The 60,948-nt window shown below is 38.9% G+C and overlaps 1 protein-coding gene across 1 annotated transcript; it reads right to left on the reverse strand.

Annotated features, from left to right (window-relative positions):
• Positions 1–45,264: 45,264 nt before the first annotated feature.
• On the reverse strand, positions 45,265–60,350 carry LOC131802786 (seminal vesicle secretory protein 2-like). The gene is made up of 2 exons (XM_059123400.1): positions 60,287–60,350; positions 45,265–46,043 (listed from the first exon to the last, which is right to left on the reverse strand). Exons 1-2 carry the CDS (start codon positions 60,348–60,350, stop codon positions 45,265–45,267), a joined length of 843 nt encoding a protein of 280 aa, XP_058979383.1.
• Between the last annotated feature and the right edge of the window lie 598 nt (positions 60,351–60,948).

A 60,948-nucleotide genomic window follows, 5' to 3' on the forward strand; every position in this document is an offset into this window, starting at 1 on the left:
TTTTTTTTTTTTTTTTTTTTTTTGAATGACTTGTGGAGCCAAAATCCTGGACTTTTAATGAATGTATCCAGAAGGATACTCTTGGACTTTTAAAAAATATTTTCAGAAGGACATCCAAAGAATATAATCTGAGTAACATCCGAAGCCATATTCGTGGATTTTTCAACAATTTCTTAAGAAGGACATCTAGAGCCATAATCGTGAATTTTTCAATAATATTTTCGGAAGGATATCATGGGACATTATCATGGATTTTTAAGACTATTTTCTGAAGAACCTAACGAGTAACAATCATTAATTTTTAAAGAATATTTTCTGAAGAATACCGAAGCTATATTCGTGGATTTTGGAAGTCTATTTTCTGAAGAGCATACAGAGCCACAATCGTGGTTTTTTTAATGATGTCTTTAGTAATAAAACTGGCCAATATCCTGGAATGTTTAAACAATCTTTTCAGAGCCATAATCGTGAATTTTTATTTAATATTTCCGGAAGGATATCACGAGACATTATTGTGGATTTTTAAGACTGTATCCAGAAGGACACCCAGAGTAATAATCGGTGCTATTTTCTGAAACACGTCCACAGCCATAATTAGGGATTTAAAGAATATTTTCGGAAGGATATAACGAAACAAAATGGTGATTTTTAAAGAATATTTTCTGATTTTTAAGGACATCCGGTGTCGTAATCATTGTCGATTTTTATTGAGAATTTTCTGAAGGACTTTCAGAGGCATAATCACGAATATATTCTGAAAGGCCGCTAGAGCCATGGGCATGGATTTTTAACACATTTTCTGAATGCAATTGTGGATTTTTAGAGAATATTTTCTGAGGGATATCCAGAGCCATAATCGTGGATTTTTAATGAGAATTTTTTTAAGAACATGTGAAGCCATAATCGTGGATTTTGAAAGAGTATGTTCTGAAGGCCTTCCAGAGCCATAATCGTGGATTTTTAAAGAATATCTTCTGATGGCCATCAAGAGCCCTAATCAGGAATCTTTAAACAATTTTTTCAGAAGGACATCTACGGCCATAATTGTGAGTTTTTTAATAATATTTTCGGAATGATATCACGATATCGTGGATTTTTAAATGCTATTTTTTGAGCATCCATAGCCATAATTGTGTATTTTTAAAGATGTCGGCGTTTTGAAGGCTTACAGCGCAAAGTAACCAAAAAGTTTCCTCCCCTTCAATGCCTTTTTGGAATTTTCGATTTAGGATTCCTTGGAATTCGATGATTTTAGGTATAAAGTGTCTTCGGCAATATTGCAGATAAAAATACAAGTTTTATTTTGGTCAAGAATTTTAACCCTCAAACGAGTAAACAAAATATGGCTAAAACCCCCTCTAAAAAGGATCCTAGCAAGCCAAAATATTTTTCAAAATTAGTTGTGATCAAATTCTACATCCAGAAGACATCAAAAGTCTAAAATTTACCTAAACGCCAGGAATTCATATATATTTAAAACCCAAGGCCTTTATGTTATTTTCCTAGATATAATTTTCCTGAATTTTTTGCAAAAAACATTTTATTAAGAGACCGAACTGATGTAGAATTGAAGAACTATCTCCCACACTATCAAAGTGAAAGCAAAAAATATCGCCTATTGATCACGCAACAATGTATTTAAATCGGGTCACCATGAGACAATCAAAAATCTTCCAACAAATATCATTTCCAAACAATCATCAACACTCGTCGTAATCGTCATCAATGCCATCACACCACATATACAAACAATCACCACCGCCACCACCATCCTTTCCATACCCATACCTGGTACTATACGACCAGGTATCACCATCATTTTTAATAATCTATTTTAAATGAAAATTTATGTCCGTTGAAAGTTCAGGCCGATTTAATTTTTATTCGTTTCGCTTCGTTCCTTTTGCTTCGTTCAGCAAATGTTCTGACGATGCGTTTTCTTTTCGCAGGGCCTTCCTAAGCAGCAGCAGCAGCCAATGATGAGCTGGGCATTTCTTCGTCCTCTCGTTGAAGTCAGCATTTCTTCTTTTCGTGGCCAAAAAAAAAAATCTTTTGGTCTGTTTGTTATGCAGATTAAATGCAACCGATCTTGATAATGACATTAAAAGATGCAAACGTCTTACAATTTTAAACGGACTGTCTGTTTAACTAAGCCAGCAACAACAATAACAACAGCAAAGATGTGTCCAACTGAATGAGGGGAAGCCGAACAAACAGACGCGTTGCCAAGCTGTGAAAAGCAAAGTCTTAAATAAAAGTCAAGCCATAACGTCAGTCAGTCGGTGGTTAAGTTAGCAACCGAACTAACGAAAGCATCAGCCAGCAGTCATGTCAGAGCGTGTTGTTGGCAAACATCAGACCAACTCCCCTTTTTGCATGTGGAAAACAGTGGTTTGGGGAAGTATATCTGTCCTTAAACGGTATTTAGAAACCAATGTCAAAGATCCTTTTCAAGGATCAACAAACGTGGATTTTTAATTCTTATATATATACAGTTCTTAAAAATATATTTTAAGGACCAAGAGAAGTGGATTTTTAGAAAATATTTATTAAGGACCAAGAGACGTGGATTTAAAACAAAATATTTTTAAGGACCAAGAGTCGTGGATTTTTAAAAAATTTTTGAAAAACAAACGTTTAAGGACCAATAGACGTGGATTTTAAAAAATATTTTTTTAAGAACCAAGAGACGTGAATTTAAAAAATAATTTTTTAAGGACCAAGAGACGTGAATTTAAAATATAATTTTTTAAGGACCAAGAGACGTGGTTTTTAAAAAATAATTTTTTAAGGACCAAGAGACGTGAATTTAAAAAACAAACGTTTAAGTACCAATACACGTGGATTTTAAAAAATAATTTTTTCAAGGATCGCTGATTTTTTAAAGAATATTTTTTTCAATGATCGCTGGTTTTTTAAAGAATATTTTTTAAAAGGATCGCTGTTTTTGTTAAGAATATTTTTTCAAGGATCGCTGATTTTTAAAAAAAAATATTTTTTTCAAGCATAGCTGATTTTTTACAGAATATTTTTTCAAGGATCGCTGATTTTTTAAATAATATTTTTTCAAGGATCGCTGATTTCTAAAGAATATTTTTTCAAGGATCGCTGTTTTTTAAAGAATATTTTTTCAAGGATCGCTGATTTTTTAAAGAATATTTTTTCAAGGATCGCTGATTTTTTAAAGAATTTTTTTTTAAGTATCGCTGATTTTTTAAACAATATTTTTTCAAGGAACACTGATTTTTTAAAAAAATATTTTTTCAAGGATCGCTGATTTTTTAAATAATATTTGTTCAAGGTTCACTGATTTTTATACCCTACAACACTATGTGTTGGGGGGTATTATAAGTTTGATTGGGCCAAAAATTATGTAACACCACGAAATATTGGTTTCCCATATAGGAAAGTATATATGGATCATCCTAGCTCGCCGAGCTGAGTCGATCTAGCTATGTATGTCCGTCCGTCCGTCTGTCCGTCTGTCCGTCTGTCCGTCTGTCCGTCTGTCCATGTTAATTTGTAATCACTCTACAGGTCGCAATTATGGCCCGATCTTCACGAAATTTGGAATGGAGGTCGGGGTTGGGCCAGAATAGAACCCTATTTCTTTTTGAGATGATCGCCAAATGTTTAGGGGTTGAAATGGACCAAATACTGAAAAAATGTCGGATTTTGCAGTAGATATACAGGTCGCAATTATAGACCAATCGACGCGGAATTTCGCATGTAGCTAGAGTTTAGGGCGGGGAAGAAGCCTTCCAATTTGGGTGGTCATCGGATAATATTTAGCGGGTAAAATAGACCATATATTTTGTGTTGAAAAAATTCAAAATTTTTCATTAAACCGCGAATATTTTAAATCCCAGCGAAATCCCAAAGCCATGACAAGGTTACTTCTGACCTTTACATTGATGTTAACATCCAACAAATCGGATATATAGCAAAATATGTGCGATATATATGTCTATCAAAGCAGATATGCTTGGAAAATCTCTCATATGTCGAGAACGGCTGAACTGATTTCGACAGTTCTCATTAATTCAGAATGGCCTCTTGGCTGGAAAGAAAAAACGTCTAAAAAAATCGCATAAAAATATCTCTCTAAAGATGAAAATATTGATTTTCTAAAATTTTCTCATATTTTTTCAATTTTGTCATATTTTTGGCATATTTTCATTTTGAATTAAACATTTGGTAAACTAAGTAGTTAAGACATCAGAATATCATATACAGATCGCATTTATGGCCCGATCCTTACGAAATTTTGCATGGGGATAAGATGAGGGTCAGAATAGAAGCCTACTCTTTTTGGAGATGATCGCCATATATACGAAAATGTCGATTCCAGTGACTTTTTGGAGAATTCACAAATACAGGAAAGACGCACTTCTAACTATTTCGTTAACGCTGATTTCGTTGAAGAATATAGTCAAATGTCTGTATCTCATATAGATGCGTTTCAGTCAAAAACCAATAATAAATGTTAATCTTTTGCCACTTCTAGGAGATTATAGGTCTTTGAGAAATATTGGTTCCAGATCTAGGAAGACCATTTAAGTGCAACATTAGTTGCTATTATTCGAAAATTAGAGAACGAAACCTGATGGTTTTCTTTTATAATTTGTCACAATATCTTGTGGAATTCTTTCGAGTATCTCGCCTATATAAACTGTATCGTTTATTATAGTGTTGTAGGGTATTCAACGGTCGGCCCCGCTCGACTGTAGCCTTTGCTTACTTGTTTAAAGAATATTTTTGCAAGGACCAAGTAAAGTGGATTTTTTAAAGAATTTTTTTTTTCAAGGATTGCTGATTTTTTGTAGGAAATTTTTTCAAGGACGAAACGTGGATTTTTTTAGAGAATATTTTTTCAAGGATCAACTAAACCTGAATTTTTAAAGAATATTTTTTCAAGCATCAGCAAAGTGTGGATTTTTTAAAGAATATTTTTAAAAAACAACAGGACGTTAATTTTTTAATGAATATTTTTTCAAGGACCAACTAAACGTTGGTTTTCAAAAGTGTAAGTTTTCAAGTACCAAAAGACGTGGATTCTTTAAAGAATATTTTTTCAAGGATTTTTTCTTTCAAGGACCAACTAAACGTGAGTTTTCTAAAGAGTATGTTTTCAAGTACCAAAAGCCGTGAATTTTTAAAGGATATGTTTCCAGGACCAAAAGACGTGGATTTTTAAAAAAAAATTTCAAAGGCCAAGAGAATTGGATTTTCTTAAAAATAAATTTGAAGGACCAAGAGACGTGGATTTTTTTAAAAATACATTTCAAGGACCAAGAGACGTGGTTTTTTTTTTAAATACATTTCAAGGACCAAGAGACGTGGATTTTTTTTAAATAAATTTCAAGGACCAAGAGACGTGGATTTTTTTAAAAATAAATTTCAAAGACCAAGAGACGTGGATTTAAAAAAATCAAAAACCAAGAGACGTGGATATTTTTACAAATAAATTTCAAAGACTAAGAGACGTGGATTAAAAAAAAATAAATTTCAAGGACCAAGAGACGTGGATTTAAAAAAAATAAATTTCAAAGACTAAGAGACGTGGATTAAAAAAAAATCTTTCAAAGAACAAGAGACGTGGATTTTTTTTAAATAAATTTCAAAGACCAAGAGACGTTGATTTTTTAAAAAATATTTTTTCCAGAACCAATAGACGTGGATTTTTTAAAAATAAATTTCAATCAAAAACCAAGAGACGTGGATTTAAAAAAAATAAATTTCAAGGACCAAGAGACGTGGATTTAAAAAAAATCAAAAACCAGTAGACGTGGATTTAAAAAAAATAAATTTCAAGGACCAAGAGATGTGGATTTAAAAAAAATCAAAAACCAATAGACGTGGATTTAAAAAAAATAAATTTCAAGGACCAAGAGACGTGGATTTAAAAAAAAATCTTTCAAAGAACAAGAGACGTGGATTTAAAAAAAATCTTTAAAAAAAACAAGAGACGTGGATTTTTGAAACAAAAATTTCAAAGACCAAGAGACGTGGATTTTTAAAAAAAAATGTTTGAAAGACCAAGAGACGTGGATATTTTAAAAAAAAAAATGTTTGAAAAACCAAGAGACGTGGATATTTTTAAAAATAAATTTCAAAGACCAAGAGACGTGGATATTTTTAAAAATAAATTTCAAAGACCAAGAGACGTGGATATTTTTAAAAATAAATTTCAAAGACCAAGAGACGTGGATTTTTTAAAAAAATTAAAGGATCAAGAGACATGGATTTAAAAAAAAAATTGAAAGACCAAGAGACGTGGATTTTTTAAAAAAATTAAAGGATCAAGAGACATGGATTTTAAAAAAAAAATTGAAAGACCAAGAGACGTGGATTTTTTAAAAAAATTAAAGGACCAAGAGACATAGATTTTTAAAAAAATTAAAGGACCAAGAGACATAGATTTAAAAAAAAAATAAAGGACCAAGAGACATAGATTTTTAAAAAAATTTTTTTGAAAGACCAAGAGACGTGTATTTTTTTTAAAAAATTAAAGGACTAAGAGACATGGATTAAAAAAAAAATTGAAAGACCAAGAGACATGGATTTTTTTTTAACAATATTTTTTTCAAGAGCAGACGAGGATTTTTTAAAGAATATTCATTCAAGGAACAACTAAATGTGGATTTTTAAAGAATACTTTTTCAAGGATCAAATGGAGCGGATTTGAAAAATATATATTTTTTCAAGGACCGAATGGAGCGATCTTTTCAAGGATTTCGTGGTTCTCCTAAAGGACGAATCGAGCAATTTTTTTTTTAAATTTTTAAATACATACGGGAAGAGTCGTGGATTTTTAAAGTATTCTTAAGGACGAAACATGAATCTATTCAAATAATTTTTTGAAAGACGAATCTTTTAAAAGAATTTTTTGAAGAAAGAAACGTGGATCTTTTAAAAGAATTTTTAAAGGACGAAATATGGATTTTTTAAAAGAATTTTTTGAAGAATGAAACGTGGATCTTTCAAAAGAATTTTTTGAAGAATGAAACGTGGATCTTTCAAAAGAATTTTTTGAAGAATGAAACGCAGATCTTATAAATGCATGTTTAAGGACGAAACGTGGATCTTTTAAAAGTACTTTTTAAAGACGAAATCTGGATCTTTTAAAAGTACTTTTTAAGGACGAAATGTGGATCTTTTGGATGTATTTTTTAATGACGAAAGTAAGTTTTAAGGATAAATCGTGGATCCTTTAAAGGATGAATCGTGGATACTTTTTAAGTTAATGATATTTTTTAAGGTCAAGATATGGATATTTTCAAGGTATTTTTGAAGGACGAAACAAAACGTGAATCTTTTTTAATATAATTCCTTGAAGGACGAACCAAGGATCAATAAAGCAAAAAAATTAATTGAAATTTCGGGATATTTTTTTAAGTTCCAAGAGATTATAATTAGAGGTATTTTTTAAGGAATTGTTTCAAGGACCAACCGAGTAAAACCTTTAATTTTTAAAGTTTGACGAATATTTTTGATGATCCGAAAATTGTACTTTTGGGATAATAATTCCTAGGTCCCAATTACATTTCCTCTCTCTTACACCACTGTCCAAGGGCTTTTAGCAGCCACCAAATCCCTGCCAACAGTATTCGCTGAATGTGCAGAAGCCTCATTTCACATCACATCAATTTAAGCCATACTAGAGGCCAGTTAGAGATTTGGCTTTTCACTGACATTCAAACATACGGGCGGACGGACAGACAGACAGCCAGACAAAGCAACAATCCGAGAGACGGACAGACAGAAGTACGCGAATTGCAGTCACTTTGGAATGATGCTCCCTTTGAAGCATCACACGAAGTACCAATGCCATGAACGTTTGCATTTGAAATGGCTGGCCAGTGGACCAGCAGCGGTGGATCCCTGATGCCTGGCTGCCTGGGCTGCTGCTGCTGCGCTCATTTCATGGAGTGTTGTTAACTTGACAGCTTAAAGTTCAACCTCTTTTACATGGCATAGTTTAACATCAAAGTGAAAAAGCAACAACAACAATCAAAGAAAAATCTCCAAAATAAAAAAAACGAAGAAGATGAGGACGAGGACTACGAACAGGAATTCACTTCATTTTTTTGAATAGAGGTGTGTATTCTTAAGAGGCATAAGTATCAACTCTTTATTTCACAAAATGTTGTTGCCGATTGTTGCCAATTCCGGCATCTTGCCATGCCATCATCCATGGTTGCGGGATGGTCATAAGATTCGGAATAGTCGTCGTTTTTTTGGAGAAGCTTTAATTGCATTACCACTTCTTGTTGTTGTTGCTGCCGCCGTTGTTATAAACACGCGCACACATACATGCACACCGCCAAAATTTATGAAATTGAAACGCCGCCTTTTCCGTTGAAAAAAAAAACAGCCAACAGAACAACTCATTGGAAGGGACAATTGAAGGAGGAGTATATCCCATTCCCAAAGTCTGTTATCATTACCATGACTTTGAAATCTTAAACTTGTTCTTAATTAGGTGAAAAACGGATTAAGACAAAGAGACCCTGAGAATCGGCACAGTCCAGCCGCAGTCCGGTGGAGGGCAGTGCAGAGCAGTGCAGTGGAAAGCCAAAGTGTTGCAACGCCAACTACACATAATCAGATCAGAACAAGCCGGACATTTGCCGAAACGTTGTGGCCACATTTTGTAGCGACTTTGTCCGACTCAGCCAAATGTGTTATTCATTTGTCAAATCATTTGCTTTAATATATTGCAATGGGCTGCAGATGACATCTGAGGGGAATTTCGGAACAAGTTTGGTTTTGAGAAGATGCACTTTTACAAATGAGGTATTTTTATACCCTCCACCATGGTGTGGAGGGTATATTAAGTTTTTCATTTTGTTTGTAGTACCCCGAAACATACATTTTAGACCCCACAAAGTATATATATTCTGGATCAGCATAAACTTCTATGTCGATTCTATGGAGATGTCCGTCCGTCTGTCCATCTATCCGTCTATGGAAATTACTCTAACTTCCGAACAAAATGAAATAGGTTGATAAAATTTTACCTAAATGTATATTATGTCTGCAGGACTTTTGGTATTTAAAATGAGCCTTGTAGTTCCACGTTTTGGTATAGTCCCCATATAACGGTACCTCCCGATATTCGGTATTTTAATGATTTACGCGACATTATTCATTATTCAAGTGTAGTATTTGAAGTTCATAATAGATATTAATGCCTATGACTGAAATTTGTCTGTGTGTATGTCCACGTCTTCGTATAGCCCCCATATAACGGTACCTCCCGATATTCGGTATTTTAATGACTTTTAATGACATCATTTTCCGGAATTATTTCCAATTTCGTATTTGAAGTTCATAATGGATACTACAGCCTATGACAGAAAATTGTCTGTGCAGGTCCACGCCTTCCTATAGCCACCCTTGTAACGGTACCTCCCGATATTTGGTATTTTCATGATTTTGGCGACATTAACTGGCGGCCGAAATTAACTGATTTTTTACTTATTTAAACTGGCTCTCTCATTAAGATGAGTTGTCGGTTATTCATTTACACAGGGGCTTCGGCTCGTTGTTCCGCAGGAGTTTCTGCTCGCAGGAGCTTGATGGGCCTCGGCTCTCTGTTCCGTATCATAGTCATACATTGGTAGTGAAGTTGAGGTAGTTATAAACCATAGCACTAGCTAGAATAGTAATATACCCATTGAAGACCAGCAAGAAAGTGATCTGCTCCATAGAGGACCAGAAGGTGACCAGTAGAAGATCTTCTCAATAGAAGTCCAGAAGGTGGTCTTTTCCATAGAAGATCAGAAGGTGGTCTTCTTCATAGAAAACCAGAAGGTGGTCTTCTCCATAGAAGACCCGAAAGATGGTCTTCTCCATAAAAGACCCGGAAGGTGGTCTTCTCCATAAAAGACCCGGAAGGTGGTCTTCTCCATAAACGACCCGGAAGGTGGTCTTCTCCATAGAAGACCAGAAGTTGATTTCCTTCATAGAAGACCCGGAAGGTGGTCTTCTCCATAGAATACCAGAAGGTGGTCTTCTCCATAGAATACCAGAAGGTGATCTGCTCCATAGAAGACCCGGAAGGTGGTCTTCCCCATAGAAGGCCAGAAGGTGGTCTTCTCCATAGAAGGCCAGAAGGTGGTCTGCGATGAGAAGACCAGAAGACCACTAAGGATAGAAGACCTTGAAAAAGGTCTCCAGAAAGCCTTTCATAGAATTCCATGGAAGATCTTCAGAGGGTTTCCTTTATATTGAAGACCTTTAGAAGGTCTTCTTTGAATAAAACACCTCAAGGGAGTATTTGATGGGTGAAATACCTCTAAAAGGTATAATATGGATGGAATGCCCTCGGAAGGTGTTTTGCGGATACAAAATATTCCAGTTTTGTTTTTTTTGGTATGATTAAACGATTTCTAGGGGACCTTTGTGCATAAAAAACGTTCTGAAAGTCTAGAATGGAGAGAAAGACTCCAGATGTCTTTTATGGACAGAGTACCTGCAGAAGAGTGTCCTAAGGACATATTACTTTAAAAAGGTTTTATACGAATGGAACTTATCTAGAAGGTCTTCTATGGTACTCCAAAAGGTATTTTGTGAAAATAAGGATCTCCACAATGGATTCTACATGGATCTTCTACAAATAGTAGATGGCCTAAACATAGACGACCTGAAGAGGGCGCTTCAGCTAGTTGTTCCCCAGGAGTTTCGGCTCACGGTTTAGCAGGAGTCTCGGCTCACCGCAGGAGCTTGAGGGGTAGTGGAGTTGAGGTAGTTATAAACCATAGCACTAGCTAGAATAGTTACATACCCACAGTGAGCTGCCAAACACGAACGAGTTCCGCTCCATCTGCAAAGACCTGGAAATCGGTTGTCGAACCTACCCTCAAAGAGCCGCCGAACCCAGATAAATTTCAATCCATCTACGAAGACCTGGGTGGCTGCTCCCTAGTATTGGCTGCTAAGTGAATTGCTAACGTTTACACGGCTCATCAACCGAATGAAGTTCCCGATTAACTTTAAATCGACATCATCCCGAATGCCGACGTGACCGAGCCCAATCATCGTGATTCCTGAATATATTGAGCACGTTGACCACCGGCGAACACATGTTCAAATCGTCAACCTTCTCGAACGCCAGCATCAACCGAAAACAAACATCTTCATTCCTGATACAGGGTTGCCCATATTCGACGGACCTTTGGGCCCATTCCAATCAACAAGGCTTGTCCGCAGGCAACATTCTTTGCGTCAATTGAATTTTGTACGGGAACAAATGCAAATCAATGCGAATAATCCGTTGTAAAGTGGACCGAGCCATGCCCAACTGCTGAGAACGGCGTTTTTGGGATGTTCTTGGGGACCTCTCAACAATGGCTCGTACGGCAGCGATATTCTCGGCCGATCGCCTTGGTCGACTGTTATATGGCCTCTTCGGATTAGAAAGAGCCTTACCAGTCGAAAATGTTTCGTGTAAACGCTTAATGGTGTTCTTAGAAGGCGCACTTCTCACATTTAATGTTTTAAAAGCACGTTTAGTTTTCACAATTGACTTCTTCTGTTCAATGTAAATTTCAGCTATTTCAGAGCGCTCGCGTGGCGTGTATTGGTTCATGGTAAAAATCTGCTTGGACTGACGCTTCAAACGCGGTATGCCATTAAGCGATGTGACATCTCTGTCAAAAGTTATGGCGTTGCCAGATGGGTCCGTCGAATATGGACAACCCTGTAAATGTAAAAGTGTCAACCACCGACGACCACCACGAGCACCCGATCACCTCCGAATCGCCGGCTACTCACACTTCACATCGACGAGCCGAGTACCATTGTGAACGACCGGGATGATAGTTCCCAATTGTCCCCGAGTCGTGGTAAACGTGGAATTCCCTGATCATCAATTAAACAACAATTCCCGAACACCTCGGAAGTCCATTCGCCATCCTATATTCAATATTCATCTTATCATATTTCAACACGAGTAGATTGTAATTTAGTTTTAAAAAATTCAATAAAACACCCGATTTTTAACCCCAGAAAAGAGAGACAATTACTCTTCTTATTTCATAAGGTATAATGGGTCCTTATGGAGGCCCCGAGTACAGCTTAGCTTATCTCGGCCGACGAGAAAATCACGTTACGCTCCTTTTGGTACCTCCCACACAACGGGTCAACATTTTTAATAACCAGGAAGCTTACAAAGATAATACATCCCAATATTTTCACTGACACAAGAACGGGTGTGCAGATGGAATTTATCCTGCTGGTACCTCCTCTACAAAGGAGTAAAAATTTTGAAAAACAAACAACAGTGGGTTGTCTTGACGCACATCATCTCCACCCTAACAGTTGCATAGGAAAACTATGGGGTAACTGGCTATAATCATTGCTTTTCACGGCCCCAAGCTTATTCTTGATATAGGTAATATCCTTCCAATAACGAAATTCGGATTCTTATCAATGATTTTTATTTTTAGATATCTGATCTTGTATAGGTCTCCCTAACACTAAAGACCTTCGAAACGTATTTCACACCTGGAAATTTTTAAAACTCAAAATTCCCAAACTTGAGTTTTCATCTTCCACTGAGGTCTCACCTTAGTTCTCCGTACTCTCTTCTATGTAAGTGCACAGCAGACTATATTCCCAGATCTTACCTCTGCCTCCGTCGATGCAACCGATTCTCATCATTGACGCATTGATTCCAAAGCCATTTTATTACCAATTGCCGCCAATGTCGCCATGTGTTGTCGCTGTTATTGGTAACATTGAGGTATTGCAGTTTTGAATTCTTCACGTAATTTCAGGCAATTTCAATTACATTCTCCGCTATTTTTCTGCTCTTTCACAAAGTGCGGGTATGTGAGTACGAGTGTGTGTGTTAACTCAGAACAAATGTCACCATGTTCTGGCCATCGACTCTCCACCCTTTTGAATAGAATAGCTGCCGATGATAGTCGTACTTGTCGCTTAAATTTTTCACAACTAGTTGTAGTTGTTGTCGTTTTTGCTTCCATTTGCCGGCGGTATCATCATCAGTTGTGTAGCCATTTGCTGGTAGACTTCAATTCCGTAACGCAGCAAGTCAATCGCAAATGTAACGTCACGTTCGTGTGTTGCTTTGTTGGTCTGCACCGTTGTAAGTTCTTTGTTGTTGTTTCTGCTGTCGTAGAGAAGAAAATCTGTGGAAAAAAATGTTGCTAGTTGTTGTTGTAGCGTTTTTTCGTCTTCTTCTGCGGTGCTTGCCTTCTTCATTGTTAAAGAGTTTTGTGTCTCACAATTGTCGCGACATTTTTCTTAGTAAAACTCACGATCAATTGGCGACACGCTTCTTCTTCTTCTTCTTGTTTTTTTTTTCTGTAGCTGCTGCTGCTGTGGCAGCTATTTATTTCAAGTTCCTTTGCTATTCGGCATTTACAGTCGCAATTGCTTAGCCGAAATCAAATGCTTAGCACATTTTTATTGTGTCTGTGGAATGTAGGAGGTTGGTAAGGGTGGGGAAAGATAATTTTTTTTTACTGAAGAAAGAGATCCTAAAAGAAGGGGGGTAAATGGGTAGTTGGAGAGATCACAAAGACCTCCAAAAGACCAGGTATGGGTATCTAAGGACAGATTCTCCATAGAAAACTAGAAGGCGGTCTTCTCCATAGACGACCAGAATACCAGAAGGTGGTCTCCTCATAGAAGACCAAAAGAGGTCTTCACATGGGAGACCAAAAGGTGATCTTCTCAATAGAAGACCAGAAGGTGGTCTTCTCTATAGAAGACCAGAAAGAAAGGTTTCTTCTCCATAGAAGACCAGAAAGAAGGTGGTCTTCTCAATGGAAGACCAAAAAGAAGGTGGTTTTTTCCAAAGAAGACCATACAGAAGGTTGTCTTCTCCATAGAAGACCAGAAGGTGATCTTCTCCATAGAAGACTAGCAGGTGATGTTCTCCATAGAAGACCAGAAGGTGGTCTTCCACCATAGAAGACCAGAAGGTGGTCTTCCACCGTAGAAGACCAGAAGGTGGTCTTCCACCATAGAAGACCAGATGGTGGTCTTCCACCATAGAAGACCAGAAGGTGGTCTTTCTCCATAGAAGAGCAAAAGGTGGTCTTTCTCCATAGAAGAGCAAAAGGTGGTCTTCCTCCATAGAAGACCAGAAGGTGGTTTTCCACCATAGAAGACGAGAAGGTGGTCTTCCACCATAGAAGACCAGCAGGTGGTCTTCCACCATAGAAGACCAGCAGGTGGTCTTCCACCATAGAAGACCAGCAGGTGGTCTTCCACCATAGAAGACCAACAGGTGGTCTTCCACCATAGAAGACCAGCAGGTGGTGTTCTCCATAGAAGACCAGCAGGTGGTGTTCTCCATAGAAGACCAGCAGGTGGTGTTCTCCATAGAAGACCAGCAGGTGGTGTTCTCCATAGAAGACCCGGAAGGTGGTCTTCCACCATAGAAGACCAGCAGATGGTCTTCCACCAGCAGGTGGTCTTCCACCATAGAAGACCAGAAGGTGGTCTTCTCCATAGAAGACCAGCAGGTGGTCTTCTCCATAGAAGACCAGCAGGTGGTCTTCTCCATAGAAGACCAGCAGGTGGTCTTCTCCATAGAAGACCAGCAGGTGGTCTTCTCCATAGAAGACCAGCAGGTGGTCTTCTCCATAGAAGACCAGCAGGTGGTCTTCTCCATAGAAGACCAGCAGGTGGTCTTCTCCATAGAAGACCAGCAGGTGGTCTTCTCCATAGAAGACCAGCAGGTGGTCTTCTCCATAGAAGACCAGCAGGTGGTCTTCTCCATAGAAGACCAGCAGGTGGTCTTCTCCATAGAAGACCAGCAGGTGGTCTTCTCCATAGAAAACCAGCAGGTGGTCTTCTCCATAGAAGACCAGCAGGTGGTCTTCTCCATAGAAGACCAGCAGGTGGTCTTCTCCATAGAAGACCAGCAGGTGGTCTTCTCCATAGAAGACCAGCAGGTGGTCTTCTCCATAGAAGACCAGCAGGTGGTCTTCTCCATAGAAGACCAGCAGGTGGTCTTCTCTATAGAAGACCAGAAGGTACCCTTCCCTATAGAATACCAGAAGGTGGCCTTCTCTATAGAAGACCAGAAGGTGGCCTTCTCTATAGAAGACCTGAAAGAAAGTTTTCTTCTTCATAGAGAACCAGAAGTTGGTCTTCTCTATAGAAGACTAGAAAGAAGGTTTTCTTCTCCAAAGGGTGTTTTTCCATAGAAAACCAGAGAGAAGGTGGTCTTCTCCATTGAAGACCAGAAAGAAGGTGGTGTAATCCATTGAAGACCAGAAAGAAGGTGATCTTCTTCATAGAGAACCCGAAGGTGGTCCTCTCCATTGAGGACTTCTCCACAGAAGACTAAGGTGTGGTCTTCTCCATAGAAGACCAGCAGGTGGCCTTCTCCATAGAAGACCAGCAGGTGGCCTTCTCCATAGAGGAACAGCAGGTGGCCTTCTGTATGCCTTGTAAAAGATCTGTAGAAGGTCTTCAATGGATGGAAGATCTTCAGAAGCTTTCCTTTAGATAGAGGACCTTCAGGTTGTCTTCTATGGATAAAACACCTCAAGGAAGATTTTTATGGATGAAATACATCTAAAAGGTATTCTAGGTAGAAGGTAGAAGACATCCGAAAGGTGTTTTGTAAATAGAAAATACTCAAAAGTTTTTTTATGAATGGACGACCCCAAGACGGACCTCTATGAATTAAAAAAAACGTCCAGAAAATCTACTATGGGTAGAAGGCACCAGCATAGCATATTTCCAGAAAGGTTTCTTAAGAATAGGCAACGAATAGAACTTCCCTAAAAGGTCTTCTATAGTACTCTTTGGAATGAATACCTCCAAAAGGTATTTTGTTAAAATACGACCCACAACGCTGTCCTAAGGATAGGCGACCTGAATAGGTTCTTATACGAATAAAACTTATATAGAAGATCTTCTGTGGAATAAATACCTCCAGAAGGTTCTTTCTGAAAAGAAGGGCTTCTAGAAGGATCTTCTATGAATAGAAGCTCTCCTAAGATAGACGACCTGAAGAGGGTCTTATACGAATCGAACTTCTGTAGAAGGTCCTCTATGGTGATCCATTGGATAAATGCTCTTGAAAGAATTTTCTGAAGATAAGGCCCTCATAGAAGTTCCCTTATAAGAAGGATATTTTATGAATAGAAAACTTCAGGATGTATTTTCTGACCAAAGGCCTACCGAAGGAATGCTATGCATTGAAGTTCTCCAAAAAACGTTTTGTGGAAAGCTGACCTATAAAAGTTCCTATATGGAAGGAAGAGCTCCAGGAGACCGCCTATGAATAGAAAGACTCCATTACAATTTTTGTAGATTGAAAACCTCTTGGAGGTTTTCCAAATATAAACGATTATCAAAAAAATTTCCTATGGTTCCCCCCAAAATCATCCTATTCTCCAAACCCAATTTCTTCCATACCCACCTCCTTTCAATTTACCTCGAGTGAGTGCTTCACTTAACCTTGGTTTTTTTTTGAGTTACTATTACAACAATTGTTGATGTTGTTGTTGTTCCATTTGTTATTGTTGCTGTTGCACTTAAATGTGTATTGCCCAGATTGTGAACTTGTGCTGTTGCCGCGGCTTCTCATCATTCTCAATATCCTCACTCTAATGATAATTTGGTGGGGGAAAAACGTCATTAAATCTCGCCAGTCAGCCAACCAGCCAGCTAACCAACTAGCATCCTCCCTGGTCTCCGCTCTTTAGTCCATTGTTCGGTCGTGATGATGTTCGTTTGGTGTTGTGTCATTATCTTCAAAGAGCATTTAAACGCTAAAGTATGCTGCAAATTTATTTGTATTAAAAACCTGTCGCTTGAAAACTACACGCGTCTCAAACGTGTGTGTACTTTGACTTTGACAAACACGGATTGCTGGCTGTTGCCAGCGTCATCATCATCATCGTCGTCGTCGTCATCATCATCATCGTCGTCGTCATCATCAATGCCGCCATGTGGCCACCGCCGCCGCTGCCATCGTCACCAGCCGGACTATTCTTATTTTTCTGCAAAAAACTATTTTTGCACTGATCTTGAAATTGTACTAGAAAAAATAACAAAGAAACAAACGGAAAAAACCGAGGCGACAACAACAGAACGGCAACACAGCAAAAGGGGTGGCAAGTGCGAATGCAAGTGCGTTCCGCGTGTATTTAATGGTGTGGTGTTGGCTGTTGATTGTGTGGCTTGGTGTGCGTCTTGCACAATTGTCAACTGCATTTAATTTTGTTCTGTTTTTTTTTTAACTTTCCAGCATTTTATTTTAACTCAATAAGAAAAAACACAAACACACATATTTTTTCAATGGGGGTTTTGTCACACAGGATTCTTCGCCTTGGTAGATGCAGTCTGCCACAGTGTTGTGCCAAAAAATGTGTCCTGGAAAAAAATGAAAAGCGTTAAGATTGGTCGACAATTGATTTTGTAAAATTATAGTACACATGTTGGAAACCACCTCCATTTATCCTGGCTAAACATGAACGCCGACTTAAATACCCAATACAAAATAATTGTAATACACATATCAGAAACCGCCTCCATATCTCAATTCTAGATGCCAACGGAGACCTCAACATTAAATTTTGGGATTCCAGCCGCATCCCTTTACCCAATACCAAATTTTGTACCTCTTAGTACTTTTCGTAAAATTTTAGTACTCCTAGGCAAAACCACCGCCGCCATAGATCCTATCAATAAAAAATGTCAAATTTCAGAATTTTATCTATCCCTTTACACAAAACCCAATTTAGTACCACTTTGTACAATTATAGTACACATTTCCGAAAACACCTCCATATGTCCAGGTTACACATGGACAGCAGCCCTAATACCAAATTTTAGATTTTAAGCGCTATATGTTAACCTAATACCAGATTGTACCAATTATGGTACTATTTAGTACTTTTCGTGTAGTACACATTTTCAAAACAATATCTTTATCATAGACCTACCACCAAACGAGACCCCAATACAATGTTTTAAAATCTCAGCTTCATCCATTCACCCTAAACCCATCTTTTCCAAATTAAGTACCATTTAGAACATTTCGTACACTTAGTACACATTTCCCAAAAATTCATATACGAAACTTAATTTCCAACCTTGATTCTCATACCAAAATTCACGTTTTACTTCGATCCGTTCACATAATACCAAATGGTACAATTTTAGAAATTTAGTTCTATTTTAGAACTTTTCGTAATTTTTTAGTACGAATTTCCAGTCTTATCACACCAGAATACCCATAGTGCAAAATTTCAATATTCTAGCTCCAACCGTTTCGTCTGGGTGTTGTTTCTAGGCCAGTCAGTTATTTCATTTTATATATATAGATATATTTCTAGCTTAGAAGATTCTTTAAAAAATCCACGTTTCTCCCTTTGAAGGTCCTAAAAAATATTTATTAAAAATTCAAATTTCTGGCTTCGAAGGTCCTAAAAAATATTTTGGTTTTGATGGCCCTTAAAAATTATTCTTTAAAAATTCGACTTTTTCGACATAGTTCTTAAAAATTCCAATTTTTTGGTTTTGATGGTCCTTTAAAAATCCAATTTTTTGGTTTGGATGGTTCTTAAAAATTCCACTTTTTGGGGTTCTATGGTCCCTCAAAATTCTAATTTTTTGGTGTTGATGGTCCTTAAAAATTCCAATTTTTTGGATTTCCATGGTCCCTCAAAATTCCAATTTTTTGGTTTTGATGGTCCTTAAAAATGCCACTTTTTGGATTTCCATGGTCCCTCAAAATTCCAATTTTTTGATTTTGATGGCCCTTAAAAATTCCACTTTTTGGTGGTCCCTCAAAATTCCAATTTTTTGGTTTTGATGGTCCACGTTTTTACTTTTGAATTGTTGTATGGTCTTTAAAAAATCCATGTTTTTGTTTTTTGAATGGTCACATGATCTTAAAAAAAAATATTCCTTACAAAAAAAACCACGTTTCTGAAGGATCTTCATGATCCTTAAAAATATTCTTAAAGAAATAAAAGTTTCAGGCTTTGAAGATTCGTTAAAGACATTTTTGAAAAAAAAAATACCAAGTTTCTGGAATCGAGGGTCATTAAAAAGATCTTCAAAAATTCCAAGTTTTTTACAGAAGGCCTTAAGACTATTCTTTAAGAAATCTACTTTTTGGTTTCAAAGGGTCCTTAAAAAATCTTCCAAAAATCCACGTTTCTGTCTAGGAAGGTCATTAAAAAATATTCTTCAAAGAAATCTATGTTTCTGTCATTGAATCCCCTATTTTTTTTTTTAAAAATCGACGAAAGTTCTTTAAAAACTATCCTTTAAGAAATCCATGTTTCTTCCTTTGCAGGTCCTTCAAAAATATTCTTCAAAAAATCTATGTTTCTGTCATTGAATGTCCTTAAAAATATTCTTTAAAAAATCAACGTTTATGTCAATGAAAGTCCTTTAGAAACCATCCTTTAAAAAATCCACGTTTCTTCCTTTGCAGGTCCTTCAAAAATATTCTTTACAAATCCGCGTTTCTGACTTCGACAGCCCTTTAAAATCTTCTTTAAAAATGTCATTCTCAAAAAATATTATTTTACAAAATGCATGTTTCTATCTTAGAAGATCTTTAGAAATATTTTTTACAAAATCCACGTTTCTATCTCAGAAGATCTTAAAAAATATTCTTTAAAAATCCACGTTTCTGGCTTTGAAGGTCCTTAAAAAATATTCTTTAAAAAACCACGTTTGTGGCTTTGAAGGTCCTTAAAAATATTTTTTACAAAATCCACGTTTTTGGCTTTGAAGGTCCTTAAAAAATATGCTTTACAAAATCCACGTTTCTGGCTTTTAAGGTCCTTAAAAAAGTATTCTTTAAAAATCCACGTTTCTGGCTTAAAAATTTTCTTTAAAAGTCCCCGTTTCTGGCTTAAAAATGTTTATTTTAAAATCCACGTTTCTGGCTTTGAAGGTCCTTAAAAAATATTCTTAAAAAATCCACGTTTCTGGCTTTTAAGGTCCTTAAAAATATTCTTTAAAAATCCACGTTTCTGGCTTAAAAATTTTCTTTAAAAGTCCCCGTTTCTGGCTTAAAAATGTTTTTTAAAATCCACGTTTCTGTCTTTGAAGGTCCTTAAAAAAATATTCTTTAAGAAATCTACGTTTCTGGCTTCGAAGGTCCTTAAAAAATATTCTTTGAAAATCCACGTTGCTGGTCTCTAAGGTCCTTTAGAATATTTTTCAAAAATTCTTCTACTATGGCTTCTTCGTACCACTGTCTCTGTTAGTTTTTACATCACTTTTTGTGATTTCTGTGATTTTTCTTTAGTTGTAATGCAACTGAGATTTTTTTCTCTCTCTCTCTCCTTGATTCGGTGTGCCATTTAATTCATGGCGTAAATCTTGTAACATTTTTAGCTGGCGATGTTTCACATTGACGATGATGAACGTCTCCAGCAACAATTGCATGGCTAGCTGCTGCCTAGCTTCCAGCAACAGAAACATCTCAGACAAAGCATCTGTTTATTGTCTCAGGTTGTGTGTTTTCTTGTTTCTGTGGTTGTTGTTATTGTTTCTTAAGTTTTTGGAACACCAAATAAAACTTTGTTTTATTTCGCTTGACTTCATTCGCATGGATGGATGTAAGAAGTAGCTGAAGTTTTTTTTTGGTGTTGTTTCTGTTTCAAAAGTATTTCACTGAGGTATTTTTCTTTCCATACAGCCCGACTGCCTGCACTCCACCTTAAGCCATACGTAGCCCAAACATATTGTCAAGGATGGGCTGTTTGGAGGTTGTTTTTTGGCTTTCTGCAATGGATGTCTCCGGGAAAAGCCACAAAAACCAAACGAAACCCACATTTTCGAGAAATTCATCTATGTCGCAAAATGTTTGTTTCATGTCCAATTCTTTTTTTTACGTTTTTCGTCTTCTACAAAGTTGACATACATAAAATGGTAGTAAACATTTATCTCTTTCTTCGTGTGTCACAGCAAAGAGATAGCAAGGAAAAAAATTACATTTTGTCAAATGTGAAGAAAAAAAACGTTTTTAAAATGTTATAAAATACCAAACATCAATTGGAAATTATTTAGATAAATGCTATGAGATTTTCCGTGGAAATTATTCAAGTAAAAAAGGGTGTTTCGGTAAGTCAGATCTATAAAAAAGTTGATTTTAATTTTTTAAAGACCTTCAGAGTCAGAAACGTGGATTTTTTTAAAGAATATTTCTAAGGAACTTCAGAGCCGGAAACGTGGATTTCTTCAAGAATAGCTGTCAAGGACCTTCAGCACTAGAAACTTCTATTATTAAAATAATATTTTTTAGATTACCTTTAAAGCCAGGGACGTGGATTTTTCAAAGAATATTTTTTAAGGAACTTAACCTTTAAAGCCAGAAACGGGGATTTTTTAAAGAATATTTTTTTAAAGACCGTGGCTTTTTTAATGAATATTTTTTGAAAACCTTTAAAGCCAGAAACGTGGATTTTTTAAGGACCTTTAAAGCCAGAAACTTGGATTTTTTAAAGAATATTTTTTAGGGACCTTTAAAGACAGAAACGTGGATTTTCTAAAAAATATTTTTTATGGACCTTTAAAGCCAGAAACGTAGGTGTTTTTAAAGAATATTTTTTTAAGGACCTTTAAAGCCAGAAACGTAGGTGTTTTTAAAGAATATTTTTAAGGACCTTTAAAAACAGGAACGTGGATTTTTGAAGAATATTTTTTAGGGCCCTTTAAAGCCAGAAACGTTGATTTTTATACCCTACAACACTATGTGTTGGGGGTATTATAAGTTTGATTGGCCCAAAAATTATGTAACACCTCGAAATATTGGTTTCCCACATAGGAAAGTATATATGGATCTTCCTAGCTCGCCGAACTGAGTCGATCTAGCTATGTATGTCCGTCCGTCCGTCTGTCCGTCTGTCCGTCTGTCCGTCTGTCCATGTTAATTTGTAATCACTCTACAGGTCGCAATTATGGCCCGATCTTCACGAAATTTAGAATGGAGGTGGGGTTAATGTCAGAATAGAACCCTATTTCTTTTGGAGATGATCGCCAAATGTTTAGGGGTTGAAATGGACCAAATACTGAAAAAATGTCGGATTTTGCAGTAGCTATACAGGTCGCAATTATAGACCAATCGACGCGGAATTTCGCATGTAGCTAGAGTTTAGGGCGGGGAAGAAGCCTACCAATTTGGGTGGTCATCGGATAATATTTAGCAGGTAAAATAGACCATATCTTTTGTGTTAAAAAAATTCACAATTTTTCATTAAACCGCGAATATTTTAAATCCCGGCGAAATCACAAAGCCGTGACAAGGTTACTTCTGATCTTTACATTGATGTTAACATCCAACAAAACGGATATATAGCAAAATATGTGCGATATATATGTTTATCAAAGAAGATAGGCTTGAAAAATCTCTTATATGTCGAGAACGGCTGAACTGATTTCGACAGTTCTCATTAATTCAGAATGGCCTCTTGGCAGGAAAGAAGAAACGTCTAAAAAATCGCATAAACATATCTCCCTAAAGATGAAAATATTGATTTTGTAAAATTTTCTCATATTTTTTCAATTTTGTCATATTTTTGGCATATTTTCATTTTGAATTAAACATTTGGTAATATTTCTACAGCTAACAAAACTAAGTTGTTAGGATATCAGGATATCATATACAGATCGCATTTATGGCCCGATCCTTACGAAATTTTGCATGGAGATAAGATGAGGGTCAGAATAGAAGCCTACTCTTTTTGGAGATGATCGCCATATATTTAGGGGTTGAAATGGACCAAAAAACTGCAAAATTGTCTGCAGGTCGTAATTATCGCCCGATCCTCACGCACATTTGAATGGGGGTTACCGGACATTACAAAAGCCAAGCAGTTTTGGATGGCCATCCAAAAATATTCAATGTATGAAATAGTTTGCCAACTTTTGTAGACAAAATACGAAAATGTCCATTCCGGTGACTTTTTGGAGAATTCACAAATACAAGAAAGACCCACTTCTGACTATTTCGTTAACGCTGATTTCGTTGCGTTTCAGTCAAAAACCAATAATAAATGTTAATCCTTTGCCACTTCTGAGAGATTATAGGTCTTTGGGAAATATTGGTTCCAGATCTAGGAAGACCATTTAAGTGCAACATCTACCAATAAATTGGAAATGAGCAAATTCGTTTAAGTTGCTATTATTCGAAAATTAGAGAACGAAACCTGATGGTTTTCTTTTATTATTTGTCGCAATATCTTGTGGAATTCATTCAAGTATCTCGCCTATATAAACTGTATCGTTTATTATAGTGTTGTAGGGTATTCAACGGTCGGCCCCGCTCGACTGTAGCCTTTGCTTACTTGTTAAAGAATATTTTTAAGGCCCTTTGAAGCCAGAAACGTGGATTTTTCATAAAATATGTTTTAAGGACCTTTAAAGCCAGAAACGTGGAACTTTTAAAGAATATTTTTTAAGGACCTTTAAATCCAGAAACGTGGAATTTTTAAAGAATATTTTTTAAGGACCTTTAAATCCAGAAACGTGGAATTTTTAAAGATTATTTTTTAAGGACCTTCAGTGCAGGAAATTGGTATTTTAAGGACCTTTAAAGGCAGAAAAGTAGATCTTTTAAAGAATATTTGTTAAGGACGTTTAAAGCCAGAAACGTGGATTTTTTAAAGAATATTTTTTAAGGACCTTCAGTGCAGGAAACGTGGAATTTTCATAGAATATTTTTAGGGACCTTTAAAACCAAAAACGTGGATTTTTTTTAATAATATTTTGAAAGGACCTACTGAGACGAAACTTGGACGTTTTAAAGAATACTTTTTAGGACCTTTAAAGCCAGAAATGTAATTTTTTTAAAGAATATTTCCGTAGGAACCATCAAAAACAGAACCGTGGTTTTTTAACAAATATATTTCAGGACCTTTAAATCCAAAAAAGTGGATGTTTTAAAGAATATTTTTTTAAGGACCTTTAAAGCCAGAAACGTGGAGATTTTAAAGAATATTTTTTAAGGATCTTTAAAGACAGAAACGTGGATTTTTCAAAGATTATTTTTAAAGACCTTTAAAGCCAGAAACGTGGATTTTTTAAAGATTATTTTTAAAGACCTTTAAAGCCAGAAACGTGGATTTTTTAAAGATTATTTTTAAAGACCTTTAAAGCCAGAAACGTGGATTTTTTAAAGATTATTTTTAAAGACCTTTAAAGCCAGAAACGTGGATTTTTTAAAGATTATTTTTAAAGACCTTTAAAGCCAGAAACGTGGATTTTTTAAAGATTATTTTTAAAGACCTTTAAAGCCAGAAACGTGGATTTTTTAAAGAATATTTTTTAAGGACCTTTAAAGCCAGAAACGTGGATTTTTTAAAGAATATTTTTAAAGACCTTTAAAGCCAGAAACGTGGATTTTTTAAAGATTATTTTTAAAGACCTTTAAAGCCAGAAACGTGGATTTTTTAAAGATTATTTTTAAAGACCTTTAAAGCCAGAATCGTGGATTTTTTAAAGATTACTTTTAAAGACCTTTAAAGCCAGAAACGTGAATTTTTTAAAGCACCTTCAGTGCAGGAAATTTGTATTTTTCAAAGAATATTTATAAGGACCTTTAAAAGCCAGAAACGTGGATTTTTTAAAAAAATATTTTTTAAGCACCTTTAGTGCAGTAAATGTGTATTCTTCAAATAATATTTTTAAGGACCTTTTGAGACAGAAACGTGGACTTTTTAAAGAATAGTTTTTAAGGACCTTCTGAGACAGAAACGTGGATGTTTTTAAAGAATATTTTAAAGGTCCTTCTGAGACAGAAACGTAGAATTTTTAAATAATAATTTTTAAGGACCTTTTTAGACAGGAACGTGAATTTTTTAAAAAATATTTTTTAAGGACCTTCACATCCATAAAATTTGATTTTTATAGAATTGTTTTAAGGACCTTCACAGCCATAAATTTAGATTTTTTATAGAATATTTTTTCAAGGACATTCACAGCCATAAATTTAGATTTTTATAGAATATTTTTTCAAGGATCTTCAAGGCCGCAAACCTAGATTAAAATTACTTTTGAAAAAGTTCCAGAAAAATTATTTTTTAGGACCTTCACAGCCGTGAACTTGGATTTTTTATAGAAATATATTCAAAGCCAGAAACGTTCCAGAAAGAATATTTTTAGGACCTTCACAGCCATAAACTAGGATTATTAAAAAATATTTTTTGGGGATATTCAAAACCAGAATCTTAGATGTTTAAAGAATATTTTTTAAAGGATCATCCAAGCCGTACACATAGATATTTAAAGAATATTCTTTAAGGACCTTCAAGGCCAGAAGCGTGAATTTTTAAAGAATATTTTTTCAAGGATAATCCTATGGATATTCATAGAATATTTTTGTAAAGGACCTTCAAAGGCAAAAACGTGGACTTTTAAGGAGTACTTTAAGGACCTTCTGAGACAAAAACCAGCACTTGTTAAAAATATATTTTCAAGAATCACTAAAACAGGAAAAGTGCATTTTTTTCAAAAAATATTTTTTTAAGAAAATTCAGAAACTTGGTTTTAATAATTTTTAAGGTCCTTTGTAAAAACGTGGATTTTGTAAAGAATATTTTTTAAGGACATTCATAAAAACGCAGATTTTTTAAAGAATATTTTTATGGGCCTTCGTAAAAACGTGGATTTTGTAAGGAATATTTTCTAAGGACCTTGTGAGAAAGAAACGTGGATTTTGGAACCATAGACGTGGTTCTTAAAAAAATATTTTTCAAGGATCATCCAAGTCATAGACGTTTTTTTAAGAAATATTTTTTCAAGCATCAACCAGAGCATAGACCTGGATTTTAAAAACCCACATTTTTGAGAATATATTTTCAAAGAACGACGAAACCATAGGCGTGGATTTTTAAAGAATATTTTTTTAAAGATCGTCGAAACCATAGACGTGGATTTTTAAAGAATATTTTTTCAAAGATCGTCGAAACCATAGACGTGGATTTTTAAAAAATATTTTTTCAAAGATTGTCGAAACCATAGACGTGGATTTTTAAAGAATATTTTTTCAAAGATCGTTGAAACCATAGACGTGGATTTTTAAACAATATTTTTTCGAAAATCGTCGAAACCACAGACGTGGATTTTTAAAAAATATTTTTTCGAAAATCGTCGAAACCACAGACGTGGATTTTTAAAAAATATTTTTTCAAGCGATGGACGTGGATTTATGAAGAATATTTTTCAAGGATAAACCAAACGATAGACGTGGATTTATGAAGAATATTTTTCAAGGATAAACCAAACGATAGACGTGGATTTAAATCGTCAATCCAAATTTATCTATTAATTGATTCCATTTCCCCTGCCATACCTCAAAGAATAAAGAAAAATCCAATTTTCTAAAAGCTGAAACATGAACAGGTTTGTGATTCTAAAAAACAATGCTCGTCATCTTTATCATCATCTCCATCTATCCATGCCACGCCATGACTGGATGATGCAGTCAATAAATGCTATTGTCGTCAATCGTCAATGCGATTTGATGGAAAATAATGGCGCGTCAACCGGAAGTTTATTTACAATTATTATTATTGTTGTTGTTATTGTTAAATTTTTTTCTTTATTCAGCAACATCAACTTATCGTCGTAGTAGTAGATGTTTAGTGAATGAAAAGAATTTTATGTATCTTCCTCTAATGATCTTTTGTACAGTTCTCTCGCTGGGCAGGCAGGTGAAGTGCATTGATAAACATTATTTCCAATACAGGTTAGCGTATCATCTTTGTATTGTTTCTGTTTCATTAATTTCTAGTCGAGTTGAAACCGGTTATTGATTATTTATTGAAAATAAGTTTTAATTAATTATGGCATTTAATTTTTTCATTTCATTAGAAACATTGATATTTTTGCTTTCAGAACACAGGCAAGTAAAGAGATCTCAATATCGTCGAGATAATCGAGATAATTGAAATAAAAATACGATACTGGGAGAATAACTTGGTTGGAAGTATCTGAACCGGAAATAGCAGAAATAGCCTCGAAGTTCAGCCAAATATCCCCCTCCAATGCTATTTATATATCATTTCCGAATTGTAAAATTTTTCCCATTTCCCACAAGGTAACAACCACAAAACTTCGTGAGCAATACTGCATTCCCTAATTAATTTTAAACATTCTTCATTATAATTCAATTATTTAATAATATGAGAAATCTTTCAAATATGTTGTTGTAATATTATGATTAACAAGGAAAAAATTGCCAAAGAATGTCATGATTCATTCACATCATCATCATCATCATCATCATCATCATGGTTACCGTCACAATCCTAAATATACTACAACTGCTGATCATGATCATGATGACGCAGACACACCAAGTCAACAGAACAGAGCCATTATCCAATAGCAACAGTTTCACATACAATTAATTTGCGTTTTCGCCCTCCACAAAATACTAACAACAACAACTGGCATCCAGCAAGTCGCACACTCTAGTCAGTCAGCACCCCTGAACATGCCACCAATTTAAGCCGTCACCACCAACTCCTCTAGAACGAAGACGAAAAACAAATTCCCATCAAGTTGTCATAGATTTCCTGACACATGTCCAATCTGGTTTTACATGAAATCACAGGAGAGAATCATGGAAATCAAAAAATAGTTGAAAAAAAAAACTAAAAACTGCATGTCATGATTTACGATTTTGAGCGAGGGTGGTAACAAGGAATAAGGGGAAAATGATGTTTGTGACTTAAGTCTTTCATGGAGAAATAAAAAAAAACAATCGACTTAGAGGGACTCAAAGCAAAAGAAGAGAGTCTGTGAACTACTGGCCTGGTGGAACAAGGGGCTTATATAGATTGGAAGGCCAATAGAAGTAAGACTATATAGATTGGACGGCCAATCACTCAATTTATATGAGCTGATGGTCCAATGACTGGTGTAAGGAAGCTGAAGGATATAAGTCAACAGTGGTGACTTTGTGGTCCTGACAAGCTGGAGCACCAGATCCATTGGACAATATTGATGATCTGGTAATATCTATGAACTAGGTGATTGGTGAGCGGGTAGATATGGCGGGGCTAGAAGGTAGCCGCAAAGTAGAGCAGGAGTCCCAGAGAAGAGCTAGAGAGTCAGCAAAATAATATAACCAAGATGAAATCGCTCAAGACACAGTGGATCGCCATTAGCTTTATTCAGGAGGATCCAGGAAGTCGTATGAATAGCAATTAACCAATATAGTCCATCTGGAGGTCCAGGAAACCTATTAGACAGATAAAGTGTGAGGCGACTCCCTGGTCCTTAGACGAGGTGAAGTGCTAGGTAATTCCTTTAGAAGATCTTAAAGGCCAGAGAGTCTCTTGAGATAAGCTGAAGAGCAAGAACAGCTGGTGTAGCAGGGGGAGATGAAGAGTAAGGGAGTCACAAGTGAGTATTTATAGAAGAACATATAAGCCTGGGATTCTCAGTGACGAACAAACGAGCCAGAGATTCTCAGTAAATGAATTAGTGGGCCAAGGAGTCTTCATATAGAAGAGCTGATGACCTAGAGAATTTTCATAGCCGAGCTGGTGGTCCAGTGAGACTTTATAGATAAGCTGGTGGCCCAGTGAGACTTTATAGACGAGCTGGTGGCCCAGTGAGACTCCATAGACGAGCTGGTGGCCCAGTGAGACTCTATAGACGAGCTGGTGGGCCAGAGAATCTCTATAGACGAGCTGGTGGGCCAGAGAATCTCTATAGACGAGCTGGTGGGCCAGAGAGTCTCTATAGACGAGCTGGTGGGCCAGAGAGTCTCTATAGACGAGCTGGTGGGCCAGGGAGTCTCTATAGACGAGCTGGTGGCCCAGGGAGTCTCTATAGACGAGCTGGTGGCCCAGGGAGTCTCTATAGACGAGCTGGTGGTCCAGTCCAGTCGATATAGGCGAGCTGGTGGCCCAGTCCAGTCGTTATAGGCGAGCTGGTGGCCCAGTGAGTCTCTATAGACGAGCTGGTGGGCCAGAGGGTCTCTATAGACGAGCTGGTGGGCCAGAGGGTCTCTATAGACGAGCTGGTGGGCCAGAGAGTCTCTATAGACGAGCTGGTGGCCCAGTGAGTCTCTATAGACGAGCTGGTGGCCCAGGGAGTCTCTATAGACGAGCTGGTGGACCAGGGAGTCTCTATAGACGAGCTGGTGGCCCAGGGAGTCTCTATAGACGAGCTGGTGGGCCAGAGAATCTCTATAGACGAGCTGGTGGCGAAGGGAGTCTCTATAGACGAGCTGGTGGCGAAGGGAGTCTCTATAGACGAGCTGGTGGCGAAGGGAGTCTCTATAGACGAGCTGGTGGCGAAGGGAGTCTCTATAGACGAGCTGGTGGCCCAGTTCAGTCGATATAGGCGAGCTCGTGGCCCAGTGAGTCTCTGTAGACGAACTGGTGTCCCAGTGAGTCTCTATAGACGAACTGGTGTCCCAGTGAGTCTCTATAGACGAACTGGTGTCCCAGTGAGTCTCTATAGACGAACTGGTGTCCCAGTGAGTCTCTATAGACGAACTGGTGTCCCAGTGAGTCTCTATAGACGAACTGGTGTCCCAGTGAGTCTCTATAGACGAACTGGTGTCCCAGTGAGTCTCTATAGACGAGCTGGTGTCCCAGTGAGTCTCTATAGACGAGCTGGTGGGCCAGTGAGTCTCTATAGACGAGCTGGTGGGCCAGTGAGTCTTTATAGACGAGCTGGCGGTCCAGTGAGTCTTTATAGACGAGCTGGCGGTCCAGTGAGTCTTTATAGACGAGCTGGTGGCCCAGTGAGTCTTTATAGACGAGCTGGTGGCCCAGTGAGTCTTTATAGACGAGCTGGTGGCCCAGTGAGTCTTTGTGGAACAGGGAACCGAAATAATTGTGGAAGTTTCATGCGTGAGAAGCATCGTCAAGAAAACGAGAATTATTTACCCTATATGGTAAACGCATTTGGTCGGCAACTAATGTATACCGGGCTGATTGGTTAATGCTGATCTTATTGTTGTCGTAGCATATTCAGGTTTTCTAAAATCAGAAATTAAGTTCACCCCCACTGATCATACTACTCCTCTTAACTTGTTACCATTTTCTTAAACAACAATGTTGGTGAACAGTGTTGTTGTTGCCAAAAGAACGACATTAAGATTGCTATCAAATACTTTTGATACATTTATGCAATAACAATAACGATAATAACAATGGTGAAACGCCAACAACAACAACAAAAGCAACCACAACAAATACAGCGACTATATTTATAACGACGACAGCAATTACGTATTCAAATTTAACGAGACATAACTAATTTCGCCAAACGAGCTGCATGAATAATGGCCGATTGAAATTAAACTGGTCTCCTGTTGGAGAATTAGAAGCTTCGAAGATGTGTTAGAGATAGGCAGCGTAATATTTTCAATTTAGTACTTGTCATGGGAAATGGTGTTTTGGTGTCGTGAGACTTTCTTCAGCTCCTTGGCTTTACCTTTTTCCTTTAGCTCCCTTCTATAAGCAATTTTCTTAATTCGACAAGAGGGGCATATCTAATAAATACTCCCTATAAAGTCTGGACCTTCAGATCATAGTCCATAGTCTATTAATAATGAATTTCAACTCCTGACCCATAAATTTACTATTTGATGTTCCAGTAAATTTTACTTCAGATCTGGACTTCAGCTCGCCTATATAGACTCTCTGGGCAGATCTGGCCTTCAGCTCGCCTATATATACTACCTGGCCAGATCTGGCTTCCAGCTCGCCTATCAATAAACACCCTGGCCAGATCTGGCCTTCAGCTCACCTATATAGACTCCCTGGCCAGATCTGGCCTTCAGCTCACCTATATAGACTCCCTGGCCAGATCTGGCCTTCAGCTCGCCTATATAGACTCCCTGGCCAGATCTGGCCTTCAGCTCGCCTATATAGACTCCCTGGCCAGATCTGGCCTTCAGCCGATTGAAATTAAACTGGTCTCCTGTTGTGGAATTAGAAGCTTCGAAGATGTGTTGGAGTTAGGCAGCGTAATATTTTCAATTCAATATAGCCCCAAAGGACTACCGGGTCTTCAGTTAAAATTTACTCAACCTCGTCCATGAAAATCGGCAGACTTTAAACAGTCTATAAAAACCACAGACGTTCTATTTGGACTTCTTATGTCTTCATCTCAGCCATAAAGACTCTCCAACCTCTCCATTGCCCATAAATTATCCATGGTCTCAGTTCATCGCGAAATGCTCGCTTCAGCTTTCTAGACCCCCTAGACCCTCATTCATCTTCAACTGAACTTGTCCCAAACTTTAGCTTTAGCCAGACATCAACTAGTCTATAAAGATCACTGATCCTGCACTTGGACTTCTTCGTTCTTCATCTCATCTATGAAGACCTTCCAGCCTCCCCTTCGCCCATAAATGACCCACTCTGTCAGTTCATCTCGAAAAACTCCTTTCAGTTCCTCTAGATCCTTAGACCTAATTCCTCTTCAGCTTAACTTGTTCAAAACTTTATCTCTGAATTCTATCCGAACTTTAGTTTGCCCCAAAGGACTGCCAGGTCTTCAGCTAAATTTTGCTTCAGTCAGTCCATAAAGACCACTGACCTTCCAATTGGACTTTTTCGTTCTTCCTCTGAGCTATGAATACTCTTCAGCCTTCCCCTCGCTCATAAATGACCAATGGACTCAATTCATCTCCAAAACTCAGTTCAGCTCTTCTAGATCCGGTTTAATATTTACCCAATTAAGTTTTGCTAACTTCTTTCCATGATTACGACACAACCTGACCAACTTTCGAAATTTCACAACAAAACCGCAAAAGTTTATGTAATTTTTCTGCTTTTGGAGGGGAAACATCTTCAGCCATCTTACAAAATTTATTTCTAACTTTAACCTAACCAATTCAAAGAATTAAAGAATTGCGATGCGACGGAGACATTGACGGGTTGGATATTGAAATTCATCATTCAAGATGATGAATTTGTTGATGGTGATTGTTGTGATGAGTGGTCATAGCTGGCTGGCAGTATGGAGAATGGTCTGGTGGATGGATGGACGGCAGATGGATGAATGTATATATGGTGATGACGTTGATCTTAAAGGTTGTTTGGTTGGTAGGTGACTGCTGTATCATGATGTTGGAATTTGTTTGCGGCGACCGATGTCGATGGGGATAGGGATGGTGTGAAGTTATTCAAGAGTTTATCACCAAAATATGATAATGCGCACAGTTATTATGGACTAACTGACTGAGTGACCACTTGAGATACCCTGTCGTCGAACATTCAGATACATATGTACCTACATGTTTTGCTGTTATGCTTGTTGAGCATTGATGTTGAATTCGAGTTGTTTTGTATTTTATTCATAAATTTCAGTAAATTTTGATAATTTATTTGATGAGTGTTAAGGGTGGTTGGTACCCTATATTCAGTCATCCCAAACTATACAAACTCTCCCATGTATGTAGAGATGTCAGACATGGCCTTGTCTATATAGACTCCCTGCCCAGATCTGGCCTTCGGTTCACCTATATATAGACTCCCTGGCCAGATCTGGCCTTCGGCTCACCTATATATAGACTCCCTGGCCAGATCTGGCCTTCAGCTCGCCTATATAGACTCCCTGGCCAGATCTGGCCTTCAGCTCGCCTATATAGACTCCCTGGCCAGATCTGGCCTTCAGCTCGCCTATATAGACTCCCTGGCCAGATCTGGCCTTCAGCTCGCCTATATAGACTCCCTGGCCAGATCTGGCCTTCAGCTCGCCTATATAGACTCCCTGGCCAGATCTGACCTTCAGCTCGCCTATATAGACTCCCTGGCCAGAACTGGCCTTCAGCTCGCCTATATAGACTCCCTGGCCAGATGTGGCCTTCAGCTCGCCTATATATCGATAGACTCCCTGGCCAGATCTGGCCTTCAGCTCGCCCATATAGACTCCCTGGCCAGATCTGGCCTTCAGCTCGCCTATATAGACTCCCTAGCCAGATCTGGCCTTCAGCTCGCCTATATATCGATAGACTCCCTAGCCAGATCTGGCCTTCAGCTCGCCCATATAGACTCCCTGGCCAGAACTGCCCTTGAGCTCGCTTATATAGACTCCCTGGCCAGACCTGGCCTTCAGCTCGCCTATATATCGATAGACTCCCTGGCCAGATCTGGCCTTCAGCTCGCCCATATAGACTCCCTGGCCAGAACTGCCTTTGAGCTCGCTTATATAGACTCCCTGGCCAGACCTGGCCTTCAGCTCGCCTATATATCGATAGACTCCCTGGCCAGATCTGGCTTTCAGCTCGCCTATATATCGATAGACTCCCTGGCCAGACCTGGCCTTCAGCTCGCCTATATATCGATAGACTCCCTGGCCAGATCTGGCTTTCAGCTCGCCTATATATCGATAGACTCCCTGGCCAGATCTGGCCTTCAGCTCGCCTATATAGACTCCCTGGCCAGATCTGGCCTTCAGCTCGCCTATATAGACTCCCTGGCCAGATCTGGCCTTCAGCTCGCCTATATAGACTCCCTGGCCAGATCTGGCCTTCATCTCGCCTATATAGACTCCCTGGCCAGATCTGGCCTTCAGATCGCCTATATAGACTCCCTGGCCAGATCTGGCCTTTAGCTCGCCTATATAGACTCCCTGGCCAGATCTGGCCTTCAGCTCGCCTATATAGACTCCCTGGCCAGATCTGGCCTTCAGCTCGCCCATATAGACTCCCTGGCCAGAACTGCCCTTGAGCTCGCTTATATAGACTCCCTGGCCAGACCTGGCCTTCAGCTCGCCTATATATCGATAGACTCCCTGGCCAGATCTGGCCTTCAGCTCGCCTATATAGACTCCCTGGCCAGATCTGGCCTTCAGCTCGCCTATATAGACTCCCTGGCCAGATCTGGCCTTCAGATCGCCTATATAGACTCCCTGGCCAGATCTGCCTTGAGCTCGCTTATATAGACTCCCTGGCCAGACCTGGCCTTCAGCTCGCCTATATATCGATAGACTCCCTGGCCAGATCTGGCCTTCAGCTCGCCCATATAGACTCCCTGGCCAGAACTGCCCTTGAGCTCGCTTATATAGACTCCCTGGCCGGATCTGGCCTTCAGCTCGCCTATATATCGATAGACTCCCTGGCCAGATCTGGCCTTCAGCTCGCCTATATAGACTCCCTGGCCAGATCTGGCCTTCAGCTCGCCTATATAGACTCCCTGGCCAGAACTGGCCTTCAGCTCGCCTATATAGACTCCCTGGCCAGAACTGGCCTTCAGCTCGCCTATATAGACTCCCTGGCCAGATGTGGCCTTCAGCTCGCCTATATATCGATAGACTCCCTGGCCAGATCTGGCCTTCAGCTCGCCCATATAGACTCCCTGGCCAGATGTGGCCTTCAGCTCGCCTATATATCGATAGACTCCCTGGCCAGATCTGGCTTTCAGCTCGCCTATATATCGATAGACTCCCTGGCCAGATCTGGCCTTCAGCTCGCCTATATAGACTCCCTGGCCAGATCTGGCCTTCAGCTCGCCTATATAGACTCCCTGGCCAGATCTGGCCTTCAGCTCGCCTATATAGACTCCCTGGCCGGATCTGGCCTTCAGCTCGCCTATATATCGATAGACTCCCTAGCCAGATCTGGCCTTCAGCTCGCCTATATATCTCCCTGGCCAGATATGACCTTCAGCTCGCCTATATATCGATAGACTCCCTAGCCAGATCTGGCCTTCAGCTCGCCTATCAATAAACCCCCAGGCCATACCTGGCCTTCAGCTCGTCTCTCGATAGACCCCCAGGCAATGCCTAGTCTTCAGCTTTTCTATAGATATAGACTCCCTGGCCTAGCCTTCAGCTCGTCTATGGAAATACACCCCCTGGCCAGGTTTGGCCTAGCCTAGCCTAGCCTTCAGCTCGTCTATCGAAATGCACTCCCTTGCCAGGCTAGGCCTAACCTACGGAAATAGACTCCCCGGCCAGGCCTGGCCTATGTGACCTCGTTACCCATATAACATTTCCATGTTAAAATTTGTGTTCAAAACAAGAACTGTCCATTTTTATACCCTCAGCCATATGACTAGAGAAGGGGTATATAATTTGATACGGCCAAAACGTACCTCATCGAAAAAACGATTTTAGACCCTCGGTCTCTTTGGACCAAATCCGTTTCAGGACATTTGTCGATCTAGCGATGTCCGCCCGACTATTTGTCGGGCTGGCTGGTGCGCACCATAAATCTCAATCAAGTTCGGAGATGGGCAATATCGGTCCACTCCTTCTGGTAGCGAAATTTTCAAGAAAAATATTTAACTGCACAGAAGAAAAAATGATTACCCGATTTTGCTTAAACTTCGCAACTTCTAATAATTGCATCAGTGCTAGGTCACGTGCGAAAATGGACAATATCGGTCCACTCCATCAAGTACCTCCCTCACAAAGGGTTAAAATTTTGAATATCCATGAAGCCCATAAAACGCGAAATTAACATCCGATTCCATTTAGATTTGTTACGTCTCACTATTTCCATCTACACAAGATCTATTATAAAGATGATAGAGATCGGACCATCTTTTCTGGCACCTCCTCCACAAAGGATCAATGTTTTGAATAACTAAAACGACCATAAAATCCGAAATAAGCATCCGGTTCTCTTCATATTTCACATATTCTATTATTTCTGCCAACACAAGATCTGCTGTGATTATGGAATATATTGGTCCACTCCCTCTGGTACCTCCCCACAAAGGGTCGAAATCTTGAATAACCATGAGGCTCAGAATCCAAAATTAACATCCAATTCCATCCAGACTTTTTACATCTCAATACATATTTCCATCAACACAAGATATGTTATAAGATGGTAGAGATCGGAATATTTCCTTTTGTAGCTCCCCCACTAAGGTTCAAAGTTTTGAATAAGCAAAAGGATCATGAAATCCGGTTTCTTCATATTTTACATATCCTATTATTTCTACCAACACAAGATCTACAATATATCGGTCCACTCCTTCAGGTACCTCCATGAAGCTCATTAAACACGAAATTAACATATTATTTCATTCATCTCAATATTTCCACCAATACAAGATCTTTAAAGTATATGGTAGAGATCGGATCATTTCTTCCGGTACCTCCTACATATAGGGTTGTTAAAATCATCACATAACTCATGTAAAGTGAAAGAAGTAGTCTATATAGTCCAATCTTGGCACGTCGTAATATTTATATCATATTAATTTAACTCCGATACGAAATGAACAATATTGGCCCAACTTTTCGGAACCTACTCCATAAAGGGTCCTCATTTTGAAAAATCATAACAGATGTCAAAATATATTTAAATAATCGAACACTGACCGAGGGTATATATCAGTCGGCAAAACCGACTGATATTTTTTAACTTGTTAATCCACTTGTTTGTCAAATGCAAATAAATAAATGTTGAGAAGTTTTTGTTGTAACCATTATCGGAATTCTACCATTCATTTATTTAATTTTCGTTCAACTCAAGAGTTTTCAATCAAAAAAATCTTTACCTTTGCTACGCTTTAACTGTCATCATTCCAATTCCAATTCCGTTGATGTCTTTTGTTTCACATTTAAATTCTGTGAGTTTTGGTTGGGATCCGTAATTGGTTAAAAATATTTGAAAGTTACGGACAATAGCATTCGTATGTATGTATGTAGGGGTAAGCATTGTTATAACTCACACAACGCAAAAAATTCACAGCATCATCATTATCGTCTGTCATCAGACATTGGCTGACAGAAGATCAGTGGATGTAGAAGCAGGGGAAGAGACGAAGAGGACGACGAAGACGTTGAGAATACGCAAAGAAGAATGTCAAACGTCATAAAAATTAAATACAAACTCATTGAGCAGCATTTGCGCAAATCGGCAAGTGTGAATTGTGTGTAACTGTGATTGGTTGGAGTGTTTCGATGTTCCGTTGGTTGGTTGGCTGGCTGGCTAGCTGCATGACTGGCTAGTTAGTAGCTGTGCTGATTGCTTGGCCCGGCCAGTTATCGCCTGGAGATGAATTATGACGATTTTTTGAAGAGAACTTAGTTATGTTTTAATATTAATTTACTAGAAATCGATGTTAATGATAAGTGGAGATTTCCGATATTGAGGTTAATATTAAAATTAAAACAAGTTAAAAAGTGTCAGTCGGTCTTGCCGAAAAACTTATACCCTCAGCTAAACTTCGATTATTTAAATATATTTTGACTCCTGTTATGATTATTCAAATTGTCGACCCTCTATGGAGTAGGTTCCGAAGGAATGACCCAATTTTGTCCTTTTCGTATAGGACCTTAATAAATATGATATAAATATTTCGACGTGCCAGGTTTGAACTAAATTGGTTACCTACTTCACTTTATATGAGATATATGATAATTTTTCGAAATTTTCAAAATGTGCGTGATTTACCAGATATATTCGGCCGAATATTCCATTCCATGACCCTTTGTGGGTGAGGTACCAGAAGACGTTTTCAGATATATCATCTTCACAAAAGATTTTGTGTTAGCAAAAAGTTTTGTATGTAATTGAAATTGGAAGAGAGTTGGATGCTTATTTCGCCTTCTTTGAGCGTCTTGTTTTTCAAAAACTTGAACCCTATGTGGCGGAGGTACCAAAAGGAATGGTTCGATCTTTGCCATTCTTAAAACAGATCCTGTGTTGATGAGATGTACAAAGTCTGAATGGAATCGGATGTAAATTTCTCGTTTTATGAGCTTCATGGATATTCAAAATTTTGTCCCTTTGTAAGGAAGGTACCAGAAAGAGTGGACCGATATATTCCATCTTCAAAGCAAATCTAGGGGTAGAAAAAATGTTTGTATGTGTGAAATTTTGAAATAAGCCTCCAACTATTAATGGGATTTCAATTTCACATTTTATGAGCTTCATGGATATTCAAAATTTTGGCCCATTGTAAGGAAGGTACCAGAAGGAGTGGACCCATATATTCCATCTTTACAGCAGACCTTGGGTTAATTAAAATATTGTGAAGGGTGAAATATGTGGAGAACTGAATGCCTATTTCGGATTTTATAATCGTTTTGGTTATTCGAAACTTGGACCCTTTTGGGGGAGGTCCAGAAGAATTGGTCCGATCTCTACCATCTTTATAAAAGATTTCGTGATTTAATAGCTTTATGAATATTCAAAAATTTGAAACTTTGTGGGGGAGGTACCAGACGGAGTGCACCGATATATCCCATCTTCACCTCAGATCTAGTGTTGGTAGAAATAATGGGATGTATGGATTTTAAGAGAACTGGATGCTTATTTCGGGTTTTATAATCGTTTTGGTTATTCAAAATTTTTAACCTTTGTAGGGTAGGTACCAGAAGAACTAGTCCGATATCTACCGATATCCGATATTTTTATAACAGATCTTGTTCCCAAAGAAATATTGAGAAATTTTGAGGTACCAGGAGGAATGAACCGATATACAACATTTTTACGCCAGACCTTGGGTTAATAAACAATTTTGTGATGGGTGAAATATGAAGAGAAGTGGATGCCTATCTCGGATTTTATAATCGTTTTGGTTAGTCAAAACTTTGACCCTTTGTGGGGGAGTCACAAGAAGGAATGGTCCGATCTCTATCATCTTTAGAATAGGTCTTGTGTTGATGGAAATATGTATTGAGATGTAACAAGTCTGAATGGAATCGGATGTTATTTCTGATTTCTGAGCTTCATTGTTATTCAAGATGTGGGGGAGGTACCAGAAGGAGTGCACCGATATATGATGGGATGTATGAAATATGAAGACAACCGGATGCTTATTTCGGATTTTATAATCGGTTTGGTTATTCAACACTTTGACCCTTTGTGGGGGAGGTTCCAGATAAAATGGTCCGATCTCTACCATCTTTATAACATATCTTTTGTTGATGGAAATATTGAGATGTACCAAGTCTGAATAGAATCGCATGAGCTTTATAGGTATTCAAAATTTGATATTAATATTACGATACATCGTAATTTGAACAAAATCGGCTACACCCTTCGAGATTTATAGTGCGCACCAGCCAGCCAGACAGACAGACGGACATCGCTAGATCGATTGTAATATCCTGAAACGGTTTTGGTCCAAGGAGACCAAGGGTCTGAAACCATTATTTCGATGAGGCTCGTTTTAGCCGTATCAAATGATATACAGAGCGAGATGAAAAACCTGCATCCAACTTCAGACTGCTGTCATTTTTAAGTCACTCGTCCGACAGCTGTTAAAATTATTCCAGCGGCAGCTCATTATATTGTTTACAAGCGTACAAATGCATTTTGGTGAGAATTTTCCAGAAAAAAAGTAAATGTGAATAAATCTTTTGTGTCTCGTACCAGCGTTCGTTTTCGTGATACTGGTAGCGTACAGAAAGAAAATAGACTCAAAAGAGCTAAAGAGTGCTTCGCTTGGTCGAAAGTGGTGAAATGCCGAATTTGGTTTTCTCCGATGAGAAAACATTTGTTGATCGTATTTACTTGCCAAAAAGGTCAGCTGAAAATGCGCACCTTCGGTTGGCCACCAGAACTCAAGCACCGACCATGATGATGGTGTGGGCCGCCATAAAAACCGATGTTCGCTCTCCGCTCGTATTAATCGACCGTGGCATCAGAATAAATGCCGAATATTATCACGAAATTATTCTGCCGAATATTGTCGAAAATATATTCAAACATTTTGGCCGCAGTCCTTTGACATTCCAACAGGACTCAGCAACAGCACCATCGCACTCAGCACGCGCCGCAAAAGAATGTTTACAAAATGAGGTTCCTCGCTTCATTTCCAGCGCACAATAGCCATCAAAATCTCCGGATATCAATCCGTTGGACTATTGTGTCTGGAGTATTTTGGAAGGCAAGGTTGGCACTAAAAAATACCAAATTGTCGATTACCTCAAGCAAGCGTTTCGCCGGGAATGGGCCAAAATACGGCAGAGCAACATTTGGACAGCCTGCGACTGTTTCATTGGCCGTTTGAAGGCCATAATTCGTGCCAAAGGTGACCAATTCGAACAAATCTAAACTTATTCAAAAATTTGATGCTATTTTCGACATTTTTTGCTTTCATTCAATAAAATTAAAAAAAATATATAAAAATTATGGCGTTTGACTTCGTTACAGTTTTTTTATCTCCCCCTGTATACCCTCTCCAGCCATTTGGCTAAGGGTATAAAAAATTGTTTGAATATTTTGTAATCAAATTCTTTCTCTCCCCAATTGTCATAAAATTATCAATTTTCGTTTCCGAAAACTTTTCCTTATCTTGCTCCCATCAAATCTTAGTCAGCGATTTAAATGGTTTTATTTACGACGTAAAAGGTTTTTATTACATCCGACTAGAGAAGAACACGGTCATGAGCATTATTATTATTATTATTTTTTTTTTTTTTTTTCCATATAAGTATACTTATATAAGTATGTTTGTTTATTAACGCATAATTGCAAGTGTATTTACATCCATCACCATGCACAAAGAGCCATAATGCAGTCGGAACGCCAGATAGTCAACCACTTAGCCAACGATTATTGACATTTTCATTTCCATTCGTCAAGGCATCCAGCCATTCATCCATGATTATGGCTTTAACATTTGATGCCATGTAATTATTGAGTATTTAGTATTGCCGCCTTTAAGCCGTGTTAAGTATTTGTTATTAATTTTTTTCTCATTTTGTTTTTGTTGTTGCAGTTTATTTGCACTTTTAAATGAATGCTGTTAAGGTTTATGGGGTACGGTCTGACATGCAATGACAGAGTGCCACCACGCAAGGGTATTTAAGCGAGAAGTGCTTTGGCCGAAAAAAAAAACAATTAATGGTGGAGTGGTGAGAAAAAAATCAAAGAATTGAAAACGAAATCATGTTTGATTGGATGTTTTTGAAGTTTTGAAAAAAAAAAAAACTTATAAATACAGTATAAAAAATTTTGTTGTTGCAATTGCATCAAGTGTGTATAAAATTCACGTTTATTTAGCATTTAAAAATATATATATTTAAAAAAATACACGTCAAGTTCGTCCATTAAAAAAACTATTTTTTTTTTTTGTCTAAAAAAAATATTCTTTATAAAAACCACGTTTGATTGGTCCTTGAAAAAAATATTCATTAAAAAATCCACGTTTGATTGGTCCTTGAAAAAAATATTCATTAAAAAATCCACGTTTGATTGGTCCTTGAAAAAAATATTCTTTAAGAAATCCACGTTTGATTGGTCCTTGAAAAAAATATTTTTTTAAAAAATCGACGTTCTTTTGGTCCTTGAAAAAAATATTTAAAAAAAAATCCACGTATATTTGGTCCTTGAAAAAAATATTTAAAAAAAATCCACGTATATTTGGTCCTTGAAAAAATATTCTTTAAAAAATCCACGTATATTTGGTCCTTGAAAACATATTCTTTAAAAAAATCCACGTAAATTTGGTCCTTGAAAAAATATTCTTTAAAAAATCCACGTTTATTTGATCCTTGAAAAAATATTCTTTAAAAATCCACGTTTATTTGGTTTTTGAAAAAAATATTCTTTAAAAATCCACGTTTATTTGGTCCTTGAAAAAAATATTTTTTAAAAAATCCACGTACTCTTGGTCCTTGAAAAAAATATTTTTTAAAAAATCCACATTTGATTGGTCCTTGAAAAAAATATTCTTTAAAAATATTCTTTAAAAAATCCACGTTCTTTTTGTCCTCTAAAAATATTCTTTAAGAAATCCACGTCCTTTTTGTCCTCTAAAAACATTCTTTAAAAAATCCACGTTATTTTTGTCCTCTAAAAATATTCTTTAAAAAATCCACGTTCTTTTTGTCCTCTAAAAATATTCTTTAAAAAATCCACGTTCTTTTTGTCCTCTAAAAATATTCTTTAAAAAATCCACGTTTGACTGGTCCTTGAAAAAAATATTCTTTAAGAAATCCACGCTTTTTTTGTCCTCTAAAAAATATTCTTTAAAAAATCCACGTTTGATTGGTCCTTGAAAAAAAATATTCTTTAAAAAATCCACGTTTGATTGGTCCTTGAAAAAAATATTCTTTAAAATATTTACATTTGATGGGTCCTTGAAAAAATTAATTTTAAAAAAACCACATTTAATTGGTCCTTAAAAAAATATTTTTTAAAAACCCACGCTTTAAAAAAATATTTTTTAAAAAATTCACATTCGGTTGATGCTTGAAAAAATGTTATATAAAAAATCCAAGTTTGATTTGTCCTTGAAAAAATATTCTTTAAAAATTGATTCTTGAAAACAGGGTGAGATAAAAAAGAACTGTAACAAAGTCAATCGCCAAATTTTTACAATTTTGTTTTTAAATTTTATTGAATGAAAGCAAAAAATGTCGGAAATAGCATCACATTTTAGAAAAAGTTTAGATTTGTTCGAATTGGTCACATTTGGCACGAATTACGGCCTTCAAAGGGCCAATGAATCCGTTACAGGCTGCCCGAATGTTGATCTGCGGTATTTTGGAAGCGCTTGTTTGAGGTGATCGACACTTTGGTATTTTTAGTGCCAACTTTGATTTCCAAAATACTCCAGACACAATAGTCCAACGGATTGGTATCCGGAGATTTTGGTGGCGATTGTGAGCTGGAAATGAAGCGAGGAACCTCATTTTGTAACCATTCTTGGGTGGCGCGTGCTGAGTCCTGTTGGAATGTCCAAGCTCTGCGGTCAAAATGTTTGCGTCCCTAAGGTTTCCATACACCCTCCAGAATATTTTCACGATAATATTCGGCATTTATTCTGGTGCCACGGTCGATTAATAAGAGCGAAAAACGACATCGGTTGTCATGGCGGCCGATGGTGTGCACCTTGGCCGGTGCTTGAGTTCTAGTGGCCAACCGAAGGTGCACATTTTTAGCTGACTGCTGGACAACGAATGTTTTCTCATCGGAGAAAACCAAATTCGGCAGTTCACCACTTTCGGCTAAGCGAAGCAACTCTTTAGCTCGTTTGAGTATATTTTCTTTCCGTTGCGGCGAAGTTCTTGCACTTTTTGGGATTTCAATGGCTTTACCCCTGGCTCATTTTTCAATATTTGCCGAATGGAATATTGTGATATGTTCAGCTCACGAGCCATTTTTTGGCCAGTGCGACGCGGGTTTCGATTATGTCTCTTGTTTACTTTTCGAACCATTTCTGCTGATGTTGCAGTTTTCTTCCGTCCACTTCCGTGACGTCGGGGTTAATATCTATTAAAAATCCATGCTTATTTCTCTTTAAAATCCACTCTTACAGCTCTGAACAATACGCGTTGATGGCTCCTAAAAACTCACGCTTATAGCTTATACGGTTATAGCTCACAAAAAATCCACGGTTATATCTCTTGAAAATCCTCTCCTAAGAAAATAACAATACACTCTTATAGTCCTTAAAAATTCACGATTATAAATAAAATAAATAAAATATAATTAAAAATAAATAATAAATAAAATAAAAGTTAATGCTCTGCAGATCCTAAAATACAAATCCACGGCTATAGCTCTGGACATTTATTAAAACATAAATAAAAATAAAATAAAAAAAATCCCCAATTATAGACCTACATATGTATGTGGTTCTAATGCCTTCAATTCACCTGTATATGCTAATGTCAACTATTCAAATGCCTAATTCTAATAAATTGCATTTTAAAAGGTTGTTAACATTTTCAAGTTGTTTCACTGGTTCTGAATTATGTTCGAACCATTAAATGGAGACATGAAAAACTATCTACGGACATTGTGTTCTGCTGTCGCCCATGCTGTTGCTGCTGATGCCGCAGCCGCCACTGCGCAACTCAGCATCAGTAGACGCAACATGAACAGCTTCCATCTTGCTGTGATTTTTTTTCTGTTTCCCCTCCTCGCTTTGATAATTTTTGTGGCTTTGGAAATAATTTATTAGTGACACACTCTCACAGTTGGGGAGCCCTTTTTTCGTCGTCGTTCTCGTCATCGTCGTGGTGGATGCTTTCATGTTTGTTTTCCATGGGATCAGAATTTGTTACCTTTTCTGTTTTTTTTTTTTTTTTTTTTTTCAGAAAGAGCTATGCTAAGCCAAGTTTAAGATGGGGGTATTCTACTTGATTTTGGTGGCTTGGATTTTTGTTATAGTTTTTGTTGTTGTTGCTGTTTTGTATATTTCGGTTGACAATGCTTCTCAAGCTCTTATTATGCAATTGAGATGACATTTTTTTTGTCGTGGAATGAGAACACACTTTTTAGGAAGGGCAAACGTGCAGGGTTGCCACAGCATTTTAGAACAATTTTTAGAATCTACATTGTCGAGTTGAAGAGCTAGGGAGTCTCTACAGACGAGGTTAGGGTTTCACAACAACTCACTTTAGGAACCAAGAGCCTCTAGGGACAAACTTAAGAGAAATTTCCCATAAACGACCTTACGGCCAGAGATTAATCCTGACAGAGATGGCAAGCCTAGAAATTTCAATCTTCTCTAATAATGCAAATGGGTCTATAAATGATCGAAAGGCAAGAGAGTCGCCATAACCAAGTTGACTCCGTCAGTGAGCCCTTACAGGAGAGTTGAAGGGCCTGAAAGAGTCTGCCGACAAACCCAGGTTCAAGGAATCAGCAGACTTAAACATGAGCTGAATCGTGAGACGCTCTAAAGAACCAGAGAAACTCTCAGGTGAACTGAAGAGCCAGAGAGGCGAGAGCGAAGAAGCCCTGGACTCTGCAGAATAACTAAAGGACCAAACAGGGTCTACAGATGACCTGAACAGTCAGAAGTAGCTACAGCCAAGGCTAAGACTTGGGAGTCCCTATTTTCAATCTAAACGGAAAACATTCTCTAATGTTGAATGCAAGGGACAGGTAGGTTTATCAAATGAAGCTTGGGAAAATTTTATGGAGGTCCAAAGGTGTCGGGTATTTCAACCGATGAGGAGAAGAGGCTAGGTTTTCTCCACAGACAAGTCAAGTTCCAGGAGCTCCTATAATTGATCTAACTGGCCATGGAGGAACTAGGAATTTTCTAAGAACAATCTTAGCTACAGTTGCATCCTCAAGGGCCAGGAGTTGTTGAAAAAGAATCGACTAACTCAGATGTCCTTAACGAGACGCTGGCGAGGCAAGAGTTTTCCCAGATCAGCAAATAATTGGAAGCATCTTGAAAAGAACTGAAGTAACTAAGTAAACGAACACAAACGTCTTAAAATGCAGGACCAGGAGTCTCTAGAGACAAGTAGAATAACTGGAGAGCTACTTAACATAAATTAAAGAGTCCCTGCAGCCCATCCTTCAGCTCGCCTATGGAGTCGAGACTCGCTAAGTCAGCATTTATCTAGTCTACGGAGTCGAGTGGGTTCGAAACGTGTTGAGTCAGTCTACAGCTCGCCTATGGAGTCGAGACTCGCTGAGTCAGCCTTCAGCTCGCCTATGGACTCGAGACTCGCTGAGTCAGCCTTCAGCTCGCCTATGGACTCGAGACTCGCTGAGTCAGCCTTCAGCTCGCCTATGGACTCGAGACTCGCTGAGTCAGCCTTCAGCTCGCCTATGGACTCGAGACTCGCTGAGCCAGCCTTCAGCTCGGAGTCGAGACTCGCTGAGGCAGCCTTCAGCTCGCCTATGGAGTCGAGACTCGCTGAGGCCGCCTTCAGCTCGCCTATGGAGTCGAGACTCGCTGAGGCCGCCTTCAGCTCGCCTATGGAGTCGAGACTCGCTGAGGCCGCCTTCAGCTCGCCTATGGAGTCGAGACTCGCTGAGGCAGCATTCAGCTCGCCTATGGAGTCGAGACTCGCTGAGGCAGCATTCAGCTCGCCTATGGAGTCGAGACTCGCTGAGGCAGCATTCAGCTCGCCTATAGAGTCGAGACTCGCTGAGGCAGCCTTCAGCTCGGAGTCGAGACTCGCTGAGGCAGCCTTCAGCTCGCCTATGGAGTCGAGACTCGCTGAGGCAGCCTTCAGCTCGCCTATGGAGTCGAGACTCACTGAGGCAGCCTTCAGCTCACCTATGGAGTCGAGACTCGCTGAACCAGCCTTCAGCTCGCCTATGGAGTCGAGACTGGCTGAGGCAGCCTTAAGCTCGCCTATGGAGTCGAGACTCACTGAGGCAGCCTTCAGCTCACCTATGGAGTCGAGACTCACTGAGGCAGCCTTCAGCTCGCCTATGGGGTCGAGACTCGCCTGAGGCAGCCTTCAGCTCGCCTATGGAGAGACACGCTCGTCTATACAAGATCCTTGAGCTCCGGCCCGTCTATACAGGATCCCTGTGCTCCGCCTCGTCTATACAGACTCCCTGAACTCCGGCTCGTCTTTAAAGACTCCCTGAGCTCTATAGAGACTCCATGAGCTCCAGCTCGTCTATAGAGACTCCCTGAGCCTTCAGCTCGTCTATAGAGACTCCCTGAGCCTTCAGCTCGTCTATAGAGACTTCCTGAGCCTTCAGCTCGTCTATAGAGACTCCCTGAGCCTTAAGCTCGTCTATAGAGACTCCCTGAGCATTCAGCTCGTCTATAGAGACTTACTGAGCCTTCAGCTCGTCTATGGAGACTTACTGAGCCTTCAGCTCGTCTATGGAGACTCCTTGAGCCTTCAGCTCGTCTATAGAGACTTACTGAGCCTTCAGCTCGTCTATAGAGACTCCCTGAGCCTTCAGCTCGTCTATAGAGACTCCCTGAGCCTTCAGCTCGTCTATAGAGACTCCCTGAGCCTTCAGCTCGTCTATAGAGACTCCCTGAGCCTTCAGCTCGTCTATAGAGACTCCCTGAGCCTTCAGCTCGTCTATAGAGACTCCCTGAGCCTTCAGCTCGTCTATAGAGACTCCCTGAGCCTTCAGCTCGTCTATAGAGACTCCCTGAGCCTTCAGCTCGTCTATAGAGACTCCCTGAGCCTTCAGCTCGTCTATAGAGACTCCCTGAGCCTTCAGCTCGTCTATAGAGACTCCCTGAGCCTTCAGCTCGTCTATAGAGACTCCCTGAGCCTTCAGCTCGTCTATAGAGACTCCCTGAGCCTTCAGCTCGTCTATAGAGACTCCCTGAGCCTTCAGCTCGTCTATAGAGACTCCCTGAGCCTTCAGCTCGTCTATAGAGGCTACCTGAGCTCCAGTTCGTCTATAGGGACTACCTGAGCTCCACTTCGTCTATAGAGACTCCCTGAGCTCCAGTTCGTCTATAGAGACTTCCTGAGCTCCAGCTCGTCTATAGAGACTCCCTGAGCCTTCAGCTCGTCTATGAAAAAATTGGCAACCCTTTTTCTTAATTTAGAATCTCCTCTACCCAGCCTCTGTTGCTGTTGTTGTTTTTGGTGATCCTCTTGTTGATTTTTGTAGTTCAACAAGTTGAAAGATATATCTTTAGTTTAAATCTTGCCATAATTTGTCGTCAGCTCGTTTATCGTTTATATGTCGCATCGTCGCATCACTTTGTTCGAAATGGCTGCAATCAACCTTTTTCGGGGATTGCTGGTGTCGTTGTTGTTGCTGCTGCTTTAGTTTATGTAAAATATTCTGTAGTCACTTAAATCGTTTTGATTGTCAAACACCAGAGACCGTTGTGTGGATGGGGCTAAGAAAAAAACAACTAAGGTGTTGTTCGGTTTCCTCTCACGAGTCAGTGGGCCCAATGGAGGATTCTTTGAAAAGAACCAGGGTTTTAGTTTATCAACAACAGGTTGGTCGGCTGGGGGTTTTCTTTTTCAGTTCTTTAATTTGAATTTAAATTATAAATTGTTTCTGATACGGATTGTTAACAAGCGAAAGAAATGGTATGACCTGTGGAATGTTCTGATCCTTTTTTTTTGTTTTTTGTTATTCTCTGACAATTATGTTATTTGATTTCATTTTATTTGAAATCTTTTGTAAGACAGATGCATGGTGGGCAATGATGTGCCTGATTGTCTTATAATGATGTGGGAAAATTATGGGTTCATTTGTTGGCTGTGTTTTCTCATTTTGTATCTTCGAACGCTTTTTAGATCGGAAATCAATGGGCGATCATTTTACATAATTTCCATGCATTTTATTCAGAATTACAAAGGAAATATTTTGTTTAACATCAAAGCTTACATGGAATTATTGTAAAAAGCGAAAACGTTTGGCTAATTCATAACATACTTCCATTGTCGATTTCAGTATCCGGACTTCAGCGGAAGAAAGTAAAAAGCGTAGGAATAAAACGGAAATTAGTTTTCCATAAAATCTCAATTGTTTTCTGAAGTAGGTCATGTCTAAACGAGTCAAGTTAGACTCACTGGCCACTTAGCTTGTCAACAAAACGAACTGATCTTCAGCTCGTCCAGCTAGACGGGCTATTCGCCGATTACCACTTTCTTTTAAAAAATTGTCACTTGTTGCTCTTTAACATTTCTCCCACGGCTATCCAGAATTTTTTTTTTGTGCACAAAACAAAGAGAGATATTTACATTCCATTCCAACAAAACACAGATCAAAATTGGATGACACATTGACCGCATTTGTCCGTAAAGCGGTCTTAAGATCATTCCAAGAGTCATCGAGACCATAAAGAAGATATTTAAAATCAAATTTATGACATTATCGAACAAAAGGTCACTACTGTGAACATCTGAACAAAAGGTCGTAACACAACAAGGCAAACACAGAGGAGCGGAAAATCAAATGACAATTTATTGAAAAACCTAAATCAAAAGAAATGTTCAAAAAATTAAACTCAAATTCCCAGCACTTGATTTGCCTACCACCTAAGCTTCTTAAGAACCACAAAATGTAAAACGGGCAATATCATAATTTTATTTCAGAAAATCCCCATAGATTTTGATCTCACACTGATTTGGCTATTATCTCGGGAAACAAATCAAAAAATCTTGAATGTATTGATGATTTTCCCTCGACATAAGTTATGTCCATTAAATCTTCTCTATGAATGGCTTACATGTGTATGTGTTAACGTTTTTATTATCGGACACGACCCTTTTTCATTATTATGTGGCTATCTGTCTGTCTGCCAGATCATTAGGAAAATCTGGAAGAAGTGGATTTTAATTATAATCGTTGGTGTGCATTTTTTGTTTTATTTATATTCTAGAAGTTTGAGTCATACAAGTTGATCTCAAGACAAATGGACAGTGGTTCAGAAAAAATACAAAAGAAAATAAAGAGAAGAAGATTCGAGCAGAAGCTCAGGGAGTCTCTATAGACTGGGTGGAACTCATAGAGTCTCCATAGGCTAGCTGGAGCTTAGGGAGTCTCTATAGACGAGCAGGAGCGTAGGGAGTCTTAATAGACAAGCAGGTGGCTAGGGAGTCTCAATAGACGAGCTGTATGCCAAGTAGTCTCAATAGACGAGCTGGATGCCAGGGGGTCTCAAAAGACGAGATGAAGGACAGGGAGTCTCCATAGACTAACGGGAGCTAAGGGAGTCTCAATAGACGAGCTGGAGGCCAGAGAGTCTCAATAGGCCAGAGAGTCTCAATAGACCAGGTGTAGGCCAAGGAGTCTCAATAGACCAGCTGTAGGCCAGGGAGTCTCAATAGACCAGCTGTAGGCCAGGGAGTCTCTGTAGACGAGCTGGAGGCCAGGGAGTCTCTATAGACAAGCTGGATGCCAGGGAGTCTCAATAGACCAGCTGGAGGCCAGGGAGTCTCTATAGACGAGCTGAAGGCCAGGGAGTCTCTATAGACGAGCTGAAGGCCAGGGAGTCTCCATAGACGAGCTGGAGGCCAGGGAGTCTCCATAGACGAGCTGGAGGCCAGGGAGTCTCCATAGACGAGCTGGAGGCCAGGGAGTCTCCATAGACGAGCTGGAGGACAGGGAGTCTCAATAGACCAGCTGGAAGCCAGGGAGTCTCAATAGACCAGCTGGAGGCCAGCGAGTCTCAATAGACCAGCTGGAGCTCAGAAAGTGTGTATAGATGAGCTGAAGCTCGGAGAGTCTGTATGGACGAGCTGAAGCTCGGAGAGTCTGTATGGACGAGCTGAAGCTCGGAAAGTCTGTATGGACGAGCTGAAGCTCGGAGAGTATATGGACGAGCTGAAGCTCGGAGAGTCTGTATGGACGAGCTGAAGCTCGGAGAGTCTGTATAGACGAGCTGAAGCTCGGAGAGTCTGTATAGTCGAGCTTGAGCTCTGTGAGCCTGTATAGTCGAGCTTGAGCTCGGAGAGTCTTGTCTGAGGCGAGCTTGTGGCTGGTCTGGGATTCATCTCTTCGACGAACTCAAGGCTGGTCAAGGAGACGAACTGAAGGCCGGCTGGCCAGAGAACCTCTCCATAGACGAAATGGAGTTCGGTGGGTGTCTATAAACGCGCTGAAATTCGGAAGTCTGTATTGACGAGCTTGAGCTCGGGCAGTCTTCTCTGAGGCTAGCTAAAGCTGGTTTGTGATTCTTTTCTTCGACGAACTCAAAGCTTATCAAGGAGTCTTCTCATAGACAGAGAGTCTCTCCATAGACGAACTGAAGCCTGGCTCAGTGAGTCTCTCCATAGACGAACTAAAGGCTGGCTCAATGAGACTCTAAATAGACAAACTGCAGCCTGGCGCAGTGTGTCTCTTCATGGACGAACTGAAGACGGGCTAAGCCATTATCTCCACACACGAACTGAAGCCTCGCTCAGTGAGTCTCTCCACACACGAACTGAAGCCTGACTCAGTGAGTCTCTCAATAGCCGAGCTGAAGGCCGACTCAGCGATTCTCTCCATAGGCCAGCTGACTGAGCCCTCTTACAATATTGAAATATTAAAATATTTTGTTTCGACACCACTGTCCGACGACGACAGGAGCAATTACACTTTTCAAACAATGTTTGACTGGCTATCGAATCAATGTAACCGGAATTTATGACCTATACATTTTCATGTTACTGTGTTTTTTTTTCTCCTTTGTTCAGATTCCCGTCGAAGGGGAGCTTGGCTATTCCCAATCAATATCCATTGATTACATTCAATGCTATTGGACATCCAGTGCTATTGTTGTTGTTGCTGTTTTGTGCCTAAGCTGGTTTCCTCACCCTGTGTGTTGTCGTTTTGTTGTCTTGACTGTCTGTCTGTGTGTCTATTTTTCGGTCTGGATGGTAATGACAGCTTAGAATGTTCTCAGCTCATAAACAATGTTAAAAAGGGCTTATTTAAATTGAAAAGAGAGGCTTAAATGTTGAGGTTTTCAGATTGTCTATTGACTGTATGTAAGTGTTTATGTGTGTGTGCGTTGATGTGTATGTATTTATACTTTATTTCATTGAGACAATAATGAAATGTTGTGTAGAAAATTTGTCTACTGTGGCAGGGAAAGGGTTTTTGTGGAACGTAATTTGTGTTGGTCGGGGATTTATGTAGAAGAAAAACTAATTAGAGAATCATTTTCCCTAAGAATTGTGTTAATGTGGAACACTTTGTCAATAATTTATATTAATGCTGAGTTATGCTACAGGAGATTAAGGGGTATACTTTTAATTGGTAAGTTCGTCATTCCGTTTGTAACCCATCGAAATAATCATTTTAGACATAACAAAGTATATATATTCTTGATCTTGAGAACGGTACCTCCCTATATGCGGTATTTTGATGATTTCAGCAACATTTTCCAATGGAATTGTCTATAAATTCATAGTAGAAATTTCTTCCAAGAACTTTACTCCCTGGAAGATATTTGGTGATTTTAGGAACATTAATTACTGGAGTTGTTTCAAATTGCGTACTTAGAATTCGTAATGGGTACTATAGCCTATGGTATACAATTGCTTATGCAGGCCGACGTCTTCGTATAGCCTCCATATAATGGTACATCCCAATATTCAGTATTTTGATAATTGACAGAAAATTGTCTATGCAGGTTCAGGTCTTTATGAGTATTCGGTGTTTTGATGATTTTAGCTACACTATTCGCGGATTTATTTATTTTTATACCCTCCACCTTGGAAAGGAGGGTATATTAACTTTGTCATTCCGTTTAAAACATCCTTAAATATTCGTCTTAAACCCCATAGAGTACATATATTCACAATCAGCATAAAATTCTAAGTCGATTTAACGATGTCCGTCTGTCTGTCAATCCGTCTGTCTGTCTGTCTGTTGAAATCACGAAACAACCCACAATATTTGATGTAGAGCGCCAAAATTTAGCAGAGCTATTTGCATTGTGTCTAGGATGGTTGGTATTGAAAATGAGATATATCGGTCCACGTTCTGGTATAGTCCCCATATAACGGTACCTCCCGATATTCGGTATTTTGATGATTTGTGCCAGATTTTTTCACGGATTCGTCTGGAAATTGGTATTTGTAGGTCATAACGGGTCCCTGAGCGTGTTGCAAAACATTACATGTATAGGTCCACGTTGTGGTATAGCCCCCATATAAAGGTACCTCCCGATATTCGGTATTTTAGTTTATTTTTGCCACATTTTTTCACGGCTTTCTCTAAAAATTGGTATTTGTGGGTCATAATGGTTTCCAGCTCCGGTGGATTTGTCTAAAAATTGGTATTTGTGGGTCATAATGGGTCCTAGTTCGTGTGGCGAAACATTGTAATTATAGGTCCACGTTTTGGTGTAGCCCCCATATAACGGTACCTCCCGATATTGGGCATTTTAATGGTTTTTGCCACATTTCTAATGTTTCTTTTACCCTAAGGTGGAGGGTATTAAAAGTTTGGCCCGGCCGAACTTAATGTTTTTTTACTTGTTTTTTTTTTTTTTTTTCAAGTTTCATATTTCAATATTGCAATGGCTTATGACAAAAGTTGCCTATGCAGGTCCACGTCTTCGTATAGACCCCAATATAAAAGCTATATTCGGTATTTTTAAGATTTTAACAGAATTTTTGGCGAATGTTATTTTTTTTTTTTTTTGAAAATTTCCAAATTTGTTCCAAATGGTGGATGGTATTCAACGTTCGGCCCGACCGAACTTACTGCTTTTTTTCTGTTTTCTGTTCTGTTTTAATTTTATTTATTTATTACTTTATCAAGACAACCCGAAATAGGAAATTGGGTACAGGTGGTAATATTGTTTGAACCAGTCCCGCAGCTATTAAAGAAAATTGGTAGTTTTGTACCGGTACTTTTCGAAAAACACCTAAGAAGACGAAAAGTGACCCATTATGGGGAACTAAAATCCAGGTATTATTTTATAACTCACACTCTTACCTCTTCAAAATGGTACCAAATGTATCTCTTGTATTTCCTAAGGTATTAGTGACAAAATCATAAAATTGATATTTTCTCCACTAAAATGTATCCAGCCTTTATAACTTCTTTAAGTAGTCGGACTTCGGCAATGGCTTAAGAAGTGTCAATATTTTAAACATTATGAAATTTAAACTTCATACCTCTGTCTCTAATTGTAAAATACTTGGTAAATTTTAGTACAATTTCCAAGAAAACATCTAATATCTAGGCATCAAATGTAAAGAATTTAAATCAGAACAAGTAAAAAATATTAAGTTCGGCCAGGCCAAACTTTTAATACCCTCCACTTTAGGGTAAAGGAAACATTAGAAGAAATGTGGCAAAAACCATTAAAATGCCGAATATCGGGAGGTACCGTTATATGGGGGCTATACCAAATCGTGGACCTACACATGCAATGTTTCGCCACACGAACTAGGACCCACTATGACCCACAAATACCAATTTTTAGACAAATACGTGAAAAAATGTGGCAAAAAAAATTAAAATACCGAATATCGGGAGGTACCTTTATATGGGGGCTATGCCAAAACGTGGACCTATACATGCAATGTTTTGCCACACGCACAGGGACCCGTTATGACCTACAAATACCAATTTTCAGACAAATCCGTAAAAAAATGTGGCATAAATCATCAAAACTCCCGAATGTCGGGAGGTACCGTTATTTGGGGACTACACCAGAACGTGGACCGATATATCTCATTTTCAATACCAACCATCCTAAACACAATACAAATTGCTCTGCTAAATTTTGGCGCTCTACATCAAATAATGTGGACTGTATCGCGATTTCAAAAGACAGAAGGACAGACAGACGGACATCGTTAAATCGACTTAGAATTTTATGCTGATTATAAATATATATACTTTATGGGGTCTACGACGAATATTTAAGGATGTTACAAACGGAATGACAAAGTTAATATAACCTCCCTCCTTTCCAAGGTGGAGGGTATACAAAAGTACAAACGTATCAGTCGATTTTGCCGACAGTTGTATACCCCAAGCCAATGTTCCATTATTTAAATATATTTTGACTTATGTTATGGTTATTCAAACTCTTCAAACTTTGCTGAAGTACGTTCCAAAGGAATGAGCCAATAGTGTCCATTTCGTATCGGACCTACATAAATATGATATAAATATTGCAACGTGCCAGGTTTGGACTATATCGACTACTAACTTCAATTTATATGAGATTTGTGATAATTTTTACAAAATGTCGAAATATGCGTGAGTTACCACATGTAATCGACCGAAGTATTCCATTTTCATACTTCATCGAATACAGACAAAAATGTTGATATGGGCAAAATTACACGAAAATCGAAAATTTATGTTCAATTTTAAGCGAAATCATAAATTCCGTATTTATCTCAGGCGTCTGATTAAGAGAAATATTTATAAATAGCAAGTTGCAAAGAATCGCTGACTTACCGCGCAAGTTACGACAGATAAAAGTATTGAAAATTGTGATCCTTTGTGGGTGAGGTACCAGAAGGGGTTTGCAGATATATATCATCTTCACAACAGACCTTGTGTTAGCAAAAATGTCTGTATGTGTGAAATTTGAAGAGAGTTTGATGATTATTTCGCTTTCCCAATGTGGGAGATGTACCAGAAGAAATGGTCCGATCTCTGCCAATGTTTATAACAAATATTGTGTTGATGGAAACATTGAGATGTACCAGTGAGTCTCTCCATAGACCAGCTGGATGCCAGTGAGTCTCAATAGACAAGCTGGAGGCCAGGGAGTCTCAAGAGGCGAGATGGAGGCCAGGGAGTCTCAAGAGACGAGATGGAGGCCAGGGAGTCTCAAGAGACGAGATGGAGGCCAGGGAGTCTCAAGAGACGAGATGGAGGCCAGGGAGTCTCAAGAGACGAGATAGAGGCCAGGGAGTCTCAACAGACGAGCTGAAGGCCAGGGAATCTCAAGAAACGAGATGGAGGCCAGGGAGTCTCAAAAGACGAGCTGAAGGCAAGGGAGTCTCAACAGACGAGCTCAAGCTCAGGGAGTCATTCTCACCATAGACGAGCTGGAGGGCGGTTCAACCTGTCCAGCGAGAAATATTGAGATGTACCAAGTCTGAGTGGAATCAAATGTTAATTTAGCATTTTATGAGATTCATGGCTATTCCAAATTCTCAGAAGGAGAGGACCGATTTACTCTACATTAACACCAGACCATGACTTAATAAAAATATTTGGATGTGTGAAATTTGAAGACAATCGGACTCTTAATGCACATTTATAAGAGTAATAATTATTCAAAATGTTGACTCTTTGTGGAGAATGTACTGGAGGGGGTGAAATGATATTGTCCATTTTCACACCTAACCTAGCAGTGATGCAAATATTACGATTTGCAAAATCAAATTATCGTTTTTCTTTCTATGCAGAAAATATTTTTTTCTATTTGAAAATTTCTACCTTTTGTGTAGGAGGTACTAGAAGGAGTGGGCCGACCACCAGACTTTGGGTTAATAAAGATATTGAGATGTGTGAAATTTTAAATAGATCATTTTAAAAGAGTTATAATTTTTTCATAATTTTGAACCTTTGTGTGAAAGGTACTTCATGGAGTAGACCAATATTGTCCGTTTTCGCACCTGATCTAGCAATGATGCAAACATTAGGATTTGCAAAGTTGGAGCAAAATCGAATCATCCTTTCTTTTTCTATGCAGTAAAATATTTTTTTTGAAAATGTCGACCTTTTGTGCCTGATGTACCAGAAGGAGTTTGATAATGATATTACGATGTACCAAGTTTGGATCAAATCGGATACTCCTTTCGAGAATTATAGTGCGCACCAACCAGACAGACTGAAGAAAGGACGTAGCTAGATCGACCTCAAATGTCCTGAAACGGAATTGGACCAAAGAGACCTTGGATCTAAAACCGTTACTTCGCTGAGGCACGTTTTGGGCGTATCAAATGATATATACCCTGTGTAGCCAGGGTATAAGAATACAAATTCAAGTGACCTATAGGCAAAATTTGAAGATGCTTAGTTTGCAAACTCAGTTCAGTTATAAACACCTTTTTAGTACGAATTTTCAAAAATAACACATCCTCATCTAAAGTCATGTTGACTTATATTCGAAATTTGAGGATTATGGCTATAAAATATGAAAATCACCTCTGTCTGGCAGGTGCGCACAATAACTCTCGAAGAGGGTATTCCATTTGGTTCAATCTTGGTACATCGTTATATTATTGTCAAACGTAAATCGAGTTCGGAGAGTGGCAATATCGGTCTACCCGTTCTGGTACCTCCCTAACAAAATATAAAAATTTTCAAAGAAAATAATTTACTTTTTGTTGTTGCAAAATGGTCAGGCATAATCCCTTTTTTGTTGTTTTTATAAAAACAACGCTTGTTTATTAGTGGAGAACGATGGTAATATAAGGCAGGGAAGGGATATTATCTGAGATATTACCCGCTGGTAAACATTACCATCGTTCTCCACTAATTAACAAACGTTGTTTTTATAAAAACAGCAGTAAAGGGATTAAGCCTGACCATTTTGCAACAACAAAATACTATGTTATCCCGAACAAACAAGCCAACACTGTTCTGAAAATAATTTACCTCAGAGGAAAGAATGAAAATCGAAGTATTCTGATTTCGTGCAAACTTTGAAAATCCCAATAATCTTATCAGTGCTAAGTCAGGTGTGAAAATGGACAATACTCGTATCCGCCCACTTCATTAAGTACCTCCTCCACAAAGAGTCAAAATGTTATCTAATTATAACTCTTTTTAAAAAGGGTCCGATAGTCTTCAAACTTTACACATCTCAATACTTTTATCAACACAAGATGAAGGTATGGAGATGGGATATATCGGGTTACTTGTATCTTCCCAACAAAGGTCAACATTTTGAATAATCGTCTCTTTAGAATATATAGTCCCGAGGTCTTCAAATTTCACACAACCTAATACTTTTACAAGATTTAATATTAAGAACAGATAAAGCGGACCACTCCTACTGGTACCAAACACCCAATAAGGGATCTGATCAATGGGCCAACTCCTTGTGGTGCCTTCTCCACAAAAGTTGAAAATGTTACCCTTTTTGGTAGGATTTTTCACAAATACCGCCTTAAGTAGCATCTGGGATCAATAGTGTGCCACAGGCAAAATTTAAAGATCCTTAGTCCGCAAACTCAACCTCAGCTTATTCCACTGTGACCTACGTTCGAAATTTGAGGAAAATGAAATTTACCCCCAAACATACAGTTTTAATAGGGAGTTATTTTTTGAGGGGCTAGACAGTATACAGACTATTTGAATATCAAGGTGTTACAGTTAATGCGAGGAAGCCTACATCATTAACCAGGTATAAAATGTAGACGAGAAAAAGACAAACAAATTGGATTTGAAGATATTATGTCCATAACGACGGGACAAAGGTCATTATATTTCTGGTTAATTGGTGTAGACGGGCTGAAACCATTGACCCTTAACTGATGAGATTTGGAGTCTGCTGAGACTTTTTTTAAAAATTGTGGACCAGAGAGTCGTTATACATGAACGGAGGGCTGGATAGTGTAAAATGTTTAGAAAAAATGCCCCGAGGTGAGCCGAAGGAATTTTTTCAAGACCTATTAACTGATTGTTTTATGGACCAAAAACTATATTTTCATATAAGGAATGCTCATATATTTTATTAGCAAGAAAATCTGTATAGAAGGGCTGAAAGACCCCTTTGTCATGGGGTCTAATAAAGTTCAAAAACGAAAAAACTAGATTTTTAAAAGAAAAAAATTGCGATTATTTCTTTCCAAATGTAATGAGCAAAGGTGGCCTGAAGAAAAGCTTCAAACCCTCTTTAGCTGATTATTTCCATGACCCTTTTGAAATAAAGATTTAAGCCTCACACCCATATTTTTTTGCAACCAAAATTTATTTCTCAACCGTCTAGAGTGACAATATTTGCCAAGATAATCAAATCGGTTTGTTGTTTGAAGATTGCTTCTCTTACTTTTGTTGTTTTTGTTATGTTTCCAATGTTTGCTATTGTCCGATACTTCTCTATTTCCCCTAATCAGCTTAGATATATCTTAGTTAAATACCATGAATTGCGTCAAGATCACCAACATCATAGCACCACAATGTTTTAGGGTTATGTAGCAACAACAACAAAAACAAAGGCTAACATCCAACAGCCCCCACAATGTCTAAAGCCGGAGCAGAAACAAAAACAACAATAAAAGTGAAAAACATCTCAACAACAACATTAGCATCTCACGAAACACGAAGCAACAAACAAGACACCATCGGAACATTCATTGCCAGTCCGTACGCCAGTTAGTCCGCCAGCCAGTATAAATGGTCGGCTGGACATCCAACAAAGGCCTCCCAACCGACCGCGAATGAATTTTTTACAAAGAAAATGAACAACAACTAAACAAAACGTTTTGAAGATTTTTCGAGGCAGATTACTAAACGGACACAATGAAAAACGAAATCAAAGCAATTTTCAAATGGACAACAAGAAGAAGAACTACAAGAAAAAAAGAACACCCATCTAACAACAAAATAAATAAACGATTGGTGGTGTTGACGATCCTGACGATGAAGACGACAAGAACATTAGGAATTGGACAAAGAATCAAAGTTCCGACAGAACAGATCAAAGGCTTTGGAATTTGATGTTTATGGAGAGGGAGGTAAAAGAGGGAGTTGAATAATTAAATACGGAATAGGCTTAGAATAAGATGAGAAGAAATATAAAGACTCTCTGGGCCACCAGCACGACTATAGAGACTCTCTGGCCCGAGCAGCTCGTCTATAGAGACTCTCTGGCCCGACCAGCTCGTCTATAGAGACTCTCTGGCCCGACCAGCTCGTCTATAGAGACTCTCTGGCCCGACCAGCTCGTCTATGGAGACTCTCTGGCCCGACCAGCTCGTCTATGGAGACTCTCTGGCCCGACCAGCTCGTCTATAGAGACTCTCTGGCCCGACCAGCTCGTCTATAGAGACTCTCTGGCCCGACCAGCTCGTCTATAGAGACTCTCTGGCCCGACCAGCTCGTCTATAGAGACTCTCTGGCCCGACCAGCTCGTCTATAGAGACTCTCTGGCCCGACCAGCTCGTCTATCGAGACTCTCTGGACCGACCCGCTCCATCATTGAGACTCCCTGACCACCAGCTGTTCTATTGAGACTCCCTGAGCCTTCAGCTCGTCTATAGAGACTCCCTGAGCCTTCTGCTCGTCTATAGAGACTCCCTGAGCCTTCAGCTCGTCTATAGAGACTCCCTGAGCCTTCAGCTCGTCTATAGAGACTCCCTGAGCCTTCAGCTCGTCTATAGAGACTCCCTGAGCCTTCAGCTCGTCTATAGAGACTCCCTGAGCCTTCAGCTCGTCTATAAAGACTCTCTGGCCCGACCAGCTCGTCTATAGAGACTCTCTGGCCCGACCAGCTCGTCTATAAAGACTCTCTGGCCCGACCAGCTCGTCTATCGAGAGTCTCTGGCACACCAGCTCGTCTATTGAGACTCCCTGGTTTCCAGCTCGTTTATTGAGACTCCCTAGCTTCCAGCTCGTTTATTGGGCCTTCCTAGCCTCCAGCTCGTCTATTGAGACTTCCTAGCCCCCAGCTCGTCTATTGAAACTTTCTGGCCCCCAGCTCGTCTATTGAGACTTCCTAGCCCCCAGCTCATCTATTGAGACTTCCTGGCCCCAGCTCGTCTATTGAGACTCCCTGGCCCCCAGCTCGTCTATTGAGCCTCCCTAGCCTTCAGCTCGTCTATTGAGACTCCTTGGCCTCCAGCTCGCCTATCGAGACTCCCTGGCCTCCAGCTCGTCTATCGAATGGCCTTCAGCTCGCTTATCGAGACTCCCTGGCCTCCAGCTCGTCTATAGAGACTCCCTGGCCTCCAGCTCGTCCATAGAGACTCCCTTGCCTCCAGCTCGTCTATTGAGACTCCCTGTCTTTTTAGCTCCTCTTTTGAGACTTCCTGAGCTCCGGCTCGTTTATCGAGACTCCCTGCACTTTCAGCTCGTCTATAGAGACTCCCTGGCCTCCAGCTCGTCTATAGAGACTACCTGGCCTTCAGCCCCTCTATTGAGACTTCCTGGCCTCCAGCTTGTCTATCGAGACTCCCTGCCCTTTCAGCTCATCTATTGAGACTCATTGGCCTCCAGCTCGTGTATAAAGACTCGGCTCGTTTATTGTAGACCTCATAACCCTCCTTCACCATTTTGATGAATAAGTTCTTGGTCCTCCATTCTCCTCACCTGAAGCTGTAACACATTTGTCATATTTATTCTTCTTAGCTTGTGGTTTTATGAGTTGGCACATGATTCTAAATGGTGTGACAAATAAAGATCACCCAGTCATCATTAATATTCTTCTTAATTGATGATGGCTCAATGGACCGACCGACCGATCGACTGGCCTAGACGCTTGTGCCGCTGTGACAGATGACAACAGTAAAACAAAATGGAAAGGTTGTTTTGTTTTGTTGTTGTATTAGCATAATTGCATTTTGCTGTGGTCCAAATCGGGTTTCCCTTCAAGTGAACGTAGGTGTCTACCACTGCCCAAGCGCTTCTTATGCGACAATAAAGATGAGCGGGCAGCTTCCTTCCCTTTCAAAGGTTTTGTTTATTTGGTCATCTTTTCTTCTGCTGTTTCTTGAATGAGTTAATTACGAAAGCGCGACGAATGTTAGTGGGCTTTTTGGACATAACAAAACAATATATCGGCACATTGTACAGAGTTATGTTGTGTGTCTTTCCGTCCGTCTGTGGTTCGGTGTGATAGTGATATCGCTGGGTCGTTTGTTCTTCTCGCCACCACGGATGAATATTGGGACACTTGTGGCAACGCCTACATAAACACAATTAAGCATTAATATTCATTCAAACAAGATACGAACGACGTCATGACCAAACGC

The sequence above is a fragment of the Musca domestica genome, unplaced genomic scaffold (genome assembly GCF_030504385.1).
Source record: "Musca domestica strain aabys unplaced genomic scaffold, Musca_domestica.polishedcontigs.V.1.1 24, whole genome shotgun sequence".
Classification (NCBI taxonomy): domain Eukaryota; kingdom Metazoa; phylum Arthropoda; class Insecta; order Diptera; family Muscidae; genus Musca; species Musca domestica.

Excerpts from the sequence above, each read along its gene's own strand:
- LOC131802786 (XM_059123400.1), bottom strand. The coding sequence starts at position 60,350 with ATGTGCCAACTCATAAAACCACAAGCTAAGAAGAATAAATATGACAAA. Across the intron at positions 46,044-60,286 it reads CAAATGTGTTACAGCTTCAG|GCGAGCTGAAGGCTGCCTCA; the intron begins GTGAGGAGAATG and ends TCGACCCCATAG.